We start from the raw sequence: 72,089 nt of genomic DNA on the forward strand, positions 1-72,089 counted from the left end.
GGTTTGGGATGATTAACCTGAACTATTAGCTATGGTAAGCAAATATTCATATTGATTTTTCAATAAATAACGAGAAACAAATAATGCTAATTCTTAATGATTTGTTCTAACAATAAACATTTGGAAAAAACGAATGTAGTGTGTGACTATCACACCCTAAATTATTGAGTCAATTATGTTTTTATTGCATTTGAATCATAATTATACACTTCAGTCGCAGACATCCTAGACTTTTCTAAGAATTCCAGAAGCCTGCATACCGTTTGATGATTATTATGAAACTTTTCTTATAGCCTGATTGTTTTCTAAAAGCAGCCCACGCCTACATACCATATAAGGCTACATCTAGTTATACTCAATGTTCATGGGCTGTAAGCTTAAAGTTAATAAAGCATCTTCTTCTTCTACAGAAGAGATTTATATCTATTTTGAATCAATGACAATTTTGTAAGGAACATACTTTACTATATTCCCTAAAGAATACTGAAAGCTGATTTGCCTTTTTGTTCATGAAAATGCATTTAATGACTATTGCGAGTGGTGATATTTTCAGGAACAAAATTCAAACGTTGTTGACCGACTAAGTGCAATCTCGTTGGTTAATACAGTGCATTAAAATATAAATCATCAAATGAGGCATATGGCTCAAGACCACAGTTATCTGCCCCCCGTTGATGTGGATGTGAGTACAGAAAAAAGAGTGCTTGTGTTCAAGTATCAATATTTTATTAAAATTGAATGAAAAAGAAGCAAAAAATGTTCTTTTTGCAGAGAACTTGACTGAATTTGACACTCTATTGCAGAAATTGATAGTTTTCAGTGTAAATACTGGAAAAATCATAGCTTGTGGAAGTCTGAAAATTAGTTGTTTGTAGCCGATTGACTCCTTGGCGGAAGGGTTATGTATTTGAACTCAATTTTGACAGTCGGGTCAATGGTCAACATGGTGTTTTCTTGTGATTATATTTTGTGTCTTGAATTGTTCTAGAGATGCCATGTCCTTGTTTTTCAATTGGGATGTGTATAAAGTCAAAAGCCAGGTTAGTGTCTATATGAAACATATAGTAAAAATAACTGTGGTCTCACGCCATATAATAAAAGGAATGTTACGATATAACGCCTTTCAGACGATCGGTATAACGTCTCGTTCTTTGTATAATTTTACATCAGCTCTACGTGATACAGGACACCAGTAAAGCATCGTATCATATTTATATCCTTTTTATCTCATATTTGTGTTTTACTGTACGTGTAATCAGTCAAGTTTAAACTTACCACCTTGTTCCGCTTTCCTTTTGAACATGGTCTACTGGTATGGCTGTTTGCTTCCCAAGCAGGAGGTTGTGACTTCGAGCCCTGTTGGGCACTTTCTTATGACCTTTCAAAATGGACACCGGGTACCGGTACAGGTTTTTACCAAGGAAACAAACGTATTGGTATAAGGATGTAGCTTTGGTCACAATCGTATAATCAATATTGAGTGTTTTAATAGTCCTCGATATTTCCATGAATTCTTAGGACTGCAGTTTTAGATTATCGTATCCAGTTTATAATTTTCATTTATTTTTATTCGTAGAATGCTAATGAATAAATCCGAAACCTTGGAAACGTTGTTATTTAAGGGAAAAAATCGAAATTAATCTTAACTGTAATACGCTTGACTGATCGTGTAATTAAAGTACCAAAAAATATATTAATAAAAATGGTAAAAGGATCTAATCAATGTTGACTCAAAAAACTAATTTTATGTAAACTATCAAATAAAAAAATGAACGGCAGTTATATGGACTCGAACTTACGCGTAATTAAATGACAAACTTTTGACATTGCAATTGGACTTCTTTTTATTTAATGACTTACGCGCTTACTGCATTACGCATTTAAAAAACCAAGGCGCATTTGTTTGCATTTAAAAGCTATTTAACTTAGGATCTCTTTAAAACTAAAACAATTTTTCATTATTTACTTAAAACAGAATAATTTCCTTGTTGACATCAAAAGTGATGGAACTGGAACAAACAGACTCCGACAAAGTATCGTTTACAGCAATGTAACTGTGTTGTTGACAATCTCGTTTGATTTGTTACACCATAAAGCACAATCGAAATTGCTTGCCCTCAGTGTATTTTCAGATTTGCTGATATTTTCCCAGTAATGCCTTGTAGAGGCACAATGCTGTTAGAACTTAAACAACATGTCTAGGACAATCAAATTGCAAATGACGTTAATGACCAATATGAAGCGTACATGTTTCGATATATTCCCCAGCGATGTATTGTGGCGCCAAGAGGGTTTCTACCTTTGATATTGGAATTTTCTTTCTATGCGCGCCCTGGTCATCAGAGTGCCATAGAAATCTCTTTCTCCACACAATACGGTGTCGCATTTACAGAGGACTTGCCCTGGGAATAAGTTGTGACATAAAAATTAGTTTGAACTGGAATTACAGACGATGCATTTGACGTGCTATACATTTGTGATTTTTCAATAAAAAGCTATACGGATCCTGGAGGCTCTCTTGTCAATTGTTAATATAAGGTAAATATATTAGCGTTTTTATTTTTTTAATTGCCTTCTGAAATCCTTTTGTGTAAAATAAGTTTTAATTATAATTGTACGTTTTGTTTTCAGTAAAACTTAAATTAAATAAGCTGACCTTTTATGTGTAACGTTATTTCTTGTATCTTTACAACTAGAATTCGACAATTGACGTCAATTGAAAGCATCATTAAAATGTATGAATAGTTCGTTTACTGCAAGCAAGGATGATAAAAGACGGGCAATCTCGATATTGAAAAACTTGAATATTTAGATTAAATATATAATACTTATTCAGAAAATAAATAACGGAAAAAGTTCCCTATAGACATTGTTTTCAAAATAATTTATATTCAGTAATAGCAGCGGTATCAAATGTATGAAAGTCCTCTCAATCATGGTTTAATCCTGTTCAAGTTATTCTTTTGTTAAGGAAAACATTAAGAAGGACAAGTATGTAATGAACTTATCAATCACCCAATTCAATTACTAAAATTAATGGTGTGCGGGTTTAAATTTCAAGTGTTCTTTTTATTAAACAATTATTTCCAATTCATAAGAACACATATGACGTGTTTATGACAAGCGCGTTTTATCATATATACGTATTATATTATTACATTATTAATGTGATATATTGCTTAACGACAAACTGTTATTTATGTAGAAAGTTATTTGTTTGGTTTTGCAACAGTGGCTTCTTTTGTTTTGTATTTTAAGCCAACTTAATGTCTTTTAAACAAAACTAAATGTCCTTCGGCAAGGAGCTTTTATGTTTCATTACTGCGGCGCAATTTCATGAAGAAAACATTTTATTGCTCCGGAGAAAACCCTTTTGTCAAACAAAAAAATTCTCGTAACTATGAATTATTCAGAAAGCAGTGAGACTGTTTCAATCATCACCAACCAGGATGTAGGAACCTTTGCTTGTTCAGAACGTTGACATACACTATGTGCTATATATGTCAGATATTGACCGTCAAAAGGCAGTTAAACAAACCAATCACGATATGTTGATGTTTGTGTAATGTTTGTTGTCCTCTTGTCATTCGTCTAGTGCTTAGCCTTGATCCTAGTGCATTTCAACGGGATTTAGTAAAGAAACTTAAGTCCGAAGGGTTGGTCCTTGTTAGTTCCATTCTTATATTGGTTCAGTTGGATTGAAGACGAATTCGTTCGACTATAATTATATACCGTTTAAAGTTCCAGTTGAATTAATGGCAATGGGTATAAGTCGTACAAAATCTGACATACTTGGAAACGATGGGTTTAAGTACATCAAAGCTACAGTTTTAATAAATAGACATCATTTCACTTATAAAGGAGGCTTTAGTCGCACCATTACTAACTACACACGTTCTATATTCAGTTAAGCTTACGTCAGTCAACTACGTAAACCGCATGCCAAATCTGACAGCAGCTTCGCCCTTGTGATACAGTTTGACAGCTTAACCTGCGGGGCAGCGGCTCTGGCGACACAAGCTCGATCACAATAATTGACTGCTTTGAATAATATTTGTCTTCATTTTTTCCCAGTCCGATTGCATTTCGCGACACTTTGCTTTTTATTGCTGATCAGCAGAATTGTGATTCTATTTGTCGTACATAATCATATGTTATGTATTTTGAGAACCATTTTGATTTAATAACTGTAATTTGATAGATATTATTGATATTGCCTTTTAATAGTTTGGTTCGCACACATGTTTTTTTTCTCTCTGTGACATTACCTTATTGTAAAACAAAACACATCCTTTACAGGATGCGTAAGTAGAATAAACAACATAGACAGACTTCTCACGCATAAACATAAAATGTTGGGGTCAATAACCTACGCCAAACAGTCGTAGAAATAAAAACCTAACATGCAATCAATTTCATTTCGTTTCGGGTACACATAGCTTTATTTGAAGTATTTTCTTCAGTCATCACAACCCACCATTATATTTTGAATGACTTGAAACGACAATGCATCTGTTAAATGGGATATTGGCTTTAATGAAATTTCACCGGATTGAAACGTTCTTTCTCGAGCTTTATAATTCAATTGTTTTCTCGTTTCAAGGCGGCTAACAGTGACATGAAGAACTTCGGTGATATTATCCATGATTATAAATTAATAGCCAAGGCGACATCTGTCTGAAATCGCCAAGAATGTTCACAAGATATGGGTGCATGGTTGTTCGACGCTATTTTTGTTGTTGACATTTTAGCAGCTAACATAGACATTATTAAATGGTTTGTTCGAGAAGAGGATGATACCTCTTCGATTGTATTTGATGCGGAAATGTACGATATTGAAAGCTGTTTGTACATTAAGGTATGCGTTACTACGTTTTTAACGAGTATGTGAGTGTTTTGAACGTTTAGAAGCACGGGTTGTTACGCTATGGTTCGATTTTAATGCAGTTTTTCTGGCAGGCGGCTGATTCACGTCTTGTCGGATATGTCCAACCATGTATCAATTTCGGGACATTGATAAACACATTTTTCTATAAAAAAAATTATATCACTAAATTGGATTACACTATTTTATTGCTTTCAAAGAAACGTACACTTTTCATTTAATGTCATGTGTTTATTTTCCATTCATTTATACGGATTTGACCGGGCCGGTTACTTTGACAATCTGGACAATACATTCATGGAGTTGTATGTAAACATTACATTGTTTATGGCATTGTACATATACTTATTATTGCCGCAGTATGACCTTTAAATTGAACGAAACGCATAAATTGTCATGTCAGCCAGTTATTTTTCAGCATTATATCAGGTGACGGTCCACGGCAAATTGCAAAGCTCATCAGCCATAATTGTTCAATTTTGACGTCGGTTTAGCCCTCACGTTTAGTAAACATCTGCACCTCATTATAAACTTGTTGCATTGCGAGGTCAGGTACATTCAGGGTTTGGGTAAAGGTAAGTTATATTGAGAATTAGGTTTGAATCTCCTCCATTATTTAAATAATGTGAACACATTTCCCGTATAACGTCAGCAATACAAATAATCGTCCAGGCTAAATAAATCTGTGTTTATAAGGTGAACTATCAATATGTTAAAACAAGATCTCTGGATTACCTGCCTCTATCTGTACAAAGGGTACACATAATTTAATGTCCTAGTGACGAACTCAAATGTTGGACGTAAAAACTTGAAACCGTCATTAATCGGGAAAATTATGTCGCATGTGGTAGTGGGTTGCATGATGTTTTGTCGCAGAAAAACATGCAATTATATATTACGAAAGGCGATAACGTGTTCGGCAATTGTACGGCCATGTACGTGTGCGACGGGATTTTTGAGATTAAATTTAGAATGGCAAGAATTTAAAACAATTTTAAATCATAGTAAGCCTTTCTATCTTCCCTTTTAATGTAGCAAAAGTTGCGACAGTATAACTGGGATTTTATCGAAAGCAAATCGATATTATCCTTGTCATCCAGTCGAGAAATGTGCTCGAGTTGCATCGAGCTTTAACTCGCTTCATTTCGATGTAAAGTCCAGGAGATGTTGCCATTTGTCGCGTGTAATCATACTGATAGTATACTGATCATTCACAGACTGTATTAAACAGTTATCGCCGTTCAAGGTAATCGTTTCCATCCAAAACGACAGTCGAACAATGGCGCAAAATTTGACGGAATGCGAATACCGCAAGACATGAGGAGACATAGAGTGCCGAGGAATCTCTCATTTACGGCACTATTTACCACAGTATTAACGAAATCTGCACGACACTAAGTGAGTTGTCTACGAGCAACATTCTTCCTCGTCAATACCACATAGCATGCCATAAATATAATGGGCTCTATCGTTGACAGGCATTTACGCATATCGTACAGACTGAGTTACAAGATATATTAACGAAAGCAACTTAAATAATGTTATTTAGTATGCAAACCACGTTTTCTGCTTATGAAAACTAACTCAGAACTGGCATCACCTCATGGAAAGCCGCACTTATGTATCATGTTGTACCAACTCGTGCTATGATAACCTAAATAAAATAAAGAAACTTAAGGGACAAGCCAAGTAGCCTGAACCAATATCCTGTTTAAGGGCACACTGTCATAGTAACTCGTACTTCATTCGAGTTTCGTAGGAGTCTAGAACTGCTATGGTATCATTGCACTTCCCACAGTATTAAAGTAATGGTGGAAACCGAATACAAAAGCTTTACACAAACCTTCCTTTTACAATTTGCGATCAGTTAAGACGATTATTGGTGAGTTTTAATTCAACATTTATCGCCAGAGCGCCAACATTAACTATATTTTCAATTATACGTATCAATAGTGATTTTTCAAACTGCCCGATCAGTTTATGATGTTTCAAATAACTGCCATGAATCGTCTTAATAATTAACTATTACTTTTGCGTAATAATAATGCCCAAACAGTCTGTTACGGTAAATGAGATGTCTTGGTATTTTTGCTAAGAATGGTTATTACCAACTTTGCTGTTTTGAGTAATAGCACTAGACAAGATGCCGACACTCGCCTCCCGGAGTACCTATTGTAATGCACACATGCTATCTTTACCTACTTTTGTATTTAAGAATCATTTATAATAACGGACACTTAGTACGTTCTAAGGGATTTCGAAATAATTGTTTTGGAAATGGAAAGTTTCAGTACAAGAACTACCATTTATGTAAGTCGAAGTTCATTACATATAACAGAGCGTTAGAAAGTGGTAGGGAAATACATTTTGACAGCTAACCGTTGGGTCGAGCGCCTCTGGCGAACAAACTCGCTCCCTATAATTGACTGCTTTCCTCTAGATCTTGTTAGTTTTATGGCACTTCCTGGCAATTTTCTGTCCTTGTATTTCAACATAATTTGCATTGATAGATGGAAAAATGCGGAATAGAAGACTTATATACTACTTTGTCGTACGAATATTTATTCATATACTTGGTATTCTAATAAACTTACATTAATGTCGGTAATTGTACATGTTTAGACACACTTTGTGCTTCTTAGTATAGCTGTATTGTTGATACCCCGTTTTCCCCTTCGTTTTTAGTACATATCAAGTTATTATGGAAAACCTTTACTCATTAACACAGCAAAACAAGTGAAGCGCGCAAGCCCTTCATGTTAATTAATATCATATTCTGATTTGACCTAGACTATTTTCAGTAAAACAGTTTCACATATACGTAATAAATCTCATATCTAATGTTATTGAAAGCCGGTCGGCTTCATTCACTACAATGACGATTATCTGCTTCAATTTTCAAATCTGTATTGTTTAATGTGTATATGTTTGTCCACAATGAGTGTTTTTGGACCAGAGGTCTTTATCAAAAAAATGATTTGAAATAGCTTCTACTTGATAGCAACAAACTTTGATTCATTAACATTTAATAGCTTTATTTCATACGATATTTTAGCCTTATCAAAACAAATAATTTAAAATATAACATCATTATCGATATAAATAAAATGAAATTTTAGAAATAATGTCTGAATCCCGCCTTTTTCATAAAGAAATGGAGAACATCATTTGTTGTTACAACCCATAGTAGCTGTAGTAAAGTTATGATTGCCAATCTGTGCAGGGGTACTCCATCTTTGATCTCAACCGTCATGTCATAGATAATGTTAAGCCAGTAAAAACATATGGTGGGCTCCATTCTTAGTTTTCGTACAAATATGATCATTGAATAAGAGTAATTTTGCTAAAACTAGGAAAAAAAAAATAACAGGAGCAGAGGCAATTAATCTCATCAGTGTGTTCTATGGCTTTCTTTGGAGGAATTGGATTAGACTGAATAACCAGTAACTGTTTTCTTTATCTACTTATTGATGGATGCTCCCAATTCAGTTTCCATTCCATATATATTGATTTATTGCTGTAATTGCATACATCACGTTGAGAAAATGGACAATTCTATTTAAGTATGAAAGACACTTACTGCTAGAATATTTCTCCAAGCTACAAACGTGCTATTAAAGTGGATTTGATTGTGATTTTTTATTTCTAGGCGGCAGACAAGAGTCGGTTGGTTATCCATGGAGGACATCTTTATTTTTAACCAAACGGCAGCACACATCAGGTTTTCAGCCGATTGGCAGATTCGAATTTGGAGTCTTGTCAAACATAGCTTCGAATCAATCTGCAAACACTGTAACTATTAAGCAGAAAAGTTTGGCATTTTGAACTGATAAATTAGAATGGTAACAATATAACCGGCAGATTATTCCCATTTCGACACACAATGTCCTATTACACATAATTCAACTTTACCAATCGAAATTATCACAGTCTTAACTGTTGCCTACTCATGTAACATGACGAGTAAGATCAGATAATAACACGTAGTTGGCTTATTTTTCTTAAAAGAATCATGGAAACAACATTTGTTTGCTTAACATTCCAATGTTACAAATATAAGAATATGTAGGTCGATAAAAATCACCTTCTGTAAGCTCGGGAAGAAATATATGAAAATTGTGTGAGATGTAAAGAAATGCTTTATAATAGCCAATTGCTAGATGATATATATGATATGATTGTAAATCGTGACAAAAGGGTCCAGCGAGGGGTGGCACTTCATTCCTACCCTATTTAAAGTGATATATTAAATACCATTGTGTTATTATATCCTCCAATATCAAGGTAAACGACCTTGATCATCATTTTATTACACATAAGATTATTCATAGCGAGCAAATATTTCAACTGAATTCATCACTTCAAGTAAACCATGCCAATTTACAGGAAAATGGTCGAGCAGTGTCAGTTTTTACCCTGAGATTGAAAGTTCATATGTTGTCTTCACATTCTTTTGTAGTTATTTCTATAGACGAATAAGCACACAGTTTGACCACTTTGGCTGCATATTTGCATGTAAATGACATAAATGGTTTTTCTTTAGATATACCGTGTTTGAATCTAGAATGTGAGACTATAATACAAATCTTAAACATGGAAAATCGTACACTACAAGTTTATTTGAAAGACAGTTTCTGAAAAGCAATGATTGACACGCAGATGTACCTAGTACGCTTTTCGATACATATAAAGATTTAACTTTAACTGCTCAAAAACACAATTATTACACCAGTAAAATGCTTCTAAGATCAATGATGACATAAATTTTATAGCCCCGAAGTTTAACTAATTTCACATTTGTGTATATATGTCTGGTTAATTTCATAGAAACATCATGAAGTTCATAACGTTAATGATCCATTTTAACTCGATAATGCCGTTGATACTTAAAGACCAGACACGAACAAATCCATCTATTTATAGTGACTTCCATGCAAAGGAGAAAATTGAATATGTTCGTCCCCGACAAACATTACACGTTATGACATACACACTTATGCTCTTTTTTATAGCACAAGCAAGCCATAATGAAACATACTTGTAATCCAGTAGCGTCCTAGTGTCAGGGGTTTTGTCAGGGTTTAGGGCTTTCAATTGACACTTAAATGTTTTATTTGGTTAAGCTCAAATGTGTGATTCAAATAACCGTGGCATTAGTCTAAGCTTTCACCTTCATGTTAAGGGTTAGATAAGTATGGTTGAAATATCTTACTCTATTATGAAAGAACAAAAGTTACATTCATTTGGGTCACTAATAAAGTTTTACTGCACATATTTATATATTATGCATGTGCATATATATTTAGAATAGAACTTCATGTTAGCTGTAATATAATTGATGTTAATTTGAGGTAATATATAATTATTATTATATCTTATTTATTCTTCTTAATGAGTTTTTGTAGTTAAACATATATGTTTGTCTCATTTCTTGTGTATGATTATTATTATACATTTATTTCTCTTTTAAATGGAAGCAATTCAGAATGTCTCTCTGTCTCTCTCTGTCTGTCTCTCTCTCTCACTGTCTCTCTCTCTGTAGTCTCTCTCTCCCTGCCCCCCCCCCCCTCTCCCTCCCTCTCTCTCTCTCTCACACACACACACACACACACACACGCACACACACACACACACGCGCGGTTAATGCACATTATGAACACAATTATATGAAAGTGGCTATTTCCCAGGGATGTGTTCCGAGACACATTTTTTTTTTATACAGAAAGTGATGTTAATGTTGCAAGCAATTATGGAAATTTAACATTGTTGAATACTCTTGGAATATCATTCTCTAGAGTTTTGAACGACAGACTTATTGAATTGGCTGAGTAATATTAAGTTTATATAGAGGCTCAGGCGGGCTTAAGCCAAAATGTTGGAACTGTTTAATGTATTTGTATTACATAGTGTTATTCATTAATTTACAAATAGCAATTACAAGTTGTATGCTGCATTTACGGGCGTTTTGATGTTTGCATGTTTATTAGGGGCTTGTCAAGAGAAATCTTTATGTTCGTTTTATTTTCATTATATCTGAATGATACGATAACAAATAACTATCAGCGTTAAGATTGAGAAGTGTTATTAAAGCTGTTATTGTTTAGCTGCCATAATCTGAGTCTGGTTTACAAGAATGCTTCGTATTATCAACTAAGAAACTTTGGTATTACGACATGAAAATTGTAATCAACGGAAGTTTTATTTCACAATATACAAGGGTGGTGTAGTGGATGTAGATTAAGAAGAAATTTAAAAATTGTGTACAAAGGTAAGAGTTTAGTAATTGCAAACAAATTTACGTATGTTAGATTCGTATCCCAGTACTTTAACGGCTATGGAATATGGGGTATTTTAATAGTCCGCAAATAGAAAGTGTACATTTAAATCTTGTTAACAGTCACACGAAATAATATTGTTTATGGTGAGCTAGGTTGATAGTAGTGAATATTTAACTTTTAATTATGTTAAAATTGTGTAAAATAAAAACATATGTATAGAATTCGATATACTCCAACTAATAGATCATGGGTATATGGTTAAATGCTTAATACGCAGACTTGGCTTTAATGATGTATGGTTACATCAAGGCTTTGGAAATATTGATTTATTTTTGTATATCTTTTAACAGAGCAAGTACTTAGAGTAGCAAATAAGTTAATGGGTTACAGTCTTTTTTAATGATACAATTATTGCTTTTTTTTTTTATATAATTGCATTGTCAATGATGAGAACATCTATGCACAGACGACAAGGAGTTGCAGGCAGGTTGTATGATCCAGCAGCTACGCCTTATCCAAAAAGATAATGTCATTTATGTAATGTGCTCAAAGATTGATATGAATTTGTTTGTGAATGGGAACTTTCTACGGATGTTTATTTAAGACCAGGGCGGTGTTCAACTAACTGGTATCTGTGTTTTGATGTATTCAAGAGTTAACCTCCACTATCAGAAAGCTACGAAACAACAAATACAAATGAAGTCTTAGTCTCTTAAAGTTCTAAAGCGTTTACCTTATACTTCTCAATATACAACTTCTTTTTTTGTGGTCCTTATGTGGCGTCTTCCTATGTATACATTTGAGGTAAGACTCTGTTTTGATAACTCAATTTAATAATATCTTATTGTTATCTCTTGTAAACATCAATACATACACTTACAAACAAATGTTAAATAACTGTTTGGATAAGCGTGGGATTGAGTACCCAGAAATTTAGTTAAACAATGATTTTACCCCTGCTTTGCTGACCGTTCTGAGGCGTTAACCTCAAATTGATTAGTAAAGATATTTTGATTTGCGGTATGTTTTATTTTTTTGTGATGTTGTGTGTGTTGATGTCTCTCGTTTAGTGTATGCAAGGCCATACTCTTTTGCCCCCAAACAGTTGTTAACGTTTTGGCTACTGGAATTGTTCCTGTAGCTTCTATTGTATTACGCAACGTTAAATCTTGCATCTTGTGTTTAAGTATGCATACATTTGGGTTTCCCGGTACTACTTATTTTTAATTGAGTGCTTCTGAATGATTCGATGGTGACTGAGTTAATTCCAACTCTAGACCTTCATATCAACAAAGGAAGATAACCTTTGCTTTATGCACGGGTAAAGTATAAAGCGTAATCTTATCTCGATTCAAATAATGCCAAAGCATTTCCTTCTCTGTTACATTCATAATTGGAACTGTAACTAGTGAACTTCCTTCATTGGCCATGTTTTAATGTGAACAAAAGGGAAGGTGAGTGCAAAAGCGACAAAATAATTTGAAAATAAAAGGGTGGATAAAAACATGTATAAATTGGTCGTCGTGAAATACAGATGTATAAAACCATCTTTTGGATATTTTACAAAAAAACCGGTAAACCTCGATTCCTTTAAATATCCTGCACTCGGGCTGGGATACATATATATTCAACTCCGACAAATGGAAGGTACTTATACTCTGCAAATTGTTTTATATTTCTAAAACATAATTCAACCTAAAGCCAAAATTATGAGGACATATTTAAAAAGAAGTCTTGTTAATTTCATTCCAACCTATTACATTACGAGGTGGATGAAATATTTGCATTTAATTTCAAACTATAAGTAATCTGCTTTTTTGGAGTATTTTGACATCATAATATTGTTATTTTCTTTTATGGCTTAGTACGTAGGTATGACATTGTTTGCGTTAACATTTTTTTTTAAATTGCTTCACCAACATATCAGTTAACTTGGTGTACCTCTCATTTCTTTTATTGAGAAAGTAATTTCATCTTTCCGCTCAAAATAAATAAGATCTAAATAAGGGAACCTAACCTTGGGCTTTACGAAACATATTTCGTCAAAAATACAGACATTTTATTTAACAGACAATGAATGAAAAATAATAAATGTCAAAACCAGATAAACAAAACATCTTGAGTTTGTTTCTGCTTCAGTTTTTTGGCAATATCAGCAAAGATGCCTGTGGCTATTGCACAAGTATCATTATTTATGCAGACATGGTCCCACAGTAGTCAAAATAAATAGAATTATACCTGACATGCGTATGTTATAGCTACATATATGCCAGCTTAATAAAGCAATACATTACATCAAATCAAGTAGCATCGAGAGTATCAGAACGTATTTATCACAGCATTAAAAACAAATTTTGAAAGAGTTCTTATAGAGTACTGTTAGTTCTAGGCACAATCATTTGTGTTAAAACAGGTCATTGTGTCTCGCAGGTCAGTCTATAGTAGGCAACTGTACAAGGTGTTATACTCAGTTTCCACCGTCTCGGTATTACCAATTTTGCACTTCTGATTTCTCTCACGCTCTCCCGGTGTGTGAGTTATACGACATGTTCCCATGATATATTATGACAAAGCGTTTCTGTGTCTCGTATTGAAGCTGAATTGATTTGTTTGTGTCCAACTTTTTGTCTTATTTCGACGTTTTTGTTCATATTGGAATTATGCTTTACAAGTAAATTGTCCGAGGGTGTCATGTAATACTTTCATATCTTATTTCCATCATTTTGAATATGAATATTTGCACCCGAATACATCTTCTTAGTAAGAAGAAAAAGAACCATCTTAGTAAAAGCTTTGCTTTGGAGACCCCCAACCCCCCATAAAAGCTGTTTGTGGCTTACATATCAGATTTGGTTCCCAGCTCGCAATGAATGCGTTGAAATTCAACCGGGATACACAACAAACAGTATGGAAACGTTTGGATAAACGACTGTTTGCATTAATATGCAAAAGCTATAGACAAATATGATTGGTTTATTATGGTAAATATACATAATATTTTTTATATATTTTACTAATTTAATAAATGTACATTCATATTATAGCTAAATTATGCTACATTAACTGAAACCTTTTATTTAGTTATGGCTTTCGTTTCAAAAAATCTAAACGTTTTCCCATGGTCGTAAAACCTGTTCTCAGTGTACATACCACGTGACCATGACGTCATATGTAAACAACATTTAGAGAAGTATCTCGGACATATTTTTGACCGGATAAAAGTCAATTTCATTTCTTAAGTAGGAAGTGTGTATTTGATTGATTAGTTTTAAGATGTAGTTTATATTTTAGGGCTTGCATAGAACAAATTATCATTCGAGCAGAACTAACAAAAGTATCTATTTGATGGTGCCGTCAGACTCAATGTGATTCCGATCTCAAAGCCCAATCATCGTACAATTAAACAAGAAAGATGGTCGCTGCTGGTTTGTAGTGAATACAAAATAGCTCATAATTTGGATCGGTTGAATTTTCTAGCCTTGAAATGTCGTCTAAAGTTCCATATTCTTGGAGTTTAAAAAAAAACTTGTTCAAAGGCATTGACTATATCACACTGTACCATTCTTATAGATTGATTGTAATGAAAAGATTTAAAAGAAAATAAAAGTCCTTGAAAAAAAAACCGACTGATGTATCTCTGCTTGATAATTTGCATAACGGTAGATTATAGGAAGATATATATTAGACTTTTAATGTATGCTCTTGTTTTGATAGAATTGTCATTGAAACGTTTGTTAAAATCTTAGTTAAGTGTTAATATTTCCAATTGTATGAGGCTGAAGGGACGAACTTGACAAGCTATAATCGTTTCACTTGTAAATGAGACCAGGGACGGTGATCAACTTGCAGAAATCTGCTTTTTGTTTAATCAAGATTTCTCATCAATGCTTTTTTACTTAAACGCTCCCTGAAACCTCAATTGTAAATTCTGAACATGAACTTGGTCAAATTAATGCCTTAATTTGGTCGTAGATTTGAATGTCGATACACTGTCTTGAGCAATTTAATACAGTCTGGTTTTCTATAGAAACATTATAGAGGGAAAATACAAAATTTGGGGAAATAAAAAGCACATAATTTATTTTTACCGACCATGTCACACTATATGTGCCTTTTATTATGCAGATAATCTCGACTGATACTGTGCGCAAAATCCGATTTTTTTTCAAAAATCAAGAATAAAAGAATATTAATATGAACTTCAATATTTATGCGAAAAACTACAGAAACTATTTGGTTTATAACATCAATTTAATACGTTTTATTATATTGCTTTTTAACTATATCTTCGATTCCGAATAAAACCTTAATTGTGAACTTTTATAGTTTATTATTATCTTTCAACCATCAAAATGAGAAATATAAAGAACGTCAAATAATAGTAAAAAATATCTTATTTAGAACCCAGTTTACCTAGGCATTCAATTTATTGATTACAAGAAGTAAAGTTAATAACCAGGAAATTGAATTTTGCTATGAAATCATAATTTATAAGAAATATATAATTGCCTATAAATTGGTTACATTTAGGCTTTTTCTGGTTAGAATATACTAACACGTAAGGCTTTTCAATGCATTGTTACATATGAATAAAAGTTTACGGCATTCACGTTACTCGATGAGTATTATTGTTGTCGTGAAGCTTGGCACGTTCTTCAGAATTGTAATAGGAAAGCGTGACTTGGTGAGTCAGACTTGATTCATTGGGATGGAATTGTAGAAAATAATCATAACACTTTAGGTGATTGAATATGGAATTGCCTTGTGGGTTCACAATCAGTCTTATAATCATTTTTTTCTCAAATGGATGTAGTTTAAGTCCTAAACATACAATTAGTGCAAGGATCAGACCAACATCAGACATGTTTAATACAGTAGAGTGACCAAACCCGACAAAATTCTGGAACTTTTAATTTCCGATGGCCTCCCAAACAAACCAAGCACAAGTTTCTCGCTGATGAGTGTTCATTAGAAGTGATTATAATCTGTGGCTCAACATGGGGATACATTTAGATTTCATTGCATACGATATCCCCCCCCCCCCCCTATAATAAAAGATGGGTCATTAACTAGTTATCGCCGACCGTTTCCAGGCAGTAACCCCACTATGTATTAATACACACTGACCATAAACAAACTCAAACCATCAGTGCAGTCTTGTTTCGCCGATACTTATCTGTTAATACATACGTGGTTATGTATATGCGGTTTATATGTGTTTTTTTTTCGTAAAGTGTGTCTCTAGTGAAAGTGTCTGTTGTGCCTTATAAGTATTGTGGCTTACAGGGCCTTTGTAAATCGTAGGCCACTGGAATTGTCCCTGTACTTTAAGTGTACTTCTTTTGAACATTTTGGAAGTCCCTAGAATAGATAGATGTCATGGAATTGTGCAACTCAAATAATTCACCGATAAGATTAAAGAAAAAATACATTTTCTGCATTAAGTGCTATTTTTAAACAGAAAACAATTGATGTATTTATTGTATTACCAAGCACGGATAATTTGTCAGCTTAAATATAAAGGATAAAACATGACATAAGGAATTCACATCATGAATGCACCACGGATGAAGGAGGAATAGAAGAAGGGTAACCGAGTCTGGCTAGCTTATGACATTCTGTTTGTGAACGGAAACCCAGTGAGATACAGAGTGAACGGAATAGACGAGGTTGTGCTGGAGATTCCTGTCTGGAATGTAAATTGATTTTCAGACGACATTCTGATGAATTAACGAATTGTATGACATATAATGATTTCATAATCTTATTTGATGACTGGAATCAAAAGTCAGTGATATTAAGCTCTCGGGTTATTCTAGTTTTATGTTCACCAAATTCCAAGGCACGTAGAAAGAATTGGTGGAACTATTTTGTTCTAACAAAGACAATTTAAAAGCAGGTACAGAGGTATTCCGTCATCATGATAAAAGTATTAATTCGCTTAGTGGTGCACTCTTACCCATTAACCGTTTTTACATTTTTTTATATTGTTTTGTAGATTAGAATACGCCATTTCTGCATATATGTCTGGAAACCAGTGCTATAAGACTGCTGACAAAATATCAGACCGCAGCTGTTCATATAGCTGCCAATTGATGCTTCTTGACTAAAAGCGTTACTAACACTAAGAAAAAATAGTTTTAGGAAGATGTCCAAACAATTGTTCTTATACAATTATAAGTAATTGAAGGCATTGGTGCCAAAAGCATTTTATTCCGAGGCAAAAATTAAAGAAGATAATTACCTGTCAATTTGTGAGAGTGCAGCTTTAATACTTGAGGAAAACTTATTTTCACACAGCATCTGATATTTTAATATTTGGAATTCATATTAGGTGTGAAGATTCGCCTGTTTAATTCATTGCAAATCTTGACCAGTTTGATGTTTATAATAATAATATAAATGATTTTACGGATTAAGGACCAAGTTATTTATATGTAGATTGGAATAGAGGAGTTGGAGATATGAATGCTTTTATTTTAAATGATACATACAATGTAGAACTAGATGATGATGAATACAGCCCCAACCTTTATATTATAAGATGTATCTCTCACAGAATATGTAATAGCTATGGTAACAAGCTAATTCGATGATCTATTTTTATTATATTTAGGAATCATATTTTTCATTAAAATTTAAACAAACAGTTGATTATCTGATGTGAAAGTCCGTAAACTACTCCTGTTCCGTGAATGTTTAGAAATTGTTAAATCCGCGTGTAAGTGTTTACACAAACGTATCCTCGGAGTAGACACATTAGCAAATTGGAACTGACAATGAACACATATTAATCTATTTACAATTCTCTGTTCAAAGTGTAGAACTTCATAAAGTGTCGTGCGTTCAGTTCCTCGGAATGTAAAGCAATAATTGATTCTCGATAGAGTTGTAAAAAGACATTTCCACATTCGCTTCATAAGTAATGCCTTTAACGTATTACGTTTGGAATTGGAGACGCTGGTAATAAGAAATTTAAAAGCTGATGTTCAAGCAAAAACTATTAAGTCCTTCGTAAAAGAAGCAGTCGGTTGTGTTTTTGCCGAATAAATCCTAATTCCACTATCTTTATAACAGTTTTTACTAATAAAAAATAATTGAAATGTCTAAAATTTGACGTATGATGGCTCACTGGGATTCAGGGCATTTCGCATGGCTGCAGTCCACTAGGCATAAATACGCTCATAAATGGTACGTTTGTTTCAAATTGTACAATGCAATTCTCAGCAGATGAGACGTAGATAAATATAGGTTGTTTCAAATGTTGTCAACTGACGTACAATTCATATCGACGAGAAGCTGTGAAAGTTTTAAAGTGTTTGCAAATTTGTTTGACTGTCAGCGTCTGTGAACTTTTAGGTACCTCTTATCTTTGAATGAAACTAAACGCCATAATGAAACATGCGTCAGCCGACTGTATGTTCCATACATTGTTGTAATTTAGAAATCAGGTAGCTTTTAACATAATTTACTCCTTTACAATAATCTAGGTCACCCATTAATATTATTCCGTTTAATCACAACATATCGCTCTTTTAGATAGGGAAGTCCGAGAGCCATATGTTGATCATTCGTTTCAGCTAAGAAACCTCCTCGTTATAACATGTCGGATTCAATACGTTGGTCTTTACGTTTTTTCAACGGAAGGAACGGGGATAAATGTTTTCTCAAAGCTAGCAATACAGACACTTAAAGGACGGTTTTACCAACAGTATTATGTCTCATATAACTATCATATCAGAAAGGTAGGCGAGCTCAACCATAATATGCTGAAACTTCATGGACAGGCTATGTAGCTAAATACTACCGAGGTTTTGCTTAAATGATAATAGAAATTATCCACTGTCTAGGAAGCATGTTAAAAAGAATAAATGGCATTAAGTACAATATGTCGTACATGTTATGTCAATTATCTCATCGCCGCACCCAAGTAACACATGCATACACTCTTAACGAGAATATCATGTAAGAAACCTAAATACATTTGCAAGAAAAAACGGTATTTATAGTAATGAAAAACATTCCTTCACATACATATCACTATTGGATTGCAAATTTATAGAAACACGGAAACATACAGTATATACGGTTTGATTGTGACTTTAATAGTATAAACAAAATTGATATTTCTGTCAATTATCTTGTCCAAGCCAATGTCATATTTTGTTCAGAGAAACATTCATGAAGACGTCCCTGCTTAAATCTTACTTTCTGATTTTACACTTTGATCCTGTTCCTATTACTATCGCCCAAACCATCAACTTTTCTAGTATTTAGTCATAGTTCACTTAGAATGAAATAATATTGATCGCCGATATGACATTAATAGACAAGTATATTTATGATACTAGCAATGTTCAATAAAATATTATTACGATAATGATACTTTTGCTTTAACTAATAATTTAGTATTTACATTAGTTTAGCTAAATGTTAATGACCTCTCCTATGTGACAGTAATCAGAGAACGAGACAACCATGTAACAAATCACTATTGTTATAATCCTTTTATGAATGTTTTTGACATCCATCATTACATTTCGAGAATCTGCTATTGAAAGCCAATACCTTTAGACAGCAAATGGTATATCGTCATTTGAAGTGTCAGACACAAAGACAATTTTCATTGATTTATGTCATGTGTTCCAGACATAGTAATCATAAGTGTGATATTGGTGCACATTCTAACCGTTTTCTTACACCATTTTTCAGTTTGGGCAAATATTGTTACTTCGACATATTTTCCATTAATTTTTGCCAGGTGGTTTTGATATGAATTCAATCATCATCAGTATACATTGTCAGCGTCGACATCCTCCTTTTTCCTTGTCGTATTTTCACCTAGTTTCAGATCCTTGCATGCTTTGTTGCTATCAATTTTCGATTAGTTCATTATGTGAAAAGAGCGAATCTAATTCACCTTGCATAGACTTACTGAGCCATCAAAATATTACGGGGATTTCCTCTGTTTCTAGAACATGATTGTATGACAGGGTAGAAATAATTCCTGCAATAATTTTATCTTGTTAGTAATCATTTATGCAATTAATATTTTACAGCTATAAGAACCTGTCAGAAACATGATTAATGTAAATTCTGAGCACACTGTTTTATGAGACTGGTTCCACGGCATTTGTCTTCTTGATTAAGAACATCGTTAGGATTTCTCTTATGTGAACATGCTCATTATGGAAAACACATCGATTTCGATACAGTTTGTAGAAAACGACATATATTCTAGATTTTCCAAACTCTACTTAAACAATGGAAACTATAGTGAATAACCCAGTAGCCTAAATTGAACAATAATCCTTGATAACGACCAAGCATACATTTAACGAAGTTTAGTCGTTGGCTTTGTTTGATGGAGTAAAAAGATAATGGAATTAAAAAAGTTGAGTCGTGTATTTTGAATCTGATGGGAATGTCGGTTAATTGACTGTTGGAGGTTTACGAATGTTGATATAATGCTATACTATTGCTAAATGTTATATCTGTTTATAGGCGAAAAATAGCACTTGGCTGCCTTTGTATGATTGCATCGTATCACAGAGGTGACAGCTAGACTCATTCATTGGCAAATGATGCATATGTCTGATCTGATGATTATTAAGTGATGTGATGTTGTTTCGTTTTATACTTCATTGTGTTCAGGTTGGTGTTGATTCCGATGCGACTCATATGTTTTAATTTGCACTTTGAACATGTGAGAAGAACTATGAGGTTCGGCGTCCGTAAACCGGACTCAAAATTCAGTGACTTCTTACTTAGTATTCACGCATCATTCTTAGGCAGATTCCCCAACATTTATTAATGACCCTATTTGTGTTATGATTGTTATCATCTAACGTGTGTGTTTGGCCTTGATTCTTGTACCTGGTTAAATTTTGGGCACTAACTGTTCTTGCAGTTTCCACTCGTTCAATAAGATATTAAACATTAGTCCACCCGGAACTTTTATTTTCTTAAGTTTAGTAAAAAAATGCTTAAACATTTTGTCACTTACTTCCATTAATTTTATTGTTCACTCACAGTTGGACCTTATGTGACTCTAAAATAACAGCGAAGTTTCCATCTTTGCATGAGTTATATGAAAATACCAATTTGTAGCCCAGTGAATACATTCTATGTAATTGGAAGTTCACTATACATTCAACCGTGCGAAAGCGAGCCCTTATACTGTACCTTGATTTTTCGGCACACGCACTATATTCGTCGTAAGTTGAGGTTATAGAAAGTTCTCCGTACGGCAAAAACGTAAGCCTGATTTTAAAGCTGACAGAGCGTTTATGACAAGCGATAACTGAAAATGTTCTTTAGATTGTCAGTGTTCTCTCATTAAGAATAATTCAGTTGGAAGTTCAATCGATTTCATCACTTGCAGAACGATTATCTACTTTTTCTCATGGTAATGAACCGTGATTCTCATAAACGTTAATATCACTTTTTAAACGATCTGTTAATCGGATAAAAACAACAACAACATATCAAGAATATGATGATATCAGAACGAGACCATCAAAAGTATTCAACCACTATTACAATTCGTGTTAAATTGTCGAGTTGCCAATTATTGCTATAAAATAGCCTATATCACACACAGTTGAAATGTCAAAACCTTATTCCGGTTTATTAATCTCCTATTAAATGACCGTAAGTTCTTGGACAAATTTATAGCGACTATTTTGTAAATAAACTGAATACAGAGGTCTATTTAGGACGTTTTGAAAATAAAATGTATAAGTGTATATAAGCTTAATTAGTTAACAGTACAACTTAGTGGGTGTCCATAGACTCATTCCTGGAGGGCAATGTCCATATACAACAAAGGAACACGGAATGTTTCGTGCATGCAAAGGTTGATTAAGAAGATTACCCACTGTCATTTACAGAATATCGGATATTAACAATGGTGATGTCCTTTATACAAGTTATGCTCCTGACGTGAATTGGGGTTGCCAAATTCAGCCACACGTCATCAGCCGAAATTCATCCAGTAGAATGAAAGGATGTTTAGGTGTTTTTTTTGCAACCACTCAGGTACATCTTAGGTTTGTAAAATGCAGGAGGTGTAATAAAAGTATTGTTTTGTAATAGTTATCTTCAAGTAACCCAAAAAGTTTAACAGCATGGTGATTCGAGCCAAATTTAAACTATAAATTATTGTATATAATTGTAACAACATAATTTTGAAATGCACTGTGAAATATTCACACAGAACTCAGGAATTGGAAATAAACTCATGATATAACGCCGGGCTTACTTGTTATCATTATATTGCACCTTTAACGAGAAATAAACGAAAAAGATCGAATAATTTAGTCCGAACAGCAACCAAAAATGACAACGCAATTTGGAGATTTCGGTAGGTTATTACCGACAAAAAATAATTAAGTATCATTATTAACCATTATTAACCACTATGGCTGCCAATCTAAATCTATCATCTAAACCAGTATGTCATTAGATGGGAACACATGTTAACTACAAGGTACCATGCTTTTCATAACACCTTATACCTACATAAATGCATTATTTTGCTTGAAACAGCCACCATGACAACAACATATGTCATTAAGGTCAAGTATGTGCATTTACATAGACTGTAATAGCATAACACACAGCTTTCAATGGAGCAATCGGATGACACATACTGCTAAGTTACGGTTGTCAACTTCACTACTAATTGACAGATGCTAACAATTTATTTTACATTCCATGGATATTGCATTGTAATACTTCAAAATACGAATATGCTAAAGTTTTGTCAATTCATTCCAAAGTATGTATGCAATCCTCACACGCGCGCTGTTCAAGCGAATCTTTTCTGAATTCCATCATTACAAACACGATGAGTTGTTGCAAATATGAACAGTCCTGAGAATGGATCAAGTGTTATAAAGCTGGGTACCACTGGCCTCTTTTTGGACATTGTTTTTCCTTTACAACAGCTATGTTTAGAATCACGATTTGCCGAAAGCAATCCAAAATGATTGTTGATTCGTCATTATATAACCAATTATTCAATTGACTAATAAAAGTCAAATGTGCAAACTAGCCAAAGCATAACAAGAGGACAACTTTTGTTTTAAACAAATTTGTTTTCTTACAAGTTTAAATGGATCTATGGACATGGCGTGTAGCAATAACCTAACCGATCACGAAAACAATACATAAGCGTTCGAACACTCACACTCATACCAATGGAAGAAACATACTGGCACTCTTTTATTAAAGCATCGTAGTATCTGAATTTGTTTGCTTAATGTTACTTTTGTGTATGTTAGCCTAAAATATCACATACAAACGTGGCTTAGTTTCCTGTAATAATAATAATGTAACTGAGTATGATTTGATTACCTTCGCATATGCGTCATGATTCTACGTTCCAGACATTTCAATTGAATTTGTCACTCAAGTAAACCGTAAGAAAATTGCAGGAAATTTGGCGACCAATAGCCCATGTGTATTAACATTTGTATGCTATCATGAGATTATACAATAGTGTTTCTATTGAAGTACAGCTCATATCTTCTTATAACATAGAAATTACAGAGACAAAAAATAACGAAGACCTGGTGTAATATTAAATTAATTAAATAACAATAAAATGGAAACTGCATGGTCAAGCCCAGATGACAAATAATAAACAGACCCTGGTAAAGGCGTATTAGACAATAAGCGGGAGACTCGCAACGCTACAAACCAACTTACGACACACAAAGGTATCTTTATTAATGAGTGTTGGGGTCACGGCTTTGGAACGATGTGCGAAACATGATTTTACTGTGGGTGTAAACTAATTCATCACAACACATCTTAACATCACAAGTATCCAATTACTTCCAAAACTCAAAATTAAAAATGAATAAATAAAACAAGGGAAACGACAGGGACAAGGTCAGTAGCTATATCCTGTTTATTGTAACGGAGCAGTCAATCGCAGGACCGATGAACTGAATAATTTTCATAATTTCTTCGTAGTAGTTTCTTTAAATAACCTACGTAGATGATGCCTTTCTTGATGGAGCCCTCTTCGAAGTCCTTTCTCCGTACCATATGTGTACGTACGGAAGGGGTTTGCTTCTTTTGATGATTTTTTGAAAACTGTCTGGAAAGAACCAGTAAGTAATTTCTGTTTACCATATGATTTGACGTAATACAACAAAGACTTTCTTATTCCTAAAACATCTTAAGTATTCTCTACCAAATCATTTTCCTGAGTTAAGTGACTCACTGGTCATACTGTATACCAACTGTATCATTTTGAACTACCTTGTGTTTATTGATTGTAGCAGAATATACATACACATTATGTTTAAATAGTTATTCTTTACTTTTAATTTGGCTGTAAAACTGGCTGTAATCTTTTATCGATTCAGCTATTTTGATTGGTGTGATCTGTTAGTGGTGTTTGTTAGTCTGTGTCTCTCTTTCAGTGTCATTCATGCCCATTTCCTTGGCCTCTGAACAGGGTTTATATTTGAATTAGTTACTACTTGGCATGTCCCTGCAGGTTTTGTTGTTGTATTAAGTTAGGATATGACTTTACATGTTTTGTGAAAACCTGCCCTGGTTTTAAGAAAAATGACAATATGGATACATATGTGCAATTGCACTGAATGTATCGTTGAGTCACTAATATATATCGTTATAATTTTGTCAAGATTATATTCTTCTACATATAGAACAGAATATCACCATTTTACACAACTGAAATGTCTAATTTCAAAGAAACTCTTACGGCACACAAAGTTAATGATCCCGTTTAACTCGATAATGCCGGTGATACTTAAATGGTAGTAAGGTACGGAAAAACCAAGTGATTTATAATTGCTTTCATGCATAGATGAAAATTAATGTTTTTAGCGCATCAAATATCTTGTATTCCGATAGTTACCTTTCGATACATAGTAGCAACGCTAAAGCAAGCCGTTGGTACAAATTGCTACTCAGGTTTCAGGAAAGGGCCGGTTGATTATTGCTTCATATCACCATTGCAGTTTATGTTTTATTTATATGTTTATATTGTTGAAATACTGTCAAGATTATACATGTATAACAACAGACATGAACTCATAACATAATTCTGAAAAAAATGAAGTGATTTTGAATCGACATCCTCGGAAGCGAACACTCTTATTATAGAAATATTATGATGTCGTTTTCAGCCTTAAAGGTAAATGCAATAAGGTTGATTTATACTATTATCTGGTAATTTAAAATTGAAGCCTTTAGTACTTTCATACAGCGTTAAAATGTAGATGCTTGTTACAAACATGTATGGTAAAGCATATGTTTTCATAACAAATGCCAATTCACTGAATCCTATTAAAGTTTTATCAATTTAACACAATTACATGTAATTCGTGTTAGTTAAAAAATAATTGACAATTTAAGCAATTTATGAAACCGTTAAACATTAAACACATTACTATAAACTGTTAAACATAACAAATGAACAAGGTTACGGTACGGTGTATGGCAGTCCAGGTTTAGAACTAGCAAATAGCCTATATGGAGAGGCAGTGATACTTAGACCAAAGTTTTAACATCATTATTTCTCATCCCTAAACATAGCTTACTTTAATAATTGCATTGCTGAAAGTGTGATGATTTTTTTGTTCAATTTTGTACAATACTGATTGGAACTACAAACCAACTTGGTTTCAACAACATCGTACAATGTGCGTATTTGTGGTTATTCTGGTCCGTTATACAAATGCTTTGTTTATGTAAATATATAGCATGTACAGTTTTAAAAAGGTGCACATTGAGTAGCTCTGATCAAAATTATATAAGATCTTAATTAAAAAGAACAAATAATAGAAAATATTGGCCCGATTGTTCAGAAAGTCGCTAAATACTTAACGACGAAAAGCAATGTGTTGGTAAACATGACGTAACTGTGAACTATACAATTTCTTTGTTTTGTGAAGATAACTGAAAAGGTTCATAATACGAACTATGATTTTGATGAACTGATTTCTGCTAAATGATACTTTTTTAAATTAATAAATTGTTGAAATAACGATTTTTTTTTGTACAAACGTTATTGTGGACTAATACATGTATAAATTTCAATTTGGGCAATACAGGCAAAAACCAGAAAATTAACAACGGCGCACTTGAAGGTCATATCATATGTTCATTCAAGGTGATCTATATTTCTTTTCATGTCAAATGTATTAAGCATGGTGCGAAAATCTGACGATTTCTATCAAGACCTGTCTCTTACTATATCGATGTTTTTTTTGAAATGGTGTTTACTATGGAAACTGAAACATCTTAATGTGTCGGTGTCATGGAGTGTAATTGGCATTAAATTGTTTGAAAACAGATCTATAATATGGATATGCATTCGTTGATTTGTTTTGGGTCACAATTTCATTCGCTGCTTGTTAATCAATGCGAAACAAACCACTCGAGAAGAAGCTCGTTAAACAAAACGATGCTCATAAAAGTCATAATCAAATATGTTTAAGGTTATTATATATAAGAATCTTATCCTGCAGGCGAAATATTGACTTTCATGGTGGATTTGGTACTGCAGCCCGAATGCCGCTGCAAATTGAATAGGCCCTGTAAGCAATTTGTTTTTGTTTTTTGTGGCTCGAAACAGAAACCATCTGAGGTATGCAGAGTTTGTCGGAACGTAGAACAAACAAATAATCGCTTTCTCAATGCTGACAAAATCAAGTTTATGTGCGCCTTGTTATCATCAAACAATAGTCAATCCTTGTTGCGACTGGTTGAAATTTGTTGCCACTGGTTGATACAGTTAAAATATATATATTTTTAAATCAAATTTAAAACATGTGCCGATTGATCGTGCAAAAGCCCTATTTAGTAGTTTGGCCTGATAAAAACCCCAGTATGGTAGAAGTCTGATTTCTGTGGCACGTTCATATCGTATCCTGGTTATATGTACATCACCCTTCAAACACACTTTAGTGTTGGGAATGCGGGACACTTTTGGTTTTTATAATGGTATGACAGCGTTTATGTTTCGGGTAATACCAACATGCAGATGGGATGTCTTGGAAACAATCTTAATAAAATTGCCCTTGCGTAGCAAAATCCAATATTACCAATGAATGAGAAGTTATCCACCATTCCCCTCCTGTGTAGACAATGTTGTTTTCGTTTGAAGAAACTCTTATTCCATTTTCTTGTTTTTATAACAGGTTTTGAGTATTCAAGTTTATTTAAATATTTAAAGGCTTGTATATTACTTGGTCAATTGTTTGCGCATGCAGATTCAGCGGTGTATACAGTGCTTGCAGCGGACCTATTTATTGTCATTTACAAGTGAGAAAGTGTGCACCGACATGCAAAGAGAATGTCAAGTGCCCCTTAATATGCAGGAAACCAACCCTTGGTCAGCATGCCCAAGGATACGGTAGTGAGACGGCGCTGAAGTTGAAGGTTTTGAAGTTTTGGTCTAGCTACACCCCTTGTTTGCTAATATATTATCCAGATTTAATGTTTACATACCTGTAGTTCAGTTTGGTTTCTTGATGTTTTGTCAGTAAATGTATGCATTTCTGAAATGTTTGTCACGATTTTCAAGAACCGATTACTTAATGTTTACACTCAAGGATTTCAAACACACCGTTTAATACCATTAGAAATAATGTTATAACAGTTTAAAGAGTTAAAATCGCATGCCTGTCAATTTGTGCGATATTTTGTCAAATAATGTGGAAAACCTTAGATTAGATAAAACAGTACCTTAATGCTTCGGGCACGTTCTCCATCACAACTTCAGAACTTTGCATGCTTTCAAGAATCTCCCATTTTTACCTTATCATTTTACAACATAGATTTACGAACTTAAACTTGTAAAATATGTATCGAACGCTCTGAGTATCTCGATAAATTTGCTTCTAAATGTCTCATTCCTGTTACTAAATTACGACTTTCATTTTATCAGTAATGTATTGAAACTGAGCGTTATTGCAACAATAGAGTTGCTTATAATCAACGTTATGGCATCATATGTAATAGTGGTGATATTGAAGATGAGTTTCACCTTGTTTGTGTCTGTAAGAGTATTTACTGATTTACTTAGAATATATTTAAAACCAAATTTTTTTGTAATGCCTAACTCGATGAAATTCATTGACCTGATAGAAACTATACCATCCGACTTAATTTGTGTAAATTTATCTATAACGGATTCGAACGTCATCATAACATTGTAAATATTGTTTTGTAACTATTTCACAAAGTTAAGGCTTACATTTATAATTCATTTTTTTTGGTTAATATTTCTTCATATAATACAATTTTGTTTACCAGATACATGTTTGTCATATGATATGTCTCTCTTCGTGACAAATTTAAATATTTTGCTTAACGCTTGTTGGTCCATCCTCAATGTCAATTTTAACAATATTTAATACAAATTCAATGTGTAAAATACTGATTATAAATAGTAATCATATTATATATGTCGTGTCTCCAATTTGAACCTATTGTGTTATCGTTGTACATGTACATAATTAAATTAGACTTTTGATTATGTAATGAGTAATACCTTTGTTTTCAAATTACCTATAAATGTGTTGAATCTTAAAATCTTTATATAGATTTCCGGGAATAGTTTAATGTGTGGATACTGGGCTTGTATGGGCGTTAACCATCTAGTGGTATATAATTGACCCATTCACTTCTGAACTCACAGAATGCACAAACTGGTTTCTACTATTGACACTATATTTTTAGAATTTTAACGTATTTGGTGTACGATAGGTCACTCTTGCAAAATAGTTTTGTCTGGATATTATTTCTAAGATGATACTGTTTTGCACGAGGTCTTTAAATTGTGTTCGGTTACTTAATTATCGTATAAATTTGGCATTTCTATTTATTAAAACAGGCCATTACACGCCTTTACCACTTGTTCATTTATAGAAATTGAAACTTAGACAATATATATGCCGAGCCAAATCACTTTTTTGTTCGTGTTCCTCTGTTTAAGCGAAACTTGAAAAAAGTCCAAGCCATAAATTTGTGCATACATTATCTCATGTTTTCTTTCATTTATCTCTTAGTTTTCAACAATGGTCAACCATGGCCCGTATCATGTTTCGATACGGAATAGATAATGGTTGGTGTCGTTAGTTTATCTTGTATTTGTCTATGGTATGTAGAACGCCATCCGTGAAACATCAGCACCTTTTCCAATTATTCCGCGGTAAAGGAAGGCGCTTTTTGTATTAACAGTCGTGTTCTAATTCATAAGCTATATTATCTTACATGTGGTTTTGATTGTGCAAATTTGTTTTAATCTCAGCTGAGAAAGGAGTATTTGGTTTGTTTTGTCATAATTTATTTACACTTTAAAAACAATTGAATGTCAGGGTCAAAACGAAAATCACACAGTGTGAAACTCTCTGACCGTCTGAATGATTAAGAGATTTAGGCTGTGTAATGTTATGAAACTTTCAGTGCAAGGCTACTTTGAAGATGTACTGCGAAATAATGTAATCATCAGCGTATTGAAGAAATGGATCCTTTTCCTTCAAAATGTGTCGAATTACATTGCTACACTGCCCTGACGTGCATTAACATATACAAACAATGACAAACATGCTCAAACTGACACCTGTTCATTACAGGAAGATGCTTACTAAATGTAATGCAAAAGTATATGCTTTGCATTTTCAGTGGAGCAGGTAGCATTATCATGACCCCAAGAAGAAATTGAATTAAAGTGTCTAGCGTAACCATCCAAAATAATAATGTTATGACACCAAATCACCATGACGATATACAATAATATTATTTAACTTTGTCATGCGTTTAGTTCAGGCTGACTAGTAGTTATAAGGACTGTCCGTAGCTTATGACCCAACATTATAAAGATGCTTTGATAAAACTCGGAGGAAGCAGTTTTAACAGGATTCTTTTCCGTCAAAATGTGTCGAATTACATTGCTACATTGCCCTGACGTGCTTTAACATATACAAACAATGACAATGCTCAAACTGACACCTGTTCATTACAGGAAGATGCTTACTAAATGTAATTCAAAAGTATATGCTTTGCATTTCAGTTGAGCAGGTAGCATTATCATGATCCCAAGAAGAAATTGAATTAATGTGTCTAGCGTAACCATCCAAATAATAATGTTATGACACCAAATCACCATGACAATATACAATAATTTTATTTAACTTTGTCATGCGTTTTGTTCAGGCTGACTAGTGGTTATAAGGACTGTCCGTAGCTTATGACCCAACATTATAAAGATGCTTTGATATAACTAGGAGGAAGCAGTTTTAACAGGATCGTTTTCCGTCAAAATGTGTCGAATTACATTGCTACACTGCCTTGACGTGCATTAACATATACAACCAATGGCAAACATGCTCAAACTGACACCTGTTCATTACAGGGAGATGCTTACTAAATGTATTGCAAAAGTATATGCTTTGCATTTTCAGTTGAGCAGGTAGCATTATCATGACCCCAAGAAGAAATTGAATTAAAGTGTCTTGCGTAAGCATCCAAATAATAATGTTATGTTATGTAATGTTATTCAACTTTGTCATGCGTTTAGTTCAGGCTGACTAGTGGTTATAAGGACTGTCCGAAGCTTATGACCCAACATTATAAAGATGCTTTGATATAACTCGGAGGAAGCAGTTTTAACAGGCGTCCAGTAACCAACTGTAAAGTAATGCCAATCTCGACAACACCAGTGTCATAAATCTTATCTTGAGATGTATCCGGTACCGGAAACAAAATTATGGAACAGAGATCCTTCGGGAGCATTAGCACAAGTTACGTATGAAAACAGCTGTTCCGTTTTATTTGAAACTGATCATTAACAGTTATGAAATCTTTCAGGCGTACAACGTTCCCTGTAAGTAATCTGCATTATGAACGTTATTCATTAATATGCGCTCTTTCGCAAATGATTCATTGCTTGTATACGGAAATAATGCAATGAATTTCAAAACCATTATCATTGACGTTTTATAATGAATTTCAAAATCAAAGTTTCAAGTGTTTTCCAATTTTCTAAAGCAATACGTTTCCACCAGTATGACACAATACTTCTACGTGTATTCCACTTCAAATGGCAATCCACGAAGACATGTCTTATTCCTTAAAACTCATTGATGTTGGTTCCGGACGAACTATGCGGAATATGGTACCAATGACTGTATTGCAGATTTATGCGACAATTTATTTCAAACTCCCTGCAACGATAATTCCAGAGGTGTAACGCAGGCTTTTACGTAACTGTTTCAGGGTACAAACTATCTCAGAAATTGAAAGAACTACATGTAATGTACTTTTCAAAATGAGCACCAAACTGATATATAAAGGCGCTGATACATCGAGTCGATATAATTGTGTATTGTTTTTCAAAATTTATGCAAAAAGCTACGGAAACAAGCTCTGTAGCAAAAAGTTTAAACATAAACCCGGTTTAGTGGCACTGAGCAAACGCCAAAGACATAGAACACAAAATAACAAACAAGAAACATAGAAGAACATCACAAAACTCCGCAAACAGCACAGTGCATACATACAATATATATAAAAAATAGGTATGTTTATCAAGAATTGTTAGATACCGCCTTGGAACGGTCAGTAAAAATCACAATTTATAGCTAAGCTTGCATTATGATTAATTATTGTCTAGAAACTCTAGGAGTTTATAAAGCGTAAAGAGTAACGATACATGTATTCATAGTTTATATTTATCTGCTTTCTGATTTGTTCCGTCTGTCAATGTCTTTGACAATAGTTTGCTCGAAATCCTCAGATACATACATGTAAACCGTGATGGAACTATCTGATGTAATATTGCTTGAAAAAAAACCCAACAACACAAAAACATATTAAAACAAGGACAATTCAGTACTTCAGAAAACTGGTTAATTTTATATCGAACAAAACGTGTACTGCACCAATGAAAGTAGCATCAAACAGTGCTTTCGGTTCGCACTGCATCTTTCTAAATTGCTTCGTTCTGCTAGGTCAATGTCATATTGCGTAACGAGATTGCGTTTCACATCGCAATGCAATTTGTGATTTGAATTTTCGAGGAAATTGTGTTCCGAATTACAAGACAAAAATGTAGAAAATCGGTTTAACGAGATATCTTCAAGTTCTGTCAAAGTGTTGACGCGATATTGGTAGCATATCCTGATTAAGTACACATCTAACAAGAATTCATTAAAAATGTTTGATGAAGATGGAAACAACATTAACAACTATTTAGTAGCCTTTTATTGAGTTAACTCTAAAGTCTGTAAAATTAAATACTCGTAAAACCCATTCGCTACAGTTTGACTACGTTTTGATATTATCAATAATAGATTAATTCTAAACATATCAAAGCAATAAGTTTAAGAGATAAAATTAATTATATCAATTCAAACAGATTAAGAAGGAGAAAAATTAGAAAACAATGAAAATAAATTAAACGTAGAAAGACTTGAAGCCGGGAATCCGGGGTTACCGCGCTGTGGAAAACATATGCTTTTACTTTTAGACTGAAATTAACATAGAAGCCAAATGTATAATATCTGTGAGTTTGTTACATTTAAACGAAAGATGTCACTATTTTCTTGTTTATTTTAATTGTTTTTATGTTAATTGAACATCCTGTAGAGCAAAGCCATCATTTTTTTCGACACTTTTTAGTCTCATATAAGGGTTAAATGTGAAGCTTTAAATAGTTTGAATTCAACCTGTTATTTATTTCTGAATTTGAAAATAAGACAAATACCAATATCAAAACAGAGAGTGTGGCTCTTAATCTATATATAAAATCAGGTCCAATGCGAGCAAAAATAGGAACAATACTGAACATAAGACCAAAAAAGTTTTGTTGGTAGATAGGGCAAGGAAAAACGCGTTTCCAAAGACTTTTATACACATGTGCTTATCCAAAGATAATCCAACCTGGTGACATTTTTCATGGGCATTTTATTTTATCTGTTCAATATCTAACAATTCACTTTGGCGTTACAGGCATGGTATTACCATTTTTGACAACCAAGGTAATTTTTCGTCTAATTTTAAAAGCATATCTTATCCGATATTCATAAAACGTCATATAATAAATATTTTGGCATAAGGTTATGGAGATCGAAAACCAGCCAGACCGTATAATTCCCTTTAAAGTTTTGATCGTTAAATTATATGCTTTTTCACTTTAGCATCTTTGCAATCATTTCCAAAATAGATGCTTGACCATCTGCCAGATCGCACCAATTACATCGGAAGATAGTTATACATTAGAATAAGTTATTGCTGAATATTAAACAGACATCTTTGATAACACATATATCAAAGAACAGGATCAAATTAAATCGTAAATATATTTCTCCAGTAAAATCAGTCCTACCCGTAATTACTAATTCAGCATTTTCTGTAATCTAAGTCGGCGAGGATTTCCACTTTGTAGATTTTGCATTGTGAGTGGTATCTACTAGCTTTGGTATATTTTTACAATGATGGAATTGTTTGATGTAATACTGTTTAAATAATAAAAAAAATATATTATGTTTTACATTTAGGAAAGGTATTTAAGGTAGATTCTTTTGTTGGATACGTGTTCTTTGATGTTTTAAAAACTGTTTAGTCACTCGATGATAATTTGTAGTATTTCGGTCGACTATCGTGTTGCTAGACTTACTTTTGTACGCATTTAACAAAGCTTTCAATAATGTTCAAGTTCGTCAAACAGTTCCAAGTTAAATCTGAAAATGTTTCTGGTCTGTATCGTCCACACCCAACATACTCGTGACTTTGATTATGCATCATATAGTATAAATGAAAAGCTCGCTTTTCCCATATTACAATTTTTAAGTTTTGTTTTAACATTTTGACTTGACCATCATTAAAATGATGCAACTCTTGCATCAAGGATCATTTCTAGTTGTTTATTAAATCTCCATTTTTTCTTCGACGAGACAATATTTTGAGAGCTCAACAAATGTGTAACCAATCTCTATTGCAATTATTATGTTTTAAATGATTTTGGCATTCATAAATTCACATTTAGATCCGACTATTGACAATATAACCATCCCATATGGAATCAAATGGAATATTGTTCCCTTGACGTACCACATAGAGTGTTTTAGTGATTTATGCCAAGTGGTTCGGACAAACGGAATATGTATGTTATGATCAGCATCTTACATCGTGATCGTGTTTTGTATAAATCATGTGTGTAACATGTATCTTTACTAGATGTTTCAGATATTCGTCTATTTTTTCCATAATTGCATTTTCATACTGTTTTGTATACTTTGTTGCTTATACTGCGGATACATTGTAGGGCTACTGGCAAAGAAGAATGGTGAACGAAAAACCTTTGGAAATATTGGGTTTCTTCGCTTTGTTGTTACGTTCATTTAATGCAAATATTTTCCTGTATCGATATGAGAACTACACAAACCGGCAAATAGTAGAATGGTGAACACCGTGCAATGGCACATGGTCAATGTCATGAGAAAGAACAGAAAAAACAAGAACAAACATTCACAAACCAGAAAAATGGACCAAAAACATAAAACTTCACAAACAACACTACATATGTTATACTAGTATATCAAACTAGACTAATTCATCAAGGATTGTTAAGTACACAACGTTTTCTCACTCTATCCTGGTTTTTACTTGGGCGGTAAATTAAAAAATGAATATTTGATTAAACCTCTCATAACTTTTATTGTAACAATTACCGGCAGGTCATTGTTGTCAGATTAAACCAATTATAAATATTTTACGATAGTATCATCGATTTAATAGTACGTTAAAGAATCCGAAATTAAGTGCAAAATCTCTGTTAGACCCCATGTTTCCACTGAAGGAGATTATAAATGATACAGATATAATGCTCATGCACTGGCAGATACTTTTTTTTATTGTTTTATGAATATTGCAAAGTTGACTAGCCTAAGTAATTGTTGACACTCAGGCAATAACTTTTGAAAGTAAATATTGTTCAGGGCTTCTTAAAAACGACTCGACTTCAATGAAAAGCTTTCTTTTTAGCTTAAAGAATATTTTAGTGATTATCTGCATATTGTCCTACTACTATTTATCCTTCTATGAGACTAATAATCATACAATGTAAACAACAGGGACAATACTTATGTGAAAAACTACAGAAACAAGCTCGGTTAAATGGCAATCCCTAATGTTTGTAAAGAACATTTGCCCTTCGCTATTAAACGGGGTTAATGTTTAAACATTTGGCAACTGAGCTGGATTCTGTAGCTTTTAATATAAATATTTCAAGTGACGTTTGTAACAACGACGCAATTCAGAATGCAGAGATTTCTTTAGAATAGACACGTTTAATTTAGCAATAACGCCCTTTTTCTACGTAAAGGCAAACGCTACCGATTTAGTTTGTATCATATGATTATTTATTTTATTTTATGTCAGTTGCTTTGTTCAAATTTCACGAACAGATGCACATGACACTCCAAAATGTATTCCTGATTTGTTTTGTTTAGATTTTTAGCCTTGTCACCGTTTGATTTGGTGATTTGTTCAAATGGTCTAGGAACCACAAAGGAACACCAAACAAAATATATTTTAAGTAAACCAAGAAAATCCCCAACTTAAATCTCGATCTGAAAGCGGATTAGACTAGACATCAAAAACTTAACACTTGCTTCCTAAATATTTGTAATTTATTCCGAGAAAGGAAATATTCTAGCAGTTAATTTTCCAATGTATTGAAAAGTTATCATTGGAAGTATTTTGGCATGCATTGTACATCATCTAAATACAAATGTTTATGGAAGAGTGGGTGTTTAAACATATTTTTGGATTAATTTCTCTCGAAATGTTTGATATATTGAATATAGGCGCAATAAATGAATAAACTTCTGAAAATCAAGTGTTATGTGTGAAAATATGGTCGTACATAATTCATATCAAGAAATAAAAAAAAACTGCTATTCAAATACTAGATGTATGAATGAGTTCGATTCTGCCAAATGTGTCACAAATATCAAGTAGAGCCATTTATCTTTTCTATCTATTTTCGGACGTCAAACAATGTTTTATACCATTCACTGATGCACTTAAACATGGACTTGGTAACAACCAAATTGCACGCCAGTCATTTTGTCCGAAACATTTATCAAGTTATGTTGAAAAGCTACTAAAATTGATCAGACAAAACCATGTCGTGGCAAGACATAGGTATGTTGTTGTTTAGGGAACATTATATTGGTGACCGGGGGCTGCGATTGATAATTGCCTCGGTATTGATATAAATGCCTTGGCATTGAGATGGTTCGCTTCGGCCCCGCTTACTCATGTTTAATTATGTAATAAGACCTTTATATCTCGCATTTATGTTATTTAAACACATTGTTCAAAATGTACGCAAATGTTACATGTTTTTCTTTGAGAGAAGTAAAACAGTATTACAAAGAAAACTAAAGGGACACGCCAAGTTATCAAACGATACAAAATAAACCCTGTTTAGAGGCATTATGCAGGCGACTGAATGGCTGGGAAACAAAGTCACACACGTGATCAGTGCCCTGGTTTTAATTAATAAAATTTCATTTAAACGAATTATACATCTCATAGTCTCCATTGCACCAATAAGCGGTAGACCATTGTTCTCTGACTAAACCGACTGTAACCAATGGTGGTCATATGCAAATAGATTAAAAAGAAATAATGTGACGACTTCCAACAGTAGCTGATTTTCGACAGTTGTAACACAGTCTGTGCAGTTCTTTTTACTTTCTTGCCTTTAATTCCAGCTGCTTTACAGTTTTAACGGATGCGTGAGTTTTAGATGTAAAGTTTCTGTAGGGCATTGTTATGTCCTTGCAAATAGGATCATGTTTTAGACCACTGGGTTTTTCTCTGTCACGTCCAAGTTATAATTGTTATGTATCAACCAATTTATATGTATTTGAATGGGAAATATGAGTGACAAGATGTCACAGGCGCCCAGTCACAACATGGTTATTATCGATCACATCACCGTCTGTGTTCGCAGACAAGGGACCGTTTTAATGAAGATTTTAGTCGATTTAAGACATAAATTGATTGATATATATATTTGACTTAATTAGAATATAGCAAGTTTAATAAATGAACACAAAGTTGAGATGTGACGTTTATACAGACTTAAGATGACTCCCCCCCCCCAAGGAACACTACTCCAGTTGATGTATTTTTTAATTTTCCAGATAGCTGTCTGGCTCTTATACGGTTTGGAAATCTCCTATGATTAACCGAGTTTTGTCATTATAATAAAAGTTTCAAATGATTGCCAATTTTCTTTAACTAATGAGACGATTCTCCTAGATGGGATATATAATTTTGCATAGTGATTTTTGGCAATATTCCTTTTTTATTCTTCTTAATAATGATGATGCGCGTTGAAGTTAAATGGCGTTGATAATTTGTTTTAATGATTGTACGGGATTACCTTCCTAATTCAGTCACGATTAATCCAAAGACGTAACGCCGGTTTTTACAGGCTTATTTAATAAGCTTTTCTTTCTTCTTGCAAGGTGAATAATGTCAAACAAATTATAAGGATAAAATGTAGAGGTGTTTGTACTTTCAAAACATAATCAATGCTAACTTATTCTACAGGACTATATGTGATTATTTGCTTACATTGTTTCGAAATGTTTGGTCTTCAGAATCAGAAAGATCGATCTGCTTAGCGCATATAAGAGACTCGTTCACGTTTAATAAAAATGTGTAATGTAAACAAAATACTTGTAACAATAATACAAACATATCATGAATTCTCTCAAAAGCTCTTTTGTTAAATATAACTTATAATATGACTGAAAAGGCTTTATTTTATCGACAATTGAAATACCTTAGGCTTGCATACCATTATGTAGACAATTGGTTAAATGGTATAAATTATTTCAAGAAGATCTCACTTACTTAAATACTAATGTGTGCTTGGTAGCTTATCTTGCATTAGTGCACACCTCATTGAGAAATTGCTTTATTTTATATCAAAATTATAAATAACATCTTTTCTTCTATTTGAAGATCAATCTCTTTCTGGAGTAAAGCAAACACCCCTTACGACATGTTGGCCGTAAGGAGTTGACCATTTTAACGAAAGAAATTTTGATCAGATTTTGGATCTAAAAGCATTTGCATTTGTTTGATAAGTCTTTGGAGAATATTTTTGTTAAAATGTGTCAGAATACCCAATTAATAATGTCTTGGTGATTGTTGATGATATTTCTCCTAATATGAAATATATTTAGTGGATTAAGTTCATTTCCTGGTAACAAAAATATATATACTGTATATAACTCGCACTTCGCACACATTTTAATAACTAGGATAATGAGTGCAGTAACTATCGTTCACTTTGTGGACATATAAAAAGTACCATAAAAATACTTATGAAGTTTCATGTGTGTATATATATATGGGATACATTATTTTACAGCAGGGGACGCAACTCAACGGACCAAGATCCTAGAAGTTAAAACATTACTCGTTTGTACGAAAATAGTAAAATGATTTCAAATTCCGTTCCAGAATTTGCAATAAATATACGGTACTGTGGCTCAAATGATGAAACGGCGGTAAAGCTGCCAAGCATGGTATCACCGTCTAAAAGATGAGGGCGTGCTTTACAACATGTATGATGTTGACCTTCTACGGAATTGGTGAGTAAAGTTAATGTTGACCTTTTTTGATATTCGTAAGTTAAGTTGATGATGGCTTTCCATACCATTTGTGAGTAAGGTTGAGGTTGACATTTTTTACCATTGGCAAGTTTAGTTGACTATTAAATGGATTTGGTGAGTTATGTTGATACTAATCTTCTGACATACGCCATTTGTGAAAACAATTGATGTTAACATTCTGTGCCATTAGTTTGTTGATGTTGATCAATGCTATTGGTCAGTTACGATGTTGCCATATGCTACTGGTTAGTTAGGTTCATGCAGACATTCTTGGGCTTCAGTGAATTAAGTTGACATTGGGACTATTTAAACCTTCTGCGGCATTGGCAAGTATATTTTATGTTGACCTTTTACGACATAGGTGACTCTAGCTGCTTTTGACCTTAAATGGCACTAATGACTTTTATTTGAAGCTGAACTGTTACGACATCGGTAAGTTAAGTTGATGCTGACCGTCTACGACAGTGATGTCTTAAAAAGTTGTTGATGTCCTTCTTTGACATTTTGAATTCAAACTATGCATGCTTAAAACACCTGAACATTTCTTGTGTTTATTGAGAAAAAAATGTTGATGAAAGAGAGCTTTATAATATTGCCAAAATACAGTTCGGGATAGATAGGTTTTGTTTCGGGAATATACCTAATGAGGTGAAGAAATCTCTCTGTATAGTCTAAAATGAAGAAATTCTACAGAAAAAAAAGATGAAAAGCAAAAATACATCCACATGTTATTCATCTTAATCTTGAAATCTACACTAAAATATGACGGATGAACTTTCCAGAAATCATTCAATTTGCAAAAATTCATTGTTCGATTTATTGCCTTTCTCATCGTCATAAATTATTCCTCAATTACGACATTCACGACAACATCTACATGGCCTTTCAAAAGTGGGTGGGGAAGGTCAAAATTTAAAACATTTCAAAAGCTCATATTTTATTTAGATTTTATGAACGATCTTTTTTGGGGAGTAAAACATACATTCTTGGTGACATGTTTTAGGCAAGTATGAAGTTTAATAATTTTTACAAAAGATTTTATCAGATTTCGATCAAAAACCATTCACATACTTTCGTACAAGTCTGTCGACATTATTACTTTGTTTTAGTGTCAAAATGCTCCCAGACTACCTAATCAACAATATCTTGAGAGTTCTTGATAATATCTTTTCAAAAAAGTTATTCAAAAAATAGTGGATGAAATAAATTTCCTGGTAACAAAATGCAAATATCATTTTTAAAATAGCTGCAATCATCACAAAGCCTCAAAACATTGTTGATTGGGTAGTATCGATAATTTTCATAAGTTCATATAAGATTTCTGGGAAAACTTAAATGCTTTTTGATTGGAAATCTAATAAAATCATCATTCGTAAAAAACAACTCAACTCCAAATTACAGCTTCACGTGTTGCAACGGATATATCAATTATGCTTGCTAAATATTGAACCTCAAAACTAAATAAAAATAGATTTTTTTATACATTATAAATTTTGGTCCTTCAAATCACGTTTGCATTGTAGCCTGTCCTTATTTGTTTTCGGGTTTGAGACAGTTTCGAAATTAACAATTAATAAGGTCTCTTTATTTTAAAATATTAATCCTTCGTGAATAATAGCATAGTGTGTATTATTACCCGATGCCCAATATAAATGATTTACTCTTTTCGACTGTTTTACAAATAGTAAAAAAAATAAAATGTGTTGAACTGTTGACCAGTTAAGAGCATGAATTGTTACCCTCGCGTGAGGCTACGATATAGGTACATCATGGCTTTTTACTGAGATGCTAAAAATAAACTGCATATCGTTTAAACTCGTGAATTTCCGGTATTTGTTTTGTAATGTTAATTGGAGAATACCGAAGAAATTTCAAGCGCTCAATCGTCTAAACAATGATGTTAACTGTAAAACTTTAATATATTTTCTTTACAACAGTATATGTCTTTTTCGTGTTTGAACAAATCAGGTAATAAAAACGTTGTTGCATAGGCATTTGTGTAACTGTCAACACTGTTGTTCCTCGGTGTCGGGGATGACATTCAGAACTGGCATCGGAACAGCAATTCAGAAGTCATCTCCTCCACAACAGTTTTGACTGTTACACAAACGACAATGCAACAATTGTATATTGTGCCGAAAGTCGAGACAATATGAAACCTATAATTGTAATGTGTCGCCTCATTTTCATGTTCGGAACATAATATGTATATTATACGGAATATGTTCGTTGTCACAAAAAGAGAAGAGTCCGTCCGTCACCCTCTTGTCCGGGGAGTAACTTGAAAACTGGTGATGGGATTGAAATAATAATCTGTGCATGCGCAATCAAAAGACCACAATCTCCAAAAAAGTACTTCTTTTCATGTCCGTTTATCCCATGTTTTGTCAATACACTCCATGTTTGGCAGAATTACGTTCAAACCTTAAAAATAGATTAGTTGTATTGCGGCCGATGTAGTTCTTACTAGTTCGGCTATTTCTGCGCTGTACTTTATACCCCTCTGTTTTATTTTTAGCCGAATTTAACTATTTTGAGATCGCTTTATGAATCAGATGAGCGTTGGTCAAAATAATGAAGGCTATGGACAAAGGTACCATGCTGATATTCACTTAAGAGTTCAGCCCAAGAACTTCCAGTAATGTTAACCGACCGCCAGTGTCTCATATCCTAATTGATAGCTCTGCAGTGTTTGTTATCATACCCTTGCGTGACTCTGAAGCACCCTTATATTGATGGATTATTTTTCGTATTACTTTTATGAGAAAAGAAACGAAATGATTGACTGAATGTCGAAATAGTTGTTTTATTCACGTTTTGTTGCTTGAAATGCTATGATTTGCCTTCTATACTAAAATTAGTATGTATTTATTTTATGACTTAAACTTGTACTGCCTTTTAGGTGTTTATTTTTTTAAATATGTTTTATCTGCACAAAAATATCATTCTTGTGTATTCTTGGCATAGTTAAAGACATTTGGCTTTTAATTTATGTTAGCACACCTGACCTGTAACAGTGTGTGTATACCACGTGATAAATTAAGTCATAATATGCTACGTCAGAAGGCAACATTTTTGCTTTAAATGAAGACTTAAATCAAAGATAACTTTTCTTTAACTTCACCATTTTAAATGAAACAAAGGGCAGTCTATGCCGCTTTTAGAGCCACGCCTTCGTTTTATTACCGGAGTTTGATAAGGTGATTACTTTCATCAAACACTTCGACAAACCTCTTTCCAAATTAATGTTTCTACAGTACTCCGTCAGACGGCCGTATTGTGAAAGGTTTTCGAAGTGTTTTGAGAAACTACACTCTAAATCAAGCTCTTGTAAAAGACCGAACGCCGGGCATCGTAAGCGGTGTAGAATGCGCTATATTTCATTTAAAATGGTGAAGAAATTGGAAAGTTATCTTTGTTTAGTGTAATAGTGAATTTATAGTTTTGTTGTCAATACAGGTACAGAGGGATACTTATATTAATGAAAAGAATGTTTAAAGTAATTAACATATGTTTAAATATCCGTACTGTACCAGTAAACACTTCAATACTATCAACAGAGTGTATACATATGTTTACTGTTGTTGGTGTTTATAGTTTAAGAGTTAAATTGATTCTATTTGTTTACCCCTGATTTCACATGCCGGGATTATTCATGCCGGTACATATAAAAAGTTTCAACTTTATACATTCAAAACAACAAATGAATGATTCTATTATTTCTGAAGAAACTAGTTTTAATTCAAACTGTACAATGTTGTTTGTACCAGAGAATAAGCGGCGGCGGGGGGGGGGGGGGGCAGAATGTTTTTAATACCGGGCTCCTATTTTAATGCAAGTTTTCAGAAACAAAGTTATCAAAACATCCATTATTGCAATATTAAACTCAACGTCGTGTTATATATTCCAACCGAACGGAAACAAAGCAACTCTGATATAGGTAATACATATTTAAATTACGCGCTTTAATGTACCTTTGCGGTATAAAACCGTGTTAATCAGACAATACAGAGACACATTAAACATCAACTGCAATGGTTACGGCGGCGAATAATTTCAAAACAGAACCCTAGACATTAAGGTGGATTTTCATGTTCCTTCTTGATCTAAATTCATATCAGTGCATCAATAAATATACTGCATCAGAGATGCTAATGTTTTAATGCGGTATAAATGATAATCCTTTTGAAATGTCACTCGACATGCACGCAACGGCTCAAGTGCAATTAGCTTCACCTCGAGACCTTTTCTGTTCTGCTTTAAACTTTTCTTTTGGAGCATAACATTACTTAAAAGCTTTTCGGATTCGTAGTGTGATTTGTTGGGTATTTGTCTATTTTCTCACGCATACTAAACTATGTAACGTACGAGTTGGGTCATTTTCTTTCTCCGAAAATAGTATAATGAAAACAGTATTATTGGAATATAATTACTCTCACCCTCAAGTTTTAACAATACTATAAATAAAGCAACTCAAATTAATTAAAGCTATGTAAGTATGGTAGCATTTCATTAGTATTTTTTTTCTGTCCAACGAAACGGACTTAACAGATTCTCTTTATAACCGATGGAGACCTTTGGCTTCGCTACTGGACCTCTTTGATATTTTTTTCTCTATCCTACCTATTTTCGGTTCCAATCGAAAAGTGGCTTTGACATAATTCTGTACTGCTCCTTCAGTAGCAAACAGTTTCTTGACCTCTTATTACGTATCACAATCAGGAACTGTCTAGAAGCTAGCAAACTATTAACGTCCAAAACCGTCTTTTCCTGTAGTACAGCACTCGTGTTACCTGCATATGTATTGAGAGTCACATACATTTCCCGATGCTTCTGGTTTTATAAGTCTTTTCTTATAATAGTAGCCTCAAACTTTCTTACCCGGCATAAGTAAATGTTTTATCATTGGACCACATTTTGAATTGAGCTAGGTTCAATGGAACTAGATTCTATGGTTTTTTTTAAGGTTATTTCAATTTGACTTGAAATTGCAGTCACTTTGAAATCATATTCATAGTGACAGACGGACGAATGCAACGCAACCGTTGAATATTGATCATTATAAAACACTTCCACAATCGATTTAATCCGCATCATTTGACCCCATCTTCGCCAATCCAGATATACCAGTTAACTACAAGCCAATTTTTTGTATAATCTATTTGACACGATGCACTGCAAAATAATTGGATATTCGTAGTTATAAAGGGATTTTTTTTAAAGAAAACTAAGATGTTGCTAAGCGATATTAATATTCAATGTAAATGAGTAAACATCAAGCCATCTAACTAGATGATCGAAAACATTAATAAGTGCTGCTTTCATCAAGCAAATCCAAATCGAGTAATAATCAAATCCGTGGAAATCGCAATGAAGACTTAAAGACTCAAACGTCTTGAAGATAAACAAACAATAATTTGCCGGATTTTTAAAGTTTTCACGAAATATTTAATGACCAAGAGGTGTTCTGTACGTTACAACGCCATGCATTTGATTGTAGAGCCAGACTTGCATGAACATGCTTTCCTCATCTGTAGTCCGCATCTGTGTTACACAATTACTTTCAAAACGGAAACCCTAAGTCAGTAAAGAAATCATGATTTTTTTTCCATTTTTAATTGAAGAATATTTGTGGACCGATTCTTGAGATGTTTATATTCATAGAGGATTAAAAAACTTTGAGCGTACGAAAGAATTTCTTCCACTGATTTATTAGCTTCGGTGACAGATTTCAGCTTCTTACAAATTTCATAAAACAGTTTTAAAAATTCTTTCTCATATTTTTAAACATAAATTAACAAACCTTTACAACGTATTGAACTATTAAAAGAACATAATGACTCTAGCGGGCCTCCGTATCCGAAGCTAACGCTTCATAACATCTCTGTTTGTAGCCATCTTTTATCATAAATGTCGTTGATGAAATACTCGTACCGAAGAGAAAGGGTTAAATACACAATGTAGGTAGTTTTATATAATTCATTTCTGATGATCCAAGATGCAATTAACGTTGTAGATAACCAAAATTACATTTAGATTGACTTAGTTTTTACTTGGACTATATTCATACTTTTTTTGCATGACCTGTTATGTTACAATAGTTTCTTTAATCCCTATCTTGTTCCCCTAAAGGGCTTGTCCTTGATTGTTGGCTACGGGATTTGTCCCTGTAGTTCCCATTTTTTTTTATAATGACAGCTTGCGCTTATAATTTTGCTTCAAAGCAAAACATTGGATTGTATGTCTTACATTTTACTGTGTCCTATTTTTGCTTTAAAGATGCACTCTTACTCCCAAATAAGATTTACCAATATTAATAATATTGTTTTAATATTCCAAAAAGGATGAATAAATGTCGAAAACAATTGTACACATGAAGAATACCGAGTTTAATTTGAAAGAAATGAGCAAAAAACAGGTATTTCTACCTTATGAGACTATATAGTAGACAACAGTAAATCTTTTAGCATTCACCAATCCTTTAATATATATTGCGCTTTTTGGTATTAAATACACGGTTGCAATATTGTTATTAGTAATTAATATTTTCCTTAAATGCATTATTTAGTAAGTAGTTAAAGGTTTACCAGTCAAAAGATATGTTTGTTATACATGTGTATGTATTGATTTTGAATAAGAGTGTCACTTTAAATTCTACAATAGAGTACCTGCTAATATGCAGTATATCAGCACTTCTCTCAACGATTCGATTAAAAAAATCCTGATTTATTCACCCCTATGCCATTTCTGATTCCCATCGCAATTCCATTAAAGCCGTATCCCCTCCACTCACAGAGATATTAGATGTGAATCAAGAAGTAATTGAAAGTGAAAATTCCATTAGCTATGTATTATTACTCACCAGTTAAATCTAAATTAAACCGTTTCTTTAAAAATGATCATAATGTCTATATCAAATGTAGCCGAGTTCACATTTTTGGTACAAGTAGGAGAAGAAGAAGTTTAGAATAAAAAGGGAAGAAAATGAGTTTATGATGAGGCTTGTATCTCTACATTTTGAATTGATGATAAATGTTGGGACAATTTAGATTGTTTAAACCACTAGTAAACTCGTGATCAAGTTCCACTGGCCGTTTCAAGACGGAAATCTCAAATTTAATCTGTAAATCTATTTGTGCGTTTTGGTAAAAAATAGGTAGATATAAGTTTTGGTATATAAAGCAGAAGTAAAGAAAATTTGGTACCAATAGAAAAACAGAAAGAATATTGGTAAGATAAGCAGAAGAAAAGATCGTTTTGGTTAAAAAAAAGAAAATGAGTTTTGGTACAATTAGGTGAAGAAAAAGGAGTTTTGGTACAAACATGAGAAGAAAAGGAGTTTATATACAAATAGTAGAAAGAGAAAGAGAGGGGTTTGGTGCAAAGAGGAGAAGGAAGGTTTTTTTTTTAAATAAGAATTGAAAAAAGGAAGTGATTTTTGCTACAAATAAGAAAAGAAAGGGAATTCTGGCAGAAATAGGAGAACCAATATGGGTGTTTTGGTACAATATGAGAGGCAAATAAGTTTTATTACACCAAGAGAAGAAAGGGAGTTTGGTTAAAAAACGAGAACAATGTTTAGGTACCAATATCATAAGAAAGGAATTTTGGGTAGAAATTTGAGAAAAAAAACATTAATGTACAAAAACGAAAACGGAGTTTTGGAGATTGGAAAATTATGGGAGTTTTGGTACGAATAGAAAGAGAAAGAAAGGTATTGCACACATAGGAGAAGAAAGAGGGTTATGGCACAAATAAAATAGAATGTTTTCTGAAAATGTTGAGATTGGAAACATGTTCAATTTAACATATAAAAATTGCACCTCAATACTTAATTAGAAGGTACACTGTTATTGAGTATATATGAGAGAATGTATGTTTATGTTATACTCACTACGACTGTGCTTGAGACTTGATAATAAATTGAATGAAAGCTTCGTCCAGAAAGCATATCTTATTTGTAAATAAAAATATATTGATTGTTTAAGATTACATTATCACGAATGCTTTAGATAGTAATCTTAACGTAAGAGTAAACACGAGAAGATGTTAACGTTTTATACTTAACAAATGAGTTTTTAATAGGCATTTGCCTTGTAGTTTTGGTACATATTGTGCGTCTGTTTTCTTTTAATGTTCTGGTTCGTCTTCTTTTGTGGCCGACTCTGACAGTTTTAGATATAATGAGTTTTAACAACTTTAGTTATTATTCAATGGAAATTACAGGGAAAAGCTGAACAGCAAAATAATAATTGAAACAAGGATGAACGTCTTACAGCTAATTAACGTGAGGCAAACCAAACAACGCTCGTGTTATCATTTCTGGTTCTTTGTAGACGACTTGCACATTTAGTTTGTGTATAAAACTTTGTGCGTTTTGGTTGTTTTTACAGGTGAATGTTTGCGATGTTTCGTGTGTGATAACGAGTTCAATCCGGCGTGTGGGGTGGACTTCAAGCCTTACCAGTATGAGGCCCAAAACTGCAGAGGAGGCGCATCCAAGTGCGTGCTTCAGCGACAACAGAGAATAGGTAGAGATGCTCGGGATCTTTCATTATACCATATACAATTTAAAGTGATTACATTATTCGTAAGAAATTGCTTTAAACTAAGCATGATAGTCATTTTTGTTATAAGTCTAGTCCCTCGAAAGGAGTACGGAATTGTGCAAGGATAGTATAACATGTTTCTTGTTATACACCTCCTATTCAAACAAGGTGAAATTAGGTGTTGGATTTCGAATTAACTCTTTAAGAATGTATTACTACTTTGACCTATTTCGGTTAACACACAATGAAGCAATTTCAATATAAATCAATGAGATCGTTCGTGAAAAAATAGAGAATTACCTAAAATTGACAAATAAATGCGAGGTCTCAGGCTAAAGAGAAGTTTTACTACTACTAACGAAGCGCCATAAACCCTGTTTATTGATGTGTATTTAAAATGAAAACAAAAGGAGTTTGTCAAACATTATGCCCTCTAAGCGCTGCTCTGTAAAATTCAAAATTGAGATGAATATGCCAACAAGGTAAGCTGACATTCTCCTCATCTGCTAACCAACCTGTCATGTAAATCATTAAAAGTTTTTGTCGATTGCTTTTTACAGGAGATTTTATAGCCATTGTGAGAAGATGTCATCTCCTAGGATCGTTGGCAAACCTGAATGAATCGGATGGGTGCCGTCATATCGTCACACCAACAAACAACCACACGTTCGAAGTGTGCCTATGTAGCACGGACTACTGTAACACTGGGGTTAATATCACCCTGCACCAGTTGCTCTTACTATGTGCCTGCGTTTTCTGGTATCTCCGAACCGCAATACTATGACGGACTTACTTAATATTGTACAGTTTACGTTCATACATTAATATGCATTTTGACATTTTAAATGCGGTGTTTATTATTTTCAATAATCTGCAAATGTTTAATAAATGTTTCATATCACCCATTTAGCTGAAATAGTATCTGTACACTCAGGACGTATGCTGATGGTCTCTTGCCTACGTGGGTTCTTTAAAGCGTGTTTGTGTTGTATATTGTAAACGAGTTATAACCAGCAGACAGTAGAAAACCGGTTAAGTATTTGGTTTCAGTTATCCAAAATTTAACCGTACCTATCAAATTGTTTTCATGAGTCGACCAGCCAATATTTAGCTTTGGAACAATTTAAAACGTTTTAAACTTTTAGTCGCATACCAATATTTTTTATGGGCAAGCTTTTGGCATACAGTGTGTTTTTTGTATCTGAAAACAAGACGAATGTACTTGAACACATTATTGATACTTCTCATGAACTTTGCAATGTTTACATTTACGATAGAGGTCGAAAATTAATGACTGTAGCAACGCCAAATCAGATTCTAAGCCAATACAATTGTAAACAGACGGAGCTATATAGCGACCATTCTTCAATCGCCAGGCTCTATAAAACAATTCTTGTTGCTTGTGTTTTAGTCTATGTCCACGAATTTTACGTGTATTATCAGAAGATGGGTTTCTTTTATTCTTCTTTGGCATTGTGAAATAAAGACAAAACATCGTCGTAGATCTTGTTCGTTTATGCTTGAAGTATATTCCTGGCATCACAGCTTTGTTTCGACAGAAACTAATGAAGAAATATTCCGACACATTAATTTTATAGCACAAAACACGTCATTTATAAGGGAATACTTTGAACAATTCGTTCATTATAGAATGGCGAACAGATGTTTCGGACGCATATAATATTTTTGTGCATGCTCATACAAATGAAAATGTATGTTTAGCCTAGATGGTATGCAAGACTAGTAAAATCAACATCATAAAAACTATGTTCAGTTTGTTACTGGTTAAGAAATGAAAACTTCGGAGGCAATATACACTAAACTATTTTCAAAACATAGTTATATTGTTAACTGCTGTATTGGTTAACCAAACATACATTGTATATTTGTAAAATAAAATATTATTTCGACATTCCCTTTAAATGGACTCGCTCATATTCTAGCTCCGATATATGTTTCCCGGAAATGCATCTGAAAACACTTATATTTTTTTTTGATACCAAAATTGCAGAAAAATTACTCCTAAGGTATAAAATCTACTCTGGTTTAGTGAACCAGTCAATGAAAATTTAGGAAAGTGACGACAAACCCATACACCCACAACGCTCATGCATAACTAACGCTGTTCAAAATCGTGCACTTCAAAGATAAACAAAATGTGTTTATATCTACAAATGTTGAAGCGTTTTAGCCGCCAGTATGTTACTTTTAACACTTCTTATGTTTTGCCACACTTTAATCCATCATACGAAGAAAACACCCTGACCTTGCTTTCCACGTCCCTCCCTCCGTGTCTTTCCGTTACTTTATTTTGTATATTTTAAATGTATATTGCAACTTACAAAGGCAATTCAACTATCTCACTCCACTATATTAAAACCAGTAACTATTTAACAAACCTTAAAAAACCCCAACACTAACATGTGACAGAAGCAATGCGTAGTTCTGGCTTCAAAGCTTGTCTCAGAATCTAAATTTACCCATTTTTCAATTAATAGGTTGTGTCAAATCAAATAAACTTTGTTGCGGGCTTCAAGAATTCGTTACGGATAGTTGCTTTCTGCAATAAAGACTTTGTATATTACATGTCCCTCTAACTGCTCTCTAGCATCGATTTGTCTTCCGTTCATTCGCCACAGCACGTTCTCTTAAGTATGTGGCATGAGACAGCTTTTGACCCCGTGTATCACTGGACACCTGCTCGCCCAATGTTTCATAGGACAGCTTGTGCCTAACCGTCTCTTGTGAAATTTCTGACCATATTTCTCTTGTGAAATTTCGTTTCTGACCCCATGTCACAGGAAACCGTTTCTGACCATATGTCAGGAGACTGTTTTTGTCCATGTCTTCAGTTGATCGGTTTTGACCATATGTCTCAGGAGACCGTTTCTGAACTCGCTCTCGTGAGCATGCTGATGTTTCTGATAAACAAAATGATTCAAAATAATGTTGGAAGTGTTTACTTTCGATTGTTCAATCATAGAATACCCATAAATACCATCTAGGCAACAATTTCGGTTGAAAATAGATACAAATCGCTATTTTAGCCTAGAAGATCGTTTTACTACTATAGAATTTTCTGCTGGCATTCAAATTTATTGGTCAAGTTTTAATCGGAGTTAAATGGGTATTGTGATCGCAAAACCATATAACTATACGAGAATGTATTACATGTACATATATAGGTTTTATTCGTTCCGATTTGTTGCTGTATTTTCAAGCGAAGGTCTAGCTTGTCCGATTAAGCTACCATCAATCTTGCAGCGTGAGAATTTACGTCAACATACTTATACTATTCCTTAACTGCTTATTTGTTTTCATTTATTTAGAACTCTGTATTGAAGCAAGTAGTTCTGGCAATATACAATTCAGATGTTTGCATGTACAAACATATATTTCAGTGAATATCGCCTTAAACCATTAAACCGGAACTGAAAATTTCACCAAATCACACTTTTCCGATTTAAAAGAAAATTCAGGAGTAGAGTACAATTTCAATGTTACCTCCAACCATTATAAATGACATTTTAAATGAACTCAAGACAGATCCAATCAGACGAACGTTTAACTGTAAACATATATTTTTGGCTACATATATAGTATGTATAATTTGCATGATCTGGATTTGGCTTAGTATAGTTTGTTATAACACACGCTTAGCAAAACATACACTACCTGTTGTAGGGGTCCAGGCAAATTCATATTAAAGGATGTGTTAATCGCGTGTTCCTGAAAAATTCAGACAGAAAGTAACGTTACTGTATGGTTGCTATGAAAATTGTTCCACTGCAAGACTTTGTATATAGTACACACTAAATCCACCGCTAACTAGGAATGCTTTAAATAGGTGTCAAACATGATATAAACGACGAATAAGCGAATCGAGCAAGAAAACATGAGAATCGATTGAACGTGTGTGTACATCATACCCTAACATTTTAATAGTGTTTTGCATTTTGATAGACTTAAGGTTCTTCTTAGTCCTTTAAATGATACGGACACCTATATTTACACCAAAGGAACCAGTAATTAGAAGCAATATCCGTTATAAGGTGCGTATAATTTCCTACTGTTTATCTTTCCCTTTTGATGTGTTTACGCTGATATATGACTAGTAGCTTTTTTATATTTAAACTCAGTGTCGAAGGGTCGGATTACTTGAAAGAGTTGTCATATTACTATCAGGAATTTTGTTTGCTAATTTTCATATGGAATCTGAACCCTGTTTGCTTAATAAGTGGGATCCAGCGTACCTAGCCCCGACATCTAAAAAAGATAGGCGGTGGGGTTTGGGGGGGGGGGACACCCTCATTTTGCACATCACAAAGCTTGATGTTATTTTAAAAATCACTATTATAATTTTGACATTCATAAATTGCAAGGTTATTGAAGGTGAGCAAAAAACATTTAGATAACACATTCGCTAGCACAAAAAACAACATTGATTAAGTCAGCAAAGAGGTCGTTAAATGTTTCTATGTTGTTGTAAGTAAGTACTTTAATGTTTATTAATCCTCCGCCACGGAGTGGGGAGGGGATTATAGGAATGCACTTCGTCTGTCTGTCAGATTGTCCGTCCGTCTATCCGTTCGTCCGTCCGTCCGTCTGTCTGTCTGTCTGTCCGTAATATTTCGTGTCCGGGCTTTAACTTACTTATGCATTCATGGATTAACATAATACTTGGTACAAATGTTGTGCTCATTGAGACGATGTGCAGTGACCTTGACCCGGGTACATACCTCAAAGGTCAAGCTTACCCGAGACATTTGAAAGTCAGAGTACACATGCTCGTGTCCGCGCTATACCTTACTTAGCATTGATGGATTACCATAATACTTGGTACAAATGGTGTCCTCATTGAGTCGATGTGTAGTGACCTTTACCAGTGTCCATTCCTCAAAGGTCAAGGTCACACGAGACATTTAATGATCAGAGTACACATGCTCGTGTCCGCGCTTTAACTTACTTATTGAATTGATGGATTACCATATTTCTTTGGTACAAATGTTGTCCTCATTGAGACGATGTGCAGTGACCTTGACCCGGGTTCATACCTCAAAGGTCAAGGTCACATATGACATTTAAAGGTCATTGTACACATGCTCGTGTCCGCGCTATAACATACTTATGCATTGATGGATTACCATATAACTTGGTACAAATAAGTTGCATAGATTGATACTTAGCGCACTCTACAAAACATAATCATTATGTGCAACGTCACCACAATATTTATGAACTTAATTTTCCCCTATGATAGTTATAGGATCTTATATAAATAAAAAGAAAGTTCTTAGGGATTGTTGTAGAACTCTAAGGAATATTCCTATTTTGTATATAAGGGCAAACTTCTCTGATCTTGTAGGGAGTGTAAAATTAATCTTTATATAAAAATATCAACAGTGCTAGAACATTTCTATTTTTCTCGTGAGGATTACATTTTAACCTTTTGTGAGAATTATTCTGACGTGTCGTTGAATATAAATAGTCATCGTTTTGGGTGGTCAATATTTCATGTAAATTAAATTATGAGGAAATTAGAAATAACAGTTTCTGTGATGAAATGTCGTGACATTTTGAACATTGGACATTACCATTTTACTATGTAAATATATTTCAGCATTAATAAGTTGATTTTCTTTGTAAAACTGTTTGTAAAAAATGATTGTTGATGAAAGGTTGTTGCTAGTTTCTATTTTATTGCGTTTGGTGGTGTTTATAGTTATACTTTATTGCCGTTTTACTAATACAATGTTTTATTTTATAAAGCATTTGTGGATGTAGACAATTATACATCGTAATAATGGCATAACAAATCCACAGCATTGTGTTTTGTCTTAATGACACAAATGTTTCCATTCCAGGAAAGTCTTATGTTTTACTTAAGCCTCTGGAACAATACAAACGGTTGTGGGTAAGGCCAGGGAAAGTCCAATGTTTGACTTTGGCTCATCCAAAAGACAAAATAATATTTTACTTAATGCTCTATCACAAAACAAACGTGGGTGGGTAAAGCCCGGGAAAATCTTATGTTGGACTTATGACTTTTCCTCAAAACAATCGTAAGTGGGAAAGGAAAGGAAAGGCTTGGAAAAATCTTATGTTTGACTAAAGGTTCATCCTAAAGATAAACGTGGTGGGGAAGGCCAGAAAAAGTACTTTGTTTGACTTATGGCTCTTTCACAGGCGAAACGTAAAATTGGAAGGTAAGAGAAAGTCTTATGTTTGACCCAAGGCCCTTTCGCAAGACAAACGTGGACGGAAATTCAGGAAACTCTGTCTCTTCCCATTCGTTTTATGTTTGACTTTAGGCTTTTCCACAAGACAAACGCGGAATTGGAAGTCAAGGAAAAGTTTTATGCAAACATTTATACTTGCTAAAGATGCACGTGCATACTATTTCTTTGCAGGTGTTAATAAATCATGAATTTTATACGAAGAAATTATTTAATACTCACCTGGTTTGATAAGTCTTCTTCAGTTTTTTAACAGAGAACGAGAAACATTTATTTAAGACATAACTTGTGTATTTGAGTTTAAAGTAGGCATCCCTTAAACAGCTATCGCCATGGTTGTTGTAGAAAATCAGAAAAATAAAATGATTATTTTATCGGCGAGTATTTTTATTTCATTCCGAACAATCAAACGCATTTATTTTTTTATTTAGCTATTCCTTTGACGCATTGTTGGCAATAGAGATCTACCATATTTAACTTGCAGTTTATTTCTTCTTGGTTTGGATCGAGATTTTTATCAGTTAAAAATATAAGACTGATATTTTCATTGCAAACCTAAGGACTAAAAATATCAACTTTAAAAAACACTTTTATAATTAATTGCAGTGTGATCCCCTTGATCAAACCTAAACACCTCACCCTTGAACCAGTAAATTTGCCAAAATATATTTCATATTAATAAATTGTTGCATTTGTTTATATAAAGATATTTTTGAACAATACACATAACGTACAGTTTATTTAAAAAAGGATTTACTGTTTTACAAATGTGTTCTTGTAGCTGAATTTTCGTTCATTTAAAATCTTACATAACAAAATACAGAACTACTCTCGAATCAAATACCAACATCTTTTAAAATTATCTGACTTTGTAATACGAACTTTTTGGACAATTCACACAAAAATTAACTGATATTTTTTTTTAAACCTCACAAAGCATTAAACTGTTTCAACAACCTGACTTGTGCTTAACACTATACCAATGTATCATAAAACACACTCTAAAGAATTGTTTTTATTGAATGTGGTTTCCCATTTGTTCTGCTTATACATTTGGCCTATCAAATGTTAATTCAGTACATGGCGACCAGTGTAATTTGGTCATGTATTCATGTTCTGTTATACTTAAAAATACAGTTTTGCATTCACTGGAACATAAATAAATTCATAAAATTTCATTGATAATATTCATAAAAGTTTTGCACTGCAAATTCACGAGCAAATAATAAACTATAAATCACAGTTTGGATACTGTCGAGCCAGTGTAGAAAGAACTGCTACGTCATCAGCGATCGAATCTCTGCGTTAGGGGCTTCCCACGGGTAGAAGTGTAGCAATCAGTCTTTTTAAAACTAATCATAATTATAAATATTAAGAAGTCCGAAAATAAGCTACTCTTGAAAATCGGTTTTTCTGTGGCAATCGTGAAATAAAATACGAGTTCACACTGAAATCAACAAATATCCTATTATTGCGTCAATAACCTAAATTGAATTTAACATTCTTAGCGATGCGAAGCCAATCAATATTCAATGTTGATGTTGTTTTCAATTGTGGTAAGAAATTTATTATTCACATTACATTTCCAATACACGAAATAATGTCGTGGCCTATGCTGTAACATGCAATAAAGCTGTCAAATTACATGATCAAAATTCATTACTACTGACCGAAGGCCATTTCATACTTTGACAAATCGAATTGGTGTTGAAATCAAATAAACCACACACAGAAAGGAGAAGGGAAGAAAGGGAAAGAGCCGGAGAAAGCGCCAATATTGATGCGCCCCAGCTTTTCTTGTGTATTATTGTGACTTTTAACTATCAAAATAGGTACTTACCATATCCGTTGTGATTTTTTCGTAAACTTGTGTGATTCAAACTGGTGAGGGCAATAGCAATTGATACAAATCTGGTTTATTAATAATGACAAGCAGACTGTAAAATTTAACTAATCCTCACCATTTTCTTAGTCTTTTAGCTGCAAAAATCATTTTTGCTGGACATTCCGGTATTCATTTATTCATTCCATTTCATTGATACTTATATGCATGCTAGAATTCTGTGAAGAAACAAAGCAGTTGTTATTTTACCTGAACTCCTGTTCTGAGTTCAGTCATAGTTCATCTATAAATTATTGATTATTGTCAAATGATCACCACCATTTTCATATTTTGATTAACATTAACATTTAATGTAAGTTTGTACATTCAATTGTTTTATACCAGTAACCCATTAGGCTAAATTCCAACTATTTGGTTGTTTACATTTCCTTTGGCCGCCTTCTTGGTTTCCTTAGAAAGGTCATTTGGTCGACCGAGGCCAGTTCTTAGATCACTCGTCCAGAATTTTGGTCGACCTTTGGCAGATCGAACTTGGTTTGATCGACCTTAGCGTCTGTTGGCGGGTCGAAGATTCGTTTTAGATTCATTCCTGCTCCATCATCCTTACAGTAAAGTCCATGGTAATTTTCCGGACATTTTTCTAGTGAAAACATCTAAATTTATACTTTAACAGTTAAATACAAACTTTTATAAATGGTTTACTAAACACTGTTATGCTGAGAATCATTTCCAGTAAATCATAGAGTATTATACCTTATACAACACTAATTTTAGCAACTTTATTAGAATAGAAACTTAAACTTTCTTCTTCGTTGAGTAAACAGAATCTGTCGGTGGTGACTCATCATTCGGTTAATCTCGAACCATTGTGCTTCATTTTTGCGGAAGACAAGCGAATAAGTACGATTTCTTTTGGAACTGCTAAGCTTCTAGAGTGTCATTTGATTTTGTTGTTATTTAACAGTTTCAACTGGTATTATATTTAACTGATTGCAGCAATAAACTGTAAAGTGTTTTTGGTTTCGGGTTTTCTTTTAAAACCAATTTAAACGGCACAGAGCAAACGGGCCTACATTTAGTAAGCAACTAACAAGTACACTGTCGCTCGGGCACGCAACAATATCACGAATTAGTAGTTGATGACATTAGATAAGATATATAAAACATGAACTACCGGCCTAAATTTGTAACATATTTCATTAATACAATACAACAGAGTAGGAAAAATTGCTTGTTGGTAAAACTATAATAATGCAGTTTGGATTCTTTAACGCTAGAAACGCACACACAAAGGTGAAAGTATAAAAAAGATTAAAACTATTGTATGTGTCTGTTTGCACTGTTTTGATAGCATCGGTCAACTTAAGCATTGGCATAAACCACAAATGTGTATTGTATATTAATTATAGTTCTAGTTAATAGAGTTTGATTTAATGTTAAGGCGAACTTTTAATCAGTGAAAATTCTCGCTTAAAGGGCATTAGGACATCCAATAAGGTAAACGGACTTCATGCTCACTGCTCCTGGACACACAATAAAGAAAACTGTCTTGATGCTCACTGCTCCTGGACACACAAGACCGTAAACTCCCTTTATGCTCACTGTCCCTTGATACACTTGAAGGTAAAATGCCCCGATGCTCACTGATCCTGGATACACATGAAGGTAGAATGCCCCGATGCTAACTGCTCCTGGACACACATCAAGGTAGAATAAACTGATGCTCACTACTTCTGAACACTCAACAAGGTAAACTGTCTTGATGGTAACTGATAACCAAATTAGGTCATGGGTCTGGTACTACCATTCTATTACGCCTCACAGTGTTTGGGTATAATGATGATGGCGACTTGCAGTGTATCAATTTGTTGAATTCTGATGACAATACTGTGATGTAGGCCATCAAACAAGTAATATAATAGTTTTAATGGCAAACTTCAACGTATGCTGCTGTTTCTTAAAATACAAGAACTTCCGTTTAGTTCTCATAAAGCTTATTTAATTATACGATCAAAGTCGGCATTTATTACAGTCGTGATGTGATGAAGTTTATCTGATTTGGATACGGAGAATTCATTGTTGCGTTTAAAGCTTCTTGAGATTAACCAATCGTATTATTGACGTTCGGATTCAAGCCAAACACTATGGCCAACAAACAGTGTTCTATCATGCCCATTCTAACACAGCCTGTTAAGATCCAATTACTGTTGCCAAGGTATCACTTCATTTGTGCACGATTATTCTACTTTAAAATGGAATCATAATCTGTTTTCAAGCACATGTTGTAGAACATGATACCACAACAGAGGCACATCTTGTAGGTCAGACATCACGATAAACACTTCCTAAGTATTATATAATCAATTGCCAATATGTACGCAAGCGAACACTGATTTCTGGCCTTCTCAAATGTATGCAGAAAAAGCTCCACTTGTGTATTAAAAATTAAACAACGTAAGCAAATAGTTACGTTTCTTATATGAATAATAACATTGGTTGAACGTGGCCACTTTATATGGTAAAATGACCTTATCCATTGTGCAGGTACAAACCATGCGGTGAAAATGAAAACAACAAAAAGTAGATCAAGTATATCCAGCTTAATGTTTTGGAAATCACACACCATTCAGCTCCAAAACCTATAAAGGTGGAAAGTAACCACTGGTATGAGATGGTATAACCATGCTATCATTCAATGGCATTCAATGGCATGTCTTAATTAAAAGAAATAAGCCATGTGAGTAGTTATGAATTTCTTGATTGTTTTTTATTGTTCTACTATTGTTAGTTTTGTTTCAACCAAAGTAAAACAAAAAATCTTTTTTGGTTTACAATATTTATGCAAAAAGCTACAGAAACAAGCTCAGTAGCATAACATTTCAACATAAACCCGGTTAAATGGCACTGGGTAAACGTCAAAGACATAGAACATAAAATCACAAACAAGAAACATGGAAGAACAGCACAAAACTCCACAAGCAGCACAGTGCATACATACTATATATAAAACACTAGGTATGTTTATCAAGGTTTCTTAGGTACCGCCTTGGAACGGTCAGTAAAATGTAAATTTACTGGGGGTTTAAACCAGTTTGTGTGCCCAACCTCATTCTTGTCTCAACAATCCCGAATAAAGAACAAAAGGTAAATGGTTATCTTATCAAAGTATACATTAACGCCAAAGACAGAGAATACAAGAACAAACAATCACAAACCAGACACATGGAACAACACAAAACTCCACAAACTTAGTACACATATACTATTTAAAATAAAACAACATACTAGGGGTGTTTATCAAAGTATGCATTAACTTGAGGAAACTTAACAATCAACAAATAATAATAAACTTATAGGTAAACCCCAAGTACTTCTATGATTAGAGATCCCAACTCTATCTGCAGACGGAGGAATACAATTAAGAGCACCTAATGATTTTTTTTTCAAAGATACCCTGCAGTCATTGTTTGAAACTATGAACATCACATACAGTCTGCCTGATAAAATAAAAAGGTTTAAAACTGTGTGATCATAGAGTTTCATAATAAAAAGCATCATTGTACTAAAACTGGGAACAAATAAAGAAAACATTATTAAAAAAACGACATGTATTAGATAATCTTTCCTTCCAAATGATTTGAAAATGTAAAAAAAAAAATGTTTGACTTTGGTATTAACCACTTTTTTTAATGGAAGTATGTCCCATTTCCAACTAGATTTTCAAAGAAGACAGTGTTCGGACACTTTCTCAAAAATGAATTTACTGATTTAGATTATATTTGGTTCACATTTATAACACTTAAAACTACAGGTCAAGTTCAACTTTCGTTACATACATCTATTTTTTATGTAGAAATAATAAATTTTCAATTTAGAATTTGCACTGTTTCGACAGATTTACAAAATACAAGGTTAAAAACCCTATTCAACTTCGAATTTGCAAAGATTTGTATCCATACGATTAAAAACGACATGTACACTGGATTCAAAAAGCTTGTGTACGTGTTTATCACTTTTAAAATAAGTTCGACTTTGCTCATGCTTAACCAATGATTGACGGAGTTTTGCCCCTTTTTAAACAAGTAGCTTTCTTTTTTTGTGTCAAGGCGGCTTGCCGTGGTTCTTGTCACTACTGTCACAGCTCAAGGTGAATATGGCCAAACTAAAAGTTATACAATGTAGTTATCATTTTTATTTCACATGTTATTCTCGACGACACGTTTTTGTTAAAAAAAGATCTTTTGAGACGTGCATATAATTTGTCGGAAAGGCAAATTTTGTTTTATAAGGATTATTAATCGGATGAAAGATTATCAGTGTCATTGTTCTCAATGCATCTGTTTAAACAGAAAAGATTCTGGAAGCTGTCTGTTGTTCGTATAATTTCGTAAGTATAGTTCCCATAATTGTTCAGTAGAAATTGATTCTTAACAGAGTTATAAAAATACATTTCCTGATGACTTAATGAGAAATGCCTATAACATATCACGTATGGAATTGGAGACGTTTAATATTTTAAAGCTGATATTTAAGCAAAAACTACAAGTTGTTTCTTAAAAGAAGCAATCCCGGTTGTGCTGAAAAATCCTCATTCTATTCCATTATCTTTATATCAGTTTTCAACAATAAAAAATAATTGAAATGTCTAAAATTTGACGTATGGTGTCTCATATCGTATGCCTGCAGTCCATTAGACTGATACACACGCTCATGAATGGTACATGCTTTTCGAGATAAAAAATGCTTATACAATACTTTTAAACATATAAAAAAGGTTGATTCAAAACTTGTCAGCTGTCTTACAATTCATATTGAAGAGGATCTGTGGAAGTGTTTGTACATTTGTTTCACTGTAAGCGTGCCCATTGAACTTCTAGGTATCTTTAATCTTTGAATGAGACTAAACAGCAACATGAGGATGGCGTCTGTCTCTTGTTTATTCCAACATTATTGTTATTTAGAACACAGGTAGGTTTTGACAATGTCATCCACACAAATACGTTTTTACTCTCTACATAATTAAGTGTTTTTCAATAATCTTAGAGACTCATTGATATTATTCCGTTAACACTATTAGATATCGATGTCTGGGAGCCATATGTATAGCGAACCGGATTTAAAACGTTGGACGCTACGATTTCTGACCCGGAAACACAGGAAAGGTTCTAAAACAGAACAACTGTTTTCTGAAAGATATCGAGGCAGGCACTTCACGGCGGATTTATCATCCGTATAATGTCTCATATAACCCTATATTTCCCTTCGACCATGAAGGCGAGCTCAACCACATGGTAACCGGCGACCTGGGCAAATAAAATGTTTAGAACACATATGAATTGTCTTGTAAATTAAAATTAGTTCCATTCGTGTACACATAATTCTATACGTTTTAAAGAAGTTTCAAAACATTCTCACAATGTATTACAGACGTTCCTTTCCTCCCATTTTCCTTGTCGTATTTTCACTTAGTTTCTACTCCCTGCATATTTTGTTGCTATCAATTTTTGATTAGCTCATTATGTGAAAAGAGCGAATCTTATTCACCTTGTATAGACTTACTGAGCCATCAAAATATTCCGGGACTTCCTCTTTTCCTGGAACATGATTGTGTGGCAGGGTAGAAATAATTCCTGCAATAATTTTAACTTGTTGGTAATGAATTATGCAATGAATATTATAGAGCTCTAAGAACCATTTGCATGTTCATTAATAACCTGTCAGAAACATGATAAATTTATATTCTGGGCACTCTGTTTTATGAGACTGGTTCCTTGACATTATTCTGCTTCGTTACGAGAATCGTTAAAATTTCTCTTATGTAAACTTGCTTTGCGAAGTTCATTATGGAAAAACATCGAGTTTGATATAGTTTGTAGAAAACAACGTATATTCTTGATTTTCCAAGCTCTAATAAAACAATGGAAAGTAAAGTGACAGGCCCAGTAGTCTTAAGTTGAACAATAATCCTGAATCGCGCCGAATCATACAATTAATGAGGTAAAGTCGTTGTCCTCAAATGTTTTATGGAGTAAGAAGTAAATGGAATAAAAAACGATGAGTCGTGTATTTTTAATCTAATGGGAATGTGCTGTCGGTTAATTGACTGTTGGAGGCTTACAAATGTTGATATAATGTTATATGATTGCTAAATGTTATATCTGTTTATAGGCGAAAAATAGCACTTGGCTGCCTTTGTATGATTGCATCGTATCACAGAGGAGACAGCTAGACTTATTCATGGGGAGATGATGCAATTAATCTATTAAGAGATTGGATGTTTTTGTTTTATATTTCATTGTGTTCAAGTTGATGTTGATTCCGATGAGGCTCAACTCATCAATGACCCTATTTTGATATTTGTGTAAAAATTGTTTTTGTAACGTGTTTGTTTGGCCTTGGCTCTTGTACCTGGTTAAATTTTATGACATTGGGCTAGTTTACGCAGTTTCCACTGTTTAAATAAGATTTTGACATTTGTCCATCCTAAACTAAATATTTTTTCAGATTGGTTAAGAATTTCTTAAACATTTTTTAACTAAATTCTATAAATTGATTGTTCATGCACAGTTGGACCTTATGGATCTGTGGAATAACAGCAAAGTTTCCATCTTTGCATGAATAATATTAAAATACCAATTTGTAGCGCAATGACTACAGTTTATGTACTTGGAAGAAGTTCGTTGTACATTTAACAGTGCGAAAGCGAGCCCTTTAGCTGCAACTTGATTTTTCTGCACATGCACTATATTCGTTCTAAGTTGAGTTAATTGAAAATTATCCATACGGCAAAAAAGTAAGCCTGATGTCAAAACTGACAGCATATAAATATGTATATATAATCAAATAAAAAAGTGACATCACATGTGTATTCTGTTCTTTAATAAGCCGACCGGTTTTTTACGTATAGCTCGTTAGGGCTTAAAATATATATACAAGTGAACCGGCCAAATTCACATGTAATTCAGCCTAAATTAAACCAATATAATGAAAGAATGTTAAGTTCTTTTTGCTACAACTCAGGCACATCTTATATTGTAAAACGCAGGAGAAGTAATAAAAGTATTGTTTTGTAGTAGTTATCTTCATGTAACCCAAAGTGTTGAATAGCATGGTGAATGGAACCAAACCTGAGATAGAAATAATTGTGAATAATGTAACTACATAATTTTGAAATGCACTGTGAAATAGTCACACAGTACTCAAGAATATATCATGATATATCGCCGTTCTTACTCGTCAGCATTATATTGTACCTTATCAGAGAAATAAAGGTAAAAGATCGAATAATTATGTCCGACCAGAAACCGAAAATGACATAGCAATTTGGAGATTTCGGTAGGTCGTTACCGATAAAAATGGCTATACTTAAGTATCATTATTAACCATTAAGGCTGCCAATCTAAATCTATCTTCTCTAGAATGTCACTAGACGGGAACACATATTTACTAAAAGGTACCACGCGTTTGCTTATATTTTGCTTCAAACATCCACAATGACAACAACATATGTCATAAAGGTCAACCATGTGTATTTAAATAGACTGCCATAGCATAACACACATCATTATTAACTACAGCTTTTCAGTGGAGCAATTGGATGAGAATTTATGTTAAGTAACGTTTTTCAACTTCTCTACTAATTGCCAGATGCAAACAATTCAGTTTACATTCCATGGATATTGTATTGTAATTGAAATTGCCGATATTTCACGAAACGAATATGCTAAAGTTTTGTCAAATAAACTAAGTTATGAGTTCATAACATCCTAAGTATCCAATTACTCAAGATTAGAAATGAATAAATAAAACAATGGAAACTAAAGGGACAAGGCCAGTAGCCATATCCTGTTTAACGCTTACCGAGCAGTCAATCGCAGGACCCATCGAACTGAATGTTTTTCATAATAAATTCGTTGTAGATTCTTTCAATAACCTACGTAAATGATGCCGGTCTTGATGGAACGCTCTTCGTAGCCCATTCTCTATGTGAACATGCGGTAGGGGTTTGCTTGTTTTGATGCTTTTTTGAAAACTGTCTGGAAAGCACCAGTAAGTAATCCCTGTTTACAATATTCTTTGACGTAATACAACAAAGACTTTCTTATTCCTAAAACATCCTATTCTCTACCAAGTCATTTTTCTGAGTTAAGTATCTCACTTATCATACTGTATACTAACTTCCTTCTTTTGAAATTCTTGATTGTAATAGAATATTGATACAATTATGTTTAAAATAGTAATTCTTTACTTTAAATTTGGCCGTAAAACTGGCGGTAATTATTTATTGGTTCAGATGTTTTGAATCGGGTGATCTGTTAGTGATGTTCGTTAGTTTGTATCTCTCGTTCATTGTCGTTAATGCCCTTTCCTTGTGCCACTAAACAGGATTTATATTTGAATTATTTACTACTTGGCTTGTCCCTGCAGTTTTCGTTGTTGTATTTAGTTAGAAAATGTCTTTAGTTGTTCTATGAATACCTGCCCTGGTTTTAAGAAACAAATGACAATATGTATACACGAGTACTAATGCACTGAATTTATCTTTGCGTCACTAATATCCATCGTTATCTTTTTGTCAATATTATATTCTTCCCCATATAGAACAGAATGTCAATATTTTCCATAACTGAATTGTCTTATTTCAAAGAAACTCTTACGGCACACAAAATTAATGATTCTGTTTAACTCGATAATGTCGTTGATACTTAAATGGTAGTGAGGCACGGTAAATCAAGTGACGTATAATTGCTTTCATGCTTTGATGAAAATTAATATTTTTAACCCATTAACTATCTTGTATTTTGATTGTTACCTTTCCATACATAGTAGCAAAATGAAAGCAAGCCATTCCTACAAATTGCTACTCCCGTATCAGAATAGGGCCGTTTGATGATTGCTTAATATCACCTTTGCAGTTTAGTTTTGATTTATATTTGTTGTTTGTTGATGAAATATTGTCATTATGTCAAGTGTGTTATTGTGGACTAATGAATGTATAAATTTCAATTTTGGCAATTAAGGCAGGAACCAGAAAATCAACCACGGCGCACTTGAAGATTATATCATATGTTCATTCAAGGTCATCTGTATTTCATTTCATGTCAGACGTATTAAGCATTGTGTCAAAATCTGACGATTTCTTACTAGACCTGTCTCTAATTGGAAAAAAAAAACATACGCATATTTTCCCCTGTGTTTTGAGGGTATATATTTTCGATTTCTATCGATGTTTTTAAAATGGTGTTTACTATGGAAAATAGTATACTATAGATATATATATATATTCTTTGATTTGTTTTTAGACACAATTTTATTCGGTCTTTGTAAATTTGCGAAACGAACCAATCGAAACGTGCAACAGAAGCTCGTTAAACAAAAGACATGTTCAGCAAAGTAAATATATATATCGTGCCTAACCTGCAATTGGTTAAAACCTTTTTAGAGGTAGTTTGTTTAAGTTTTGGTATGTTGATTGTGTCATAATCATTAATATTTTTTTGTATTATCATATCTTAGGATATTTTAAAAGTGCGTATACTGCATAAACAATATTGATTCTCATGGTAGATTTGGAAGTGCAGCCCGACTGCGGCTGCAAAAGGAGTAGATTGGGGCCCTGTTACCATTTTGTTTTTGTATTTTGTGGCTCGAAACAGAAACTATCTGAGGTATGCATAGTTTGTCTGTAAAATAAACAAAAATGGAGCAATGTACTTCTCGTCATCAATGTTGACAAAATCAAGTTTATGTGTGTCTTGTTATTGTCAAACAATGGTCAATCCTTGTATCGATTGGTTGAACACTGCTGGTTGATACAGTTATTAAAACATCGGTGTTTTAGTATTTTTGAATCAAATTTAAAAAAGTGTGCCGACTGACCCTGGGCAAGCTCTATTTAGAACCTTTGTCCCGAGAAAACCCCAGTGTGATACAAGTGTTTATTGTGGCACTTTCATATCGTATCCTGGTTAAATGTTCCTATTCCTTTAAACACACTATAGTCCTGTGAATGCGTTTCATCATCAGATTAGCTAAGGCTTGTCCAACACATGCTCGTTCAATATATTTGAAAATCATTGAAATTAATGTCTTGGATACAGCGGGACTCCTTTGGTTCTAAGATTTTCATGTCAGTGTGTATGTTTCGGGTAATATCAAAAATTCAGATGAATTCTTGACATGACTTTGAATGTTTCTCAATGAAACTGACCTGGCGTATCAAATTCCAATATTAGCAATTGATGGCAATATTTATATGAAAAGCTACAGAAACAAGCCCAGAAGTCAAAAGTTCAAACATAAACTCCGTTTAATTGCACAGGGTAAACGCCAAAGACGTAGAAAACAAAAACAAAAACTCTCCACCATTTTCCGTTTCTGTCTAGACTATGTTGTTCTCATCGTTCAAGAAACTCTTATTCCATTTTATTGATTTAATAACAATAAAACTTATTGAATTATCTAAACATTTATATATTACTTGGTCGATTGTTGGCGCATGTAGATTCAGCGGTGTATATTGTGCTTGCAGTATATTGCCATTTACAATTGAGAAAGTGTGCACTGACATGCAAAGGGAATGCCAAGTGACCCCTAATCTTGCCCTTTTTGCAGGAAACCAGCCAATGGGTAAGAATTCCTTTTCCTTAGGGTCAGCATGCCCTAGGATAACATAGTAAGACGGCGCTGCAATTTTCTTTGGTCTCGCTACACCCCTTGTAAGCTAATATCATCCATATCTAGTGTTTACATACGACTGTATGTCATGCTTTAGTGTCTTTAAATTACTTTTTATTAACTTGTAGTTCAGTTTGGTTTCTTGATATTTTTTTTCAGATAATGTATGCATTTCTGCAATGTTTGCAACGATTTTCAAGAACCGATTACTTAAAGATTTCTCTCTAGGATTTCAAACACACCGTTTAATACCATTAGAAATAGTTGTATAACTGTTAAACGAGTTAAAATCGCATGCCTGTCAATTCGTGCGATATTTTGTCAAATAATGTTGAAAATATTTTAAACGATTAGATAAAACAGTATCTTAACAGGACATTCGGGCACATTTCCACAACTTCAGAATTTTGCCCTTTTTTAAGAATCTCTCATTTTTCACGTAATCATTTTATAACAGAGGTTTGCAAACCGATTAATTGGACATTCATGCAATGTTTGTGTTAGTTCTCTGGAAGATAAAGTAATGCATGAATAAATCAAGTAACACGTTAAAGTTTAGAAAGATCTTTTTCGGTTTATTGGGATCCCTAGTCATCGAAGTACTTGGGGTTCACCTATTAAGCTTTTATTTTTTGTTTTATTATAAAGTTTCCTTAGCTAATGCATACTTTGATAAGATTTACCTTTTAGCTGCTTACTTTATTCTGGATTGTTGGGATAGGAGTTAGGTTGTGACTCAAACAGGTTTAAACCCCCAGCCAATTTACAATTTACTGACCATTTCAAGGCGGTACCTTACAATCCTTGATAAACACACCTAGTATTTTATATATAGTATATGCACTGTGCTGTTAGTGGAGTTTTGTGCTGTTGTTCTATGTTTCTTGTTTGTGATTTTTATTTTTTATCTATGTCATTGGCGTTTACCCTTTGCCATTAAACGAGGTTTATGTTTAAACTTTTATACTTAAAACAACATATCGTTATATATAACTGGCTCAAATAAATAGTTGTTTCCAGGAATGGTTCGTTGTCTCTAAACAGATTAAGAGTTAACATTCATGTTTGCACGAATTAGATCGCTGAAATATTCTGATTGAAGTATTTAGAAAGATTCTGACGAATAAGACTGACTAACTTTCTGTAATTCATTGTTATGGTTACCTAGAAAAGGGGGTATGTAGACATAGAGAAATGCCTCCCTGTCGAAAAACATTGGATATTGGTGTTCAATTTTCCATAACTTTGCTTAAATAGACAAGTCCATTGCACGTTGGTTACTGAGCGTCCCTAGGTCGATACCCACCTTTAATAACCATGTATTTATTGTTTTTTCTGTGATGGTAAAACAAATTGGTAAAAGATAACCTGATCATATCACTCAGACTTGAAACGGTAATATCTTTTATTTTCAACCAATATAATTTGTTTATTTCAATGTCATATATATTTTATTGTTTTGTTATAATATTCGTAACACATTCATAAAATGAAATACGATCATTTATTGGAAACAAAATATATCCGTTATATTATATTACGTTGTTGCTGTTGTAAAGTGACAATAAGGATTTAAGAAGTGCATTCTGATATGGGAGGTTCTCACTCGAGAGAAAATTTGCAGAGGCGAAATTCGAATACACCCTTCTTGATCAAAACGCAGTACAAATAACCCTTACTAGTTTACATCACTCAAAAGGCACGTTATTGCGCAATAAATCACAATGCAAAATACAGGGACAGGCCCAGTTGGTGAGGGCAGGGGCCTAAACGACAATGACCTGTAGACTGAAACATATTAACATCACATATACAAACACCAAACAAATAAAAAAACAAACTTACACCACAAACACATATACAAGCAACACAAAAAACCATACCCTCACCGTCCTTTACCGTCATATGATGGGATTACCGCTTTGGAAAGAGTTCACTGGGGCTTCAACTAATGGCATGGCTCTAACATCACACTTGTCCACACATTTATCAATAATTTATATATTAATACATATGCCTCATTAGAGCACATATTAACCTGAAAACAATAATTAACAATGCAATAAATAACATATAAACTGATAAATTATTTCCAAGCAGTCAACCACCGGATACAAGCCGGAGCAACAGTGCTAGCTCTTAAGAGGTACGATAAAGTCATTCAAAGACAACTACATCGTATCGTATTGAACAAACTAGGAGGAAAAACACAATGAAAATATAATAAATATGTAATAAAATAAAACAATGAAAAAATATATAAATGCTGTGTAATAATCCTCGAGATGTAAAAACGAAATGAATCATAATATTACGAACAGTCTTTAATATATGAGGCAGATTTGGTACACTGTCTTGTTTTCTGACGTCATTCTACCACTTACAATACTTCTATTATAATAGTCATGACGTCGTAGAGACGGGTCCTGTCGTATTGCACAAGGTGGGACAAATGTATTTTGCGATGTGTGTTGCTTGTAGTTTTATGATGAGTTTGTATGAAATATTATTTATCAATTGTGACAATTATTACTATGACCCTCGCGTGCTTCGAAAAAATATATTTCTTGATATTTTTAAATGGTATTAATCAAATTGTTGAAACTACAAAATACAACATTAACATAAGCCCAAGCCATACATTTTACATACAGCATCTATTGTTTTATTTCATTTATCTCTTAGTTTTCAACAATGGTATCACCTATGGCCCGTGTCATGTTTCGATTCAGAAAAACGAGATAATGTTCGGTGTCGTTAGTTAATCTTGTATTTGTCTATGGTATATATAACGCCATTAGTGAAACATCTGAACCTTTTACAATTATTCCGCGTTAAATGGAGGCGCTTTTTGTATTAACATTCGTGTTCTATTTAATAAGCCTGCGTATTTTAAATACATATACATTAGATTGTTTTAAAAATCACGAAAACATATTAAAACAAGAACAATTTAGTCCCAAAAACTGTTTCAATTCGCAATGCAATTTGTAATTCGAATTTTCGAGGAAATTGTGTTCCGAATTCCAAGAAAAAATGTAGAAAACCGGTTAACTGAGAGAACTTCTGTCAAAGAATAGACGCAAGATTGGTAGCATATTCTGATTAAGTACACATCTAACAAGAGCTCAGTAAAACTATTGTATGAAGAATTGAAGATGAAAACGGAACATTAACAACTATTTAGTTGCCTTTTATTAAGTTAACTCGAAAGCCTGTAAAACTAAATACTCATAAAACCCATTCGCTTCAGTTTGTCCAAGTTTTAATGTTATCAAATATAGATTAGTTCTTAACATATCAAAGCAATAAGTTTAAGAGATGAAACTAATTTATCAATCATATTTATATATATTAAAAGGAGAAAAAATACAATACAATGAATATGAATAAAACGTAGCAAACTTAACCCCGAAAATCCTGGGTGACGGCGCTGTGGAAAACATATGCCTTCAGACTGAAATTACCATAGAACCCAATTGTATAATAGCTGCTGAATTTGTTTACATTGATAGGAAAGATGTCAACATTTGCTTGTAATTGTAATTGTTTTTATGTTAATTGAACGTACTGTAGAACAAAGCCATCAATTTTGTCGATACTTTTTAGGCTGGTATAAGAGTTAAATTTGAAGCGTTTAATACTCCGAATTCAACATGTTCTTTATTTCTGAACTTGAAAATTGAGACAAATACGCATATCAAATCAGGGAATGGGGCTCTTAATTTATATGCTAAATCAGGTCCAATGCGGTAAAAACAGGAACCATACATAAGACCAATGAGTTCGTGGTTAATTAGCCTTGGAAATACGCGTTTTCAATGACTTTTATACACATGTGCTCATCCAAAGATAATGAAACCGGGTGACAATTTTTCATGGGCATTTTATCTGGACAAAGTTCAACAAACACCACTATCTGACAAGTCACTTTGGCATGGTATTACCAATTGCTCACAACCAAGGCAATTTTGTATGTCGTTTAACTTTAAAAAGCATTTTGTATCCGATCTTCATAAAACCTCATATAAGAAATATTTTGGCATAACGTAATGGAGATCGGAAATCACCCAGACGATAAAAAATCCCTTCAAAATGTTGATCCTTGAATAATATGCTTTTTCACTAAAGCATCTATCCTATCCTAACCAATGTGGTACATGCTTGACATCCTGCCATACGCACCACTAATATATTGCTCCAGTAACATCAGTCCTACCCAAAATTAATAATTCAGCAATTTATATAATCAAAGTAGGCGACGATTGCCACTTTGTAGATGTGCAGTGTGCTTGGTATCTTCTAGCTTTGATTTTGAAATATCAGTTTAGTCACTCGGTCTGCTTTAACAATTATGGAACTGTTTGATGTAATGCTGTTTAAATAATAAAAAAACCGTATCATTTCTTACATTTAAGAAAAAACTTGAGGTATATTTTTGGTGGTAACGTGTTCATTGATGTTTTAAAATCTGTTAAGTCCCTCGGTGATAACTTGTAGTTTTTCGGTCACCTATCGTGTTGATATACCAAATTATGTACGAATTGAACGAAGCTTTTTATAATTCTGTGGGGAGCATTAAAACAGTCCTAAGTTAAATCTGAAAATGATTCTGGTCTGTGTTCTCCACACCCACTACTCTCGTGACTTTGATTATGCATCATATAATACAAATGAAAAGCTCGCTTTTCCCATATTACAATTTTTAAGTTTTTACTTGACCCCCATTAAAATGATGTAGCTCTTCATCAATTAATCGTTCAATATTTCTAGTTGTTTATTTAATCTCTATTTGTTCTTCGACAAGACAATTATCTTAGAGCTAGACGAATGTGTTACCAATCTCTATGCAATAATAATGTTATGAATGATTTTGGCATTCATAAATTCATCTATCGATCCAATTATTGACAATATAACGATTCCATAAGGAATCAAATGGAATATTATTCCCTTGACGTATCAACCACATGGAGTGTTTAAGTGATACATGGTGGTTCCGACATCACTGACAAACGTTTTATGTATGATGTTATCTTACATCGTGATCGTGTTTTGTTTAAACCATATGCGTAACATGTATCATGTCAAAATATTTCAGACATTTGTCGAATTTTTGCCGTAATTGCCGATTCATACTGCTTGGTATGTCATGTTGCTTCTCTCTTCTAAATGGTAGGGTTACTATCAAAGAAGAATGGTAAACGAAACAACCATCGGAAATACTGGGCTTCATCTCTGTGAAATTATGGGAAAATTATGCTTGCTTTCACTGTCTCCTTTCCTAAACCTAAATTAGAAAATTGCATTTTCATTTTTATTTCGACTGCTCGCTACAATTTTGTTCGGTCAACTTCAAAACTTAAATTAGTGTTCCCTGAATTACTGTGCTTTACAGTCCTAAAGTGCAAGAGAAATGTTTTACATATAATGATAGAAATATTCACTGTCAATATCAATGCCAAAAGCTGGATAATCCAAAAGAAATTTAAAATAAATTTTATGCGGGAAAATTACAGTTGAGAAGATTGTGCTTATAAAGCGTTTTTAACGTTTGAATTCTCGTAGGGAAAAAATAAAGCCAAGTAAAACGTACATAATAATGCCAAAACTATTATGTCAAGGCAATGGCGATAAAGCAACAGAAAATATGGCATTTTTCTTGCCTTTAATTTCAGCTGCTTTGAGTTTCACATGGAAAGTGTCTGGAGGGCATTGTTACATGCTTGTAAACAGGATCATGTTTAAGGCCAGTGAGCTTTTTCCATGGTATAATTGTCATGTATCAACCAATTTATATGTATCTGAATGAGAAATATGAGTGACCGGATGTCACAGGCGTCCGGTCACAACATGGCCATTATCGATCACATCGTAGTCTGTGTTCGGATTAAAGGGACCGTTTCAATGAAGAACTTAGTCGATT

The 72,089-nt window shown here is 33.5% G+C and overlaps 1 protein-coding gene across 2 annotated transcripts; it reads left to right on the forward strand.

The window, feature by feature from the left end:
- Positions 1 to 2,405: 2,405 nt before the first annotated feature.
- LOC128229930 (uncharacterized) lies at positions 2,406 to 48,812 on the forward strand. 2 transcript variants are annotated; one of them, XM_052941838.1, is made up of 4 exons: positions 2,406 to 2,538; positions 38,707 to 38,837; positions 47,252 to 47,389; positions 47,968 to 48,812. In XM_052941838.1, exons 2-4 carry the CDS (start codon positions 38,789 to 38,791, stop codon positions 48,189 to 48,191), a joined length of 411 nt encoding a protein of 136 aa, XP_052797798.1. In that variant the 5' UTR covers positions 2,406 to 2,538; positions 38,707 to 38,788; the 3' UTR covers positions 48,192 to 48,812. The 2 variants fall into 2 exon arrangements, with proteins under 2 accessions (XP_052797798.1, XP_052797799.1); XM_052941839.1 differs by lacking the exon at positions 2,406 to 2,538 and adding an exon at positions 11,022 to 11,153.
- Positions 48,813 to 72,089: the final 23,277 nt, after the last annotated feature.

This window comes from Mya arenaria, chromosome 4, assembly GCF_026914265.1.
Source record: "Mya arenaria isolate MELC-2E11 chromosome 4, ASM2691426v1".
In the NCBI taxonomy this organism is placed as follows: Eukaryota; Metazoa; Mollusca; class Bivalvia; order Myida; family Myidae; genus Mya; species Mya arenaria.

Bases quoted from the DNA above. Each gene is read 5' to 3' on its own strand.
- LOC128229930 (XM_052941838.1), top strand. From the start codon at position 38,789: ATGAGGGCGTGCTTTACAACATGTATGATGTTGACCTTCTACGGAATT. The intron at 38,838-47,251 runs GTGAGTAAAGTT...TTGTTTTTACAG, and splicing joins GTTGACCTTCTACGGAATTG to GTGAATGTTTGCGATGTTTC. The intron at 47,390-47,967 runs GTAGAGATGCTC...TGCTTTTTACAG, and splicing joins TCAGCGACAACAGAGAATAG to GAGATTTTATAGCCATTGTG.